General features: G+C 47.8%; 2 protein-coding genes and 1 long non-coding RNA gene across 3 annotated transcripts; 1 reads left to right on the top strand and 2 right to left on the bottom strand.

The window, feature by feature from the left end:
• Window positions 1–13,039: 13,039 nt before the first annotated feature.
• LOC123125461 (wall-associated receptor kinase 2-like) lies at window positions 13,040–16,794 on the bottom strand. Its single transcript, XM_044545949.1, has 6 exons — window positions 15,892–16,794; window positions 15,451–15,631; window positions 14,347–15,198; window positions 14,048–14,304; window positions 13,450–13,515; window positions 13,040–13,147 (listed from the first exon to the last, which is right to left on the bottom strand). Exons 1-6 carry the CDS (start codon window positions 16,792–16,794, stop codon window positions 13,040–13,042), a joined length of 2,367 nt encoding a protein of 788 aa, XP_044401884.1.
• A 4,710-nt stretch (window positions 16,795–21,504) lies between these two features.
• On the top strand, window positions 21,505–26,154 carry LOC123125462 (wall-associated receptor kinase 5). Its single transcript, XM_044545950.1, has 5 exons — window positions 21,505–22,501; window positions 23,278–23,418; window positions 23,584–24,465; window positions 24,567–24,587; window positions 24,820–26,154. The coding sequence occupies exons 1-5, from the start codon at window positions 21,526–21,528 to the stop codon at window positions 26,028–26,030; spliced, it is 3,231 nt and encodes a 1,076-aa protein (XP_044401885.1). The 5' UTR covers window positions 21,505–21,525; the 3' UTR covers window positions 26,031–26,154.
• Window positions 26,155–28,278: 2,124 nt separating this feature from the next.
• LOC123125464 (uncharacterized) lies at window positions 28,279–29,908 on the bottom strand. Its single transcript, XR_006461416.1, has 3 exons — window positions 29,527–29,908; window positions 28,796–28,833; window positions 28,279–28,612 (listed from the first exon to the last, which is right to left on the bottom strand). It is a non-coding gene; the product is annotated as an uncharacterized lncRNA (long non-coding RNA).
• Between the last annotated feature and the right edge of the window lie 41,838 nt (window positions 29,909–71,746).

Consider the following 71,746-nt stretch of genomic DNA (forward strand, 5'->3'; position numbering starts at 1 on the left):
GACGCAGGGTTGTTACTTCCTCCGAGAAGGGCCTGAACTCGTAAAACTCGTGCGTACAACTTCTCCATAGCTAAGATCCATACCTACCCCCCATTCTACTGTCAGACTTAGAACCACGACAGTACTCGCTTCGAGTTTCTTGATGGGCTTAGCCTCAATCCATTTGGTGAACTTGTCGACTGCTACGAGCACATGAGTGAAACCACTTCTGCCAGTCCTCAGGGGTGCAACCATATCTAACCGCCAAACAGCGAATGGCCAGACGAGTGGAATGGTCTTCAAGGCTGATGCGGGTTTGTGGGACATGTTGGAGTAGAACTAACAGCCTTCACATTTGTCTACTATTTCTTTCGCCATCTCATTGGCATGTGGCCAGTAAAATCCGGCTCGGTATGCTTTGGCCACGATGGTCTGAGAGGACGCATGGTGACCACAGGTCCCCGAGTGAATATCATTGAGGATCATTCGGCCTTCTTCTGGCATGATGCATTTCTGGCTGACTCCAGTTACAGTCTCTCTAAACAGCTGTCGTCTTATCACAGTAAAGGCTTTGGATCGACGGACGATCTGTCGAGCCTCTTCTTCATCCTCTGGGAGTTCCTTCCTAAGAATGTATGCAATGTATGGCACTATCCAGTCGGGAGTGACGACCAAAATCTCCATGATCAAGTCAACCACGGCTGGGACTTCGACTTCAGTAGGATCAGTGTCACTCTTAGGCTGTGGGGGCTCTTCAGTGAAAGGATCTTCCTGAACTGAAGGTGTGTGAATATGCTCCAAAAACACATTGTTGGGAATGGACTCTCTCTTGGAACCTATCTTTGCCAAGTCATCAGCTGCTTGATTTTTCAGTCGGGGTATATGGTGGAGCTCTAACCCCTCAAACTTCTTTTCCAGTTTTCTCACTGCATTACAATAACCAGTCATAGCCGGGCTTCTGACGTCCCACTCCTTCATTACTTGATTAACCACCAAATCTAAGTCGCCGTAGACCATTAGGCGACGGACGCCGAGTGAAATGGCCATACGCAACCCGTACAGAAGTGCTTCATATTCAGCTTCGTTGTTGGAGGAATCAAAATGAATCTCAAGAACATAGCTGAGTCTGTCTCCTCGGGGGGATACCAATACCACCCCAGCACCAGAACCATTCAGCACCTTGGATCCATCAATGAACATGGTCCAATGTTCCGAGTGCATCTGAGTCGGTTGTTGCTGCTCAACCCACTCGGCGAGGAAATCTGCTATTGCTTGGGACTTGATAACTTTCTTTGCCTCAAACTTGATATCCAAGGGAAGGAGTTCAATCGCCCACTTTGCCACTCGACCAGTTACATCTCTGTTGTTCAGAATTTCTGACAATGGTGCGTCGCTGACGACTGTAATGGAATGATCAGAGAAATAATGCGCAACCTTCTTCGTGGTCATGTAAATTCCATTGACAAGCTTCTGATAATGTGGATATCTTTGCTTAGATGGATTCAAGATTTCAGAAATATAGTACACTGGGCGCTGAACTTTATAGGCTTTTCCTTCTTCTTCCCGCTCGACCGTGAGCACTGTACTAACAACTTGTCCAGTGGCTGCAATATAAAGCAGTAAAGGCTCTTTGCTGATTGGGGCAGCAAGCACCGGCTGGGTGGAAAGCAGAGTTTTGAGTTCTGCAAATGCTGCGTCAGCTTCAGGAGTCCACTCGAACTTATCAGATTTCTTCATCAGTCGGTAAAGAGGCAATGCCTTTTCACCGAGGTGAGAGATGAATCGACTCAAGGCGACCAAGCAACCAGTAAGCTTCTGAACGTCATGCACACGCACAGGCCGTTTCATCCGGAGTATGGTCCCAACTTTCTCTGGGTTCGCGTCGATCCCTTGTTCGGAAACGAGAAAACCAAGTAACTTTCCTCCTGGAACTCCGAATGTGCATTTCGACGGATTAAGCTTGATATCATATCTTCTTAGGTTGGCAAAGGTTTCAGCAAGGCCAGTCAGCAGGTCGGAACCTTTACGCGACTTGGCCACAATGCCATCCATATATGCTTCCACATTCCGACTGATTTGAGTGAGCAGACACTTCTGAATCATCCTCATAAATGTGCCACCGGCGTTCTTGAGACCGAATGTCATGGTGACATAACAAAAGCACCCGAATGGAGTGATGAAAGCTGTTTTTATCTCATCGGGTCCATACAGTCGGATCTGATGGTACCCAGAATAGGCGTCCAGAAAAGACAAACGCTCACACCCCGTAGTCGAGTCGACGATTTGATACGGGGGAGAGGAAAATGATCTTTCAGGCAGGCCCGATTGATATGCTTTAAGTCAATGCACATACGAAGTGAGTTTTCCTTCTTGGCAACCATGACAACATTGGCGAGCCACTTGGAGTGGTAAATCTCTCGAATGAACTCAGCTGCAAGGAGCCGAGCCACTTCTTCGCCAATTGCATTTCTCTTCTGTACGGCGGACCGTCGAAGATGTTCCTTGACTGGTTTCACTTTCGGTTCGACTCACAAACGGTGCTCAGCCAGTCCCCTGTGTACACCCGGCATGTCAGAAGGTTTCCATGCAAAGATGTCCCAGTTCTCACGGAGGAACTGGATGAGCGCTTCTTCCTATTTGCTATCGAGTGATGTTGAGATATGAGTAGGAGCAGCATTAGGATCGGTCGGGTGAATATGAATCGACTTTATTTCACCGGGTGACTGAAACGCAGAATCTGTGGCAGGCTTCTTGGCTCACAATAAATCACTTGGATCTGCATTTTTCTGATACTCTTGCATTTCGACTGCTGCCATTTGTGCATCAGCAATTTTAGAACCCTTCTGGAAGCATTCTTCTGCCTTCTGCCGATTGCCAGTGACTGTGATCACTCCTCTAGGACCAGGCATTTTCAACTTGAGATACACGTAACATGGTCGAGCCATGAATCGTGCATACGCCGGCCTCCCCAAAATAGCATGATAAGCACTCTGGAAATCCACTACTTCAAATGTCAACTTTTCCTTATGGTAATTCTTTGAATCACCGAAAACCACGTCAAGGGTTATTTGGCCGAGTGATTCAGCCTTCTTGCCAGGGATGACGTCGTGAAAGCTCATGTTGCTCTCACTAAGTTTGGACATCGGAATGCCCATCCCCTTCAAGGTTTCAGCATAAAGGCCGCTACCACCATCCATTAGCACTTTGGTCAGTCGAGTGCCTCCAACAACTGGGTCGACCACCAATGCTTGCCTCCTAGGGGTGGCTATGCGAGCAGGGTGATCAGACTGGTCGAATGGGATAGCTGTTTGTGACCACTTCAGGTATGTTGTCGTTGCCGGAGCAACCATATTCACTTCTCTGTTGATCACTTTCAGTCGACTTTTGCTCTCAACATCAACAAAAATCACTAGGGTGGAATTGACATTGGGAAAACCGTCATCTTCCTCTTTGTCCTCATCCTTGTCTGATTCCTTTTCCTTCTCATTAGGTTGTTTCTCTCGGAATTTCTGGATCAGAACTAGACACTGTCGAGTGGTATGCTTAGGATAAATCAGATTACCTTCTTCATCCTTCTTAGTGTGAATGTGACATGGCAAATCCAACACATCATTTCCGGCTTGATCTTTCACTTTCTTGGGGGTCCAGGGCCCCTTAGGTTTCCCTTTAAATTTCCCTTGAATCACTGCCGCAGCTTCACCAGGTCCTGCCGGCTCAGCTTTACGCTTCTGTTTCCGATTGGAATTGCCTCCACCAGTGTCCTGGCCGACTGGTTTGCTCTTTCCACTGCGGAGTCGATCCTCTTCTCCTCCATTAGCGTGCTGAGTGGCTATTTCCATCATCCGAGTCAGATACATATCTCCCGTCCGACCGAATTTCAGAACCAGTTCTCGATACTTAACGCCTTCCTTGAAGGCACAAACTGCTTGATGCTGGGACACATTTTCCACTGTGTGATGCAAAGTGGTCCACCTCTGAATGTAATCTCTCAGAGTTTCATTCGGTTTTTGCACACAATGATGCAATTCTATTAACCCTGCTGGCCGCTTGCAAGTACCCTCAAAAGTTCTAACAAACACTCGGGCGAGTTCCCCCCAACTGAATATACTGCTAGGTGCTAACTGAGTCAACCACGCCCTGGCCGAGCCTTCCAACATCAGAGGAAGGTGCTTCATGGCCACTTCATCATTGCCGCCACGAATCTGTACAGCCACTCGGTAATCCTCAAGCCAAGTGTCTGGCTTGGACTCACCAGTGAACATGCTGACTCCAGTCGCCAACCTGAAGTTGGGAGGAATCACCGCGGCCCTGATGGCTCTGCTAAAACATTCTGGACCTGAAACATGAACTCTGCTGCCAGTCGGGTGATCTCTGTCAAGGCCCTCTCAGTGTGCTCTGTTCCTGTCAACTAGACCTTGAACGAGAATAGATCTCGCATCAAAGCCTGGCTCCCTTGGGTCGACTGGTATTCTTCGCTCGCCACTGTGAGGACGTCTGTCATCATGTTGCCGAGGCACATATGATCCACTCCTCGGAGGAGGTGTGGGCACTCGACGACGGTCATCACGGCCGAGTCGGTGATCATACTGCTCGTGGTTTCTATACTGATCCTGCCGGTGCCCGCGTCCCTCACGCCGCGGGGGCGATCTTGGGCTGTGGGCCGACTGAACTGTATCTGCCATCACAGACCTGCTATGAATCCTATTCCGCGTCTGAGACACTGCTGTGTTCTGCTCTCTGGCTGCCCGGAGTAAGGCCCGGATCTGCATCAAACCTCGACCAGCCTCCGACTGGGAACGCTGAATTGACTTTGCTATACGGGCTGCAGCAGTGAGATTTTGAATCGGAGTGCGGTATACCTGAGGTTGAGGCGGAAAAAGCTGTCATCGACTGGACTCAGGAATCCGCTGCCGAGCACGCTCGTCGAGTGCATGCTGAAGGTTCTCCAGTCGAGTGCGCTCAGCCATGTTGGCCAGGCGCGCCTCCTCCAAGGCCCGGGCCTTGGGGGTTTCTCCAACGATGGGCATATGGAGTGCATCCGTATTGCGGCGGCGAAGCTCTTCCCTCTGCTGCGAAGAAAGGGGTTCGGGGCGGTACTCCTCATGGATGCGTGACGGATCGCCGCCACCATCACCGCCGTCGTTGCGGGGGAAGCCAGGAGGACTACGTGGTCCGTCGACCATCAAGACTTCAGCCGCAGGATTGCTGCTATCACACTCGGATGCGGTCTCGACGGAGCCAGTCGACAGGTCGAACATGCCATAGAGAGTTTCGTCGGGCTCGATTGCCGCGACTTGTGGGGTGGCCGACTGACGGGCCACCGCGTGTCTCACCCACCGCTGAAGCCGCGACCGACCGGATCGCTTGCGTTGGCGAACAGCGGGGAGCGAGGACACCACAGGAGCCGACCGATACTGGGTCGACGGCTGCCGGAGAAGGACGCTGCGGACGCACGCGCGAAAGTGCGTCGCCCCCCGGACGGGGAGCGCCTCGACGTCGAGGGGAGCTTCCTAAAGCCAGGCGGAGTCGTTGGCAACGAAGACGAGCGCGCCGAGACGGATCTCGCGGCCCTCAGCCAATCCACCGCCGGAAACCATGATGATGGGAATCGAAAAAATCGCAACTTCACCAAAAAGTCGCTAAGACACATGCCCCACGGTGGGCGCCAACTGTCGTGGTTCTAAGACTGACAGTAGAATGGGGGGTAGGTATGAGGAGGCAAGATCCCAGCAATGGTGAAGTTGTACACACAAGATTTACGAGTTCAGGCCCTTCACGGTGGAAGTAACAGCCCTACGTCTCGGTGCCCGGAGGCGGTCGACTGGATTATATGTGTGTGGAGTTACAAGGGGTGCGAACCCTTGTCCCTGAGGAGGGGGGTAGCTTATATAGAGTTCGCCAGACCCCTCCCGCCCTCAGTTACACAGGGTTTAAGGTACATAAAGATGGGGCGTTTCTGGTAACGTCAGTAATAAAGTGACATAAATGTCCATTATGTCTACAGAGTAAACGCCCGACAGTTGCCATTCAGAGTGACTTTAGGTCTCCTATCTGTCGAGTGATTCCTGTTACGGTCGAGTGAACTTGAATCTTCCGAGTGGAATGCTTCTAGTCGAGTGGATGATGATATCCCTTGAATGCTTCTAGCTTTAGGGTAATCTCCTGGGGGAGGGTGTCTAGGTCAGTCCTATGACCCTACCCTGGGTACATAGCTTCATCAGCGACGGCCCCGGAGCTTGGCGGTGGTAGCGGGCGCTGGGCTCATGGTTGCGCTCCGGCGTGTGCAGGCGGCCGCGGCTCCCTCTCCGACCCGGACGACGCGGGGGGTGGCGGCGGCCCGGCGTGGCCGACGATCTGGATGTCGTATGGCCGGCGGCTCCCTGGTCTGCCGGAGATCCTGGGGCATCATCATCTCCAACTCGAGCTGCTTCGGTTCGTGCTAGATCCGGTACAGGGAGATAGTCGTCATCTCCCGGTGCTGGCTACATGGATCTGGTGGCGACGGCTGGACCCTTGGTCTAGTTTTCGACAAAGAAGGCGGCGGTCCGTGCACAAGAAGCGGATGGAGTTCTTCGAACAGAGCTAGGTGAAAACCTGCTCCCTTCTTGAAGGCATCGCCGTGGAGAAGTTCTAGACTACGCTCTGCTACCTCCGGGGGAAACCCTAGATCGATAGATCAGAAGACGGCGGCGCGTTTGTGTCGTTTGCCCCTTGGGGGCGTCTTTCTTGGAGGTGTACACGGACTCGAGGGACCAGTGGACGACGTGTTTGGTGGAACGGTGCTTCATCATGCACATGGCGGTGACAGATCTCGATGGCTTGGTGCAATGGAGATTAGGCGTCTGATGTGCGATGATGGACTCGCGCAGGAGGGTGACGCTGTCTGGCGTCATGGTGGTGTCGACGGCAGCTAGACCGGGCAAGGTAGATGTAGCAGTACATCACTGAAGATGGATTGGTGGCAGGTGGATGCGGCGGCCTCATACCCAGCAGGTGTCCTGGTTGAGGAGTGCGTCGGACTGATGGGTGCCCCATACACGGCATGCGTCCTGGTTGGGACCTCAGGTCTTAGATGTTAGGTTTCGCTGCGAGGTCTGTTTGGTATTAGGTCCAGACTATCAGCATCCCTTCGTCAACTGGATAGGAGTAGCAACAAATGTTGTCTAGACGGTGGCTTTAGTCTTACGTTGTATGACTTTATAAGGTCTTGTGTGAATAATTAATAAAGTGACTGCATGCATCATCCAGATGCAGAGGCCGGGGGTCCTCCTCCATTTCTAAAAAAAAGACAAAGGGAGTACAATTATGGGACAGAGGGAGTACAATTTAACATCATCAACTAATTGACTTCGGCTGATACAAAGGAACAAGGAACACATAAATTAGATTATACAAAATAGAAATTACATGTCCAGCTGATTGTGCACGCACTGCTGATCTGCAATGAGTAAGAGTTTAAGGATTGGAGCAAAAGAGGAGGGTGAAGGGGGCTCCTCGAGGCGAGAGCACCAGCCGCCTGGACACAAGTTCAATCGCTCCCGGAGATTTGATGAGGGCGGCAGCTTGTTAACGAGGGTTTTTTCTTTGATCAAGCGAGAGCGAGACGATATCGATGATCTGGGCGCTTGGTGATTTTTTTTAGAACTACTTGGCGATTCTTATTCTTTTAATTGCAAAAACCGTGGAAATGGACTGAGATACCTTTTTTTCTTGAAATGATCGGCTGAGATACCTGTAGGTATAAGGCCTGAAAGGCCTGGGGGTGGGTTTCACGAACAATAAAAAAATTGCTATTGGATGTATACCTACTAGATGGGCCAGGCCTAGTCTAAGCCCCAATGACGGGACCTCCTATATGCCGCATATTGCGACGAACAGACGAGGTTTCGCACAGGAAGGAGGTCGCTGACCTGGGCCGGCCCATTTGCGTGACACGCGTTTATAAAAATAAACAAAAAATACACCTGTACCTGGTGGTATTCAATCCACCTATCACCAGCTTAAACGCTCGCGTTCCTAGCCACTCTGATCAGACGACTTCTATTGAAGATCTACAGCGCGACACTTAAAGAAACGAATAACAACGGCAAAACATAAAGGAATAGCTCGCAAAAATTTCCCAAAAAACATGTTTTAGTGGGACCGAACACACCTCCCTTGAGAGAACGATGTCACTACCTGGGCAACTTTAAAAAAATCGAAAGAGATTTTCTTCCCACAAACGTAAATTGTTTTTTCAAAAACTATTTTTTTAACAACAAATGACAAAATTTTAAAGACACAATCATTTGTCGGGAAATCTGAAAAATAAAATAAAGGAGCAATATTAAAAAGATCTTTTTTTACTACTAACAACTATTTGAAAAAATGCAAACGCTTTTTGAAACAGAAACAAATTTCGGAAATGCGAACATTGTTTTCAAAACAAAAACATTCTATGAAATTTCAGAACATTTTCTGAATTACGAACAAATTATGAAAATAAGAAGATTTTTGAATTATTGAACAAATTTCACAAAGGAAAACATTTTTTTAAACTTTCTGAAAGTTTTTTAAATTTTAAACATATTTTGAAAATGAGAACATTTCTTGAAACATGAACATATTTTCACTTGTAACGAAATTGACATATTTTGAAATATCTGAACATTTTCTGAAACTTTAAACAAATTTCGAAAACAAGAACATTATTTTAAATTCTTGAACATTTTTAAAACGTAAACACTGTCCAAATTTGGTAACACATTTGAAAAAAATGGAACATTTTCAAGAACAGGAACATTTTTTGAAATTCGTGATCAATTTTTTTGGACTGGGATTTTTTTTAATTCCAGAACAAAAGTTGAAAATACGAACATTTATTAAATTCATGAATAATATTTGAAACTAGAACATTTTTTGAAACATCTAAAAAAAGAAAACATTAACATTTTTTGGAATTTATGAGCAATTTTTGAAAACGGAAACATATTTTGAAATCCCAATATTTGTCGTAAATTTTGAATAAAAATTTCCGAGCTAAAAAACAAGAACATTTTTCAAATTCCCAAACAATTTTTAAAAATGTGAACATTTTTTGAAATTATGAAAGTTTTTGAGTTTTCAATGTATTTTTAAATCACGAACAGGTTTTGAAAATTCGAAACATTTTTTAAACATGAACGTTTCAAAAAAAGAAAAATAGAAAACGAAATACAGAAACAGAAAATGAACAGAAAAGAAAAAACAAAAAAAAACAAGAAACACAAAAACGAAAAAAAAGGATAAGAAACCAGAAAACATGAAAACCAAAAAGAAAACAGGAAAACCGTATAGGAATAAAAAACCAGTCAGGGAACCTTCTAGAAAGTTCCCAAAACCGGTTGGTTATCAGTGGTAAATTGGGCCGGCCCATATTCTAGCACTGCGGTCGTCCCCCTGTGCGCCCCGTCGACACTTTGACACAGTAAGCGGCGAATAGGATTTTTCCCCCAATTGCCCAGACCCCATTTCGCGACGCGCCAACTACTTCTGGCATTAAGCGAGACGAAGGAAAGATCTCTCTGAAGCCAACGCAGTAACAGGCTGACCCATTAGCTCCCGCTTAAAAGAAATCTACTACTACTACTACTACTATAATAATAATAATAATAGTAATAATAATAATAATAATAATAATAATAATAATAATAATAATAAAGCACGGAGTGCTTCTGCCCGCTTAGAGTCGCGCCATGTTACAAAAAAAATCCTTTGTTTTCTTTAAATTAACCACAATACACGTTTAAGATATAGCCGAACCGTTTTTTGTATTTTTTTCATAAAACCCCCTGACGTTTCAGGTAACGAACCCACCGTCCATATCTAAGTCATCTGAATCTTTTTTTTTTGTTTTAAGAGAAAACCCTCCGACTTTACGGTTAATCAATCCATAGTTTATCTAAAACAAAATAATCCATATATTTTATACCGTAACTCCAATTTTAACATGTTATGTATGAAATTTGATTAAAAAATGTGTAGAATCAAAATATGATATTATTTTTAGTTGTTAAATATTTCTAAATATTTTTTTGGTGCAAACTTAATCTATAGTACATGGTCCATTTTTCTTTCGTACTGGCAGCGATCCGGGGAGAACAATATATTTCTCATCTTATTCCGAGCGAATGTGCGTGCGCGCATGAGAGAGAGAGCGAGAGAGAGAGAGAGAGAGAGAGAGAGAGAGAGAGACGCCTTAGGACTGGCCATATTCAAACACATTTTCATCCTGTGAGCATTGAGGCCACCATCAGCAACACGCATGTGATGTCATGTGAAAATAAATGACGTGGACCTATTAGGGTCTTGAGTCATGATTATTGAGTTAAGAGCGTGTGTTATTTTCTCCCCCATTGCAACAAACGGGACTGCTGATGCCACGGCCGTACCACCGCGCGCCGATGATCTTCCGGTTGCAGCTCTTGGCGCTGAACGCTTGGCCGGTCTGGCACGTGCCTTTCCACCGTGCAGGTATAGGTCCATACCTGGCATCAAAGCTTGATGATTCAGGCCATATGCCTACAACAACACCGGCAGGCATGGATCAGCCAGTATATTGTAGATGCATGTCACGTCTCGGACTATTATTCATGAGCAGCCAAAGGCCAGAGGTATCCTCCTTTCCCAAAAGACATGTAGAGTCAAATGTGAGATTGCAAACCTGTATCAACCACACCGATGATAACATCTTCACCATAATTTGCTTTTTTTAGGAGGCCCAGTTGTTCTTGTTGGTTGTTATCATAGCCAAGGCCAAGGAAGTCCCAGCTCCGAGTTGTGTGCACTTGATGGTAAGTGTTAGGCTCCACACTGATGACTTCCGGCAATTCTACACTTGGAACATGTTTCTTAGTTTGCACCCATCAGGCAAGACAACATGTTCATATTTTGTTTATTGAATACCAATTTGCATCAAAACTTATCTAGTCTGATGTACACTTGGTATCATCATGCTATTAGTGTGCGTGTGTTTTATAAGAAAAGTGCCAGTCAACATGTTGCGTGATTTCGTCTTAGATTGATTGATTATTACCTGCAAGTGTCTCAGCTTGAGACTCGGTGAGCATTGCTGCAAAACCAGAGAATCCGTGCTTGTAGCTGTAAACTATCGACTTCAAGGCTTCATCCTTCCTGTTTCAAGGAAAACAAAGTATGAGTAATCACTTGTGTTTTGTGGTAGTTATCATGATGCAACTTGAGCTAGCATCTAGTACCTCCCAAAAACAGAGGTTAGTAGGTCATGGTGTGACGCGGTGACCATGGATGGATTATCATGTTTCTTCTCCCCCATATACACAATGTAGAGCTGAAGCAGATTTATGAGGAAGTTATCAAGAAACAATTTCGAAACAAGCCGAATAAATAAAAGTAGCTAGTAAGCACAGAAAAGCAAATCAAAATTTTGTATACGATGAAGCATCAATCTTACTGCTTTGCTGGATGCATTAGCCGAAGGAGACATCACCAGTAGTAACAGAGCACAAGAGAAAACTGTCCTCAAATCCATGTCTGATTTCAAGAATACTACGATGTAGTTGTTGTCTCTCTTCAGGGTAAAATGTCTGCTCTCTTTAGTTTGTACGCATATATAGCAGCCAGGGACAACCATGGATGTGGTGCAACATATTAGAACAGTTCAGACGAACTTGTTTGTGTGTTGTAATGCGCATGCTTTGATCAGGTCTACCACAAATCAAACAAACTACTCGTATATAAATATTTTGGTTTCTGATGTAATTTCTACTACCAAACAAGCTTCTGCTGCTCATTGGGCATAGACGCAGGATGTGTGGGTGCTAAATTAATAGGTCTCCAGTAGGTTTTACGTAAGAACTAGAGTTGACAAATGTGATAGATCTGGTAGTAATAGACTTCCTACAAATAGAAACATTACACGGGCAAAGACAAGGTTAATATGTTCGGCTCATACGTATCTCCAACTGGAAAAATCTCAAGGACGGCGACACTTTCAAATAATTTGTGCTGACGTATATGCTGATGTGATCACATCTATAATTAAGTGAGTTTTTCTCAAGGTGTATATAAAGTGTTACTCTCTTTGAAACGTTCCAAGGTAAAGTTTTTCTTGGCTAATCTGTTTCTCCAAATGGCAAATTGACAAATACGATAACTCTCTCGATCAATATGATTTGACGTATCATGGTTGGTCACCTATATATTTTTTGCGCCATTTACTTCATGAAGACGTCATTGTTGGAGTTCACACAGTTTGGGTCTTGCCAACATGAGGGTTGATGTTGATCGTTGCTGCCGCATCTTGTTTATTGCTGTGGCATGACTATTGGAGGTCATTTTTTTTACTTTTTCCATTTTATTACTTGGCTGTATGTAACATTGCTGTCTCGACTAGCTCTTCGCATTATGTTGCTACAGAGGTCAAATGTACCTGTTATCATTTTGATTTGAATATATTGCCTTTTTATTAGAAAAGCACATGTTGTGAACCCCATTTTCACCTCTCCACTATTTGCGCCATTTATATTTTGTATTTGTTAGGTAATCTTGTCTAGCAGGTCAATTAGTTAGCTTCTAGCTAAGTTGATTAGTCCGGCTAGGAGATGTCTTGGGTATGTACGCTTGTAGCAAGTAGTAGTCCTTGTCCTAGTGTACGGTTAGGAGTCCTGGTCCGTGAAGATTTAGGCATTGTGTTTGAGTCGGCTTGTGCTAGCCAGTTCGTCCAGGATGACGCATATGCGTGTATAGGGTGACAATTGTAACACCGTGTAGAGAAAACAAAAAAAGGAATAAAAAGAAGGGGCAGGACATGTGCCCTTGGCCAAAGTTTTCGTGTACGCGTGTTCGTCCTGATTTAATGTGATCGATCCTGTGGCGAAATCCCAACAGTATTTACGATTGGCCTCACGAGGCAAATACATATTTTGACTATACAAGATCAATACTCACTCCGCCACCATATAATTTCCGCGATTCATCCTATTGCCCCTGCCATGGATCCATGGCCTTCAACACATTTCTAGCTGACTTCAATGCAGTAGCCACGAACCCCCGCCATGGTTTGCTATATATTTTCCCCATTTCCTTGTTCTCCTTCCTCCTGCCGCCTCTGCAACGGCCCAAGAGCCTTCTCTCCAGCCCCTGCAAAGTTCCCCTTCACCACCGCCATGACCTCCGCGACAGTGGACAACAAGATTGGAGTGGACAAAGGTGATGGCGTAAGACTGGCTTGGGAGAGGACGAGTCAGCTCAATAGTCGCCATCGAACGAGCTTCCTTCAAATGTATTTCTTGGGGTGAGTAGTAGGAGTACACAACTCAACAATTCTCCTCTCGCTTTAATTTTAAGCAGGATGCAGCTAGGCAAGCGACTTCTTGGACTTCACTACCTCCTTCTGCTGCAACTTGTGAATCTATTAGGTCAACTAGATTGTCTTGTTCAAGTATTTCAACAATGGCATAACAAGTCAATCACCTTCAGAGGGACCTTGCAGCCAGTCAGTATGTGTGTACTAGTAGGAGTACTAGTACTAGTAGCTGCCTGGAACGATGAATGAATTAATTAGCTAATTAAACAACTCCACCAATCCATATGTCCGGACGCGTGGATGCGCTCATCTAGGAGATAGTTAATTAACATTCCATGTGTGCATGCCTTCGATGCATCATATGGGTTTGATTAGCACGAATACCACTAGAAGTTTTTCTCGTCTTTGCAGGAGTTTCTTGTGACGGATTTATCCACAGAGTGATAATTTAAAGATTCCCTTTATAAAGGTTATTATACAGAGATTGCTTTGGAGCATTTTCGAGAACTTTGAGTCCAACTGTTTTACTAGCACAATACTAACAAGAACTTAACTCTTTTATTTTTGCGGGAATAACAAGATCTTAACTAACACACTCGTTTTATTGTAACAACACAAACGTACATTGGACAAAATCAAACACTAAAAAGTAATATGAAAACAACAATTAGCACCCTTGATAAACTTGCTTGAGTGTAAACATACTTAACGAGGGTATCTTGCATGGAGCGAGAACTCTTCTTCTTGGTTGTATAGTCTGCTCACTTCATCCAAGCTTGTACTTCTTGCAGTAGATGGATAACTTGTTTCAATATAGTTCTCCTCATTCTGAATGGCTCTTGAATCAAATAGGGGATGCTCCTTGGTTGCTTGGAGGCCTTCGAGTGCAATCTCTAGTTGCCTCGTGGTTGGTCTCTCCTCTCCCTTTAATTTTAAGCAGGATGCAGCTAGGCAAGCGACTTCTTGGACTTCATTGCCTCCTTCCGCTGCAACTTGTGAATCTATTAGGTCAACTAGATTGTCTTGTTAAAGTATTTCAACAAATTGCATAACAAGTCCATCACCTTCAGAGGACCTATATGTGATTGGCATCTTCCTCGTAAGCAACTCAACAAGAAGAACTCCGAAGCTATAAACATCACTCATTTCTGATAGTCGTCCTGTGTAATAATACATAGGATCAAGATATCCTATAGTTCCCTGCACTGTTGTTGCTGTTATCCCCGTCTGATTTACAGGAATGTACCTTGACGCACCGAAGTCAGATACCTTTGTTGTCAAGGCATCATCAAGAAGTATGTTGGAAGATTTGATATCTCTATGTATAACAGGGATTGAAATAGCAGAATGAAGATACGCAATGGCTTTGCCTACTTCACATGCGATCCTGAGCCTGTCTCTCCAAGGTATTGATCTTGGTGACGCATGATGAAGATGCTCACTAAGGATTCCATTGGAAATGAACTCGTAGGCTAGCAATGGGATTTCGGTCTCGAGACAACATCCATGAAGTTTCACAACGTTCCTATGATTGATTTGTGATAGTATGGCAACCTCATTTATGAACTCATCAATCTCTCTTTGAACAACAATATTTGACTTCTTGATGGCCACCACATGTAGATCTGACAATATACCTTTGTAGATGGTACCATGGCCTCCTCCACCGAGCTTACGAATTTGATCAAAATTGTTTGTTGCCTTGTCTAGCTCGTTTGGAGGGACAATCATCCTCTCTCCAATATCAGACCTATTGGATATGAGTTGCTGCAACAGCTGCCCACGATTTTGATTGAAGAACTTCAGTTTTATCCTTTCAGCCGTGTGATGCTTAAGCTTGCGGATTATTAAGATTCCACCGAGAGCCAAAAGTATGAGGCAGGGGACAACAGAAACTGAGATACCAATGATTAAACCTGCAAGAAAACCCATACATGTATCTTCGTTAATGTTCTTCAATTATAGCAAATATAGACATATGAATATAAAGATTATGGTTGCGGCACACTGTATTGATCACCAGGCTTCCTACTACTGGGTGCATATATTCACTAAAACTAGCACAAAAGTAAATAAAAACTTTGACAAACAAGTAGTTGGTAGTACTGACGAACAACTTGAAATAGCATATATGACAAACTTGTAGTTTGGTCAGCCGCGGTACTCACCTGTGTTCTTTACACTCTTCATGGACTTGATGCAACCATCGGGTCGTCTAGGGTTTCTATGGTATCCTTGTGGACACCAGCAGTCAAATGATCCCATATTATTGACGCACTCGCCGAAACATCGGTTGTGTACTGGGTCCTTGCACTCGTCCATATCTACGTACATAGAACATACAACACGCTGAACATGACATTGAAATAGGAGCTACATAAGGGTCCGACTGCATAAACAGTGGATTGAAAATTCACAATTCATCAGTGTGGGCAGAGATGTACAAAAATAAAGATTGAGAAACATATGTACGAAAAAGAATTAATTCAAGTCCAGAATATAGCAGAATAATTACGCGGAAAAGCATGCATGTATACATGATAAATAAAAAAGCAAGGACGAAACAAAACACAAATTTACGAATGAATGTGGGTGGGTTAGGTACGTACCTTGGCATCCCCCGGTGACGTAAGGGTTACCCTCGTATCCATCAATGCATTGGCAGAAAAACAATCCCCACCGATATGGTTCGCATTTGCTGTGTTCGCTAACGGAGGCGTTGCACCTAGCGGTCTATCTAGATTCAACAGACGAACCACCCGGTTGGGCAGATCCTGTGCACCGAAATCAGCCTTGACGAGGAGCACGGACACGGGCAGGTCGTCGTTGACCGCGCTGCCGTTGCCCAGTCGTGTGACCTCCACGTTGTAGTACGTTTGGGCCGTGTCGATGGTGGCAACGCAGTAGCCGGCGCTGTCGTTCCGGACGTCGTCGGCGGTGAGTGCACGATGGCCGTCGCAGTAGGAGGAGCAGCCGACGACGTAGCTGTTCCCGCGGCTGATCTCGGTGTGCAGCGTCGCCTGCACGTTGCACCCCACCACCACCAGCTCGGGGCGTAAGGTGCCGAGGTAGTCGGACTTAGACGACAGCGTGTACTGGAAGATGCTGTGGCTGTCGAGGCGGCCGCCGCCCCATGACGCTCTCTTCACGGCGCCGTAGTCGTCGGCGCTGAGGTTCGACCTCGCAGGGCTGAAGATAGGTGGCGTGACGACGCGCACCGTGCTTAGTTGGATCGAGATCTCCTCGACCTGCTGGAAGACGCCGCCCTCGCCGAGGAGCAGCCGGGGCGGCTTGCCAGGGCGGGTGGTGTTGTCGCAGGTGAGGTTGAGGCCCGTCGCCGAGCACCTGGCCGGGCCGAACCCGAACGGGAACGGCACACTCACGTTGCCGCACCTGGTCTCGCACCCCGGCTTCCCTATCATGGGCTCCAGCCCAGCCGGTGGCCCTCCGGCTCCTCCGGCAGCGGAGATCAGCGGCAACAGCATCGTGATCAGTGTCGCTGCCGCTGCCATCGCTACTACGGCCGAGGAGGACACGGTTATCTGTGCCATTAACTAGTTGATGGACTGATTGGTTAAGCTACCGTTGGCATCCGCCACTCCGAGTGTCTGTCTACAAATCAAGACACATGGTTGTGCGTTTGCCACTGCAGTGTTCAGTTCCGGATCTCACCGGCCTACTACTGCATACTCTCTCCTTTCCGGTTTATATGGCTCAATTCAAAAATCTTACCAACCAAGGTAGATGGTAAGTGATGAAATATTTTTTGTAGTGCATCCAATTAATGCTTTATTTTCTTAAAAAATTATGTCTACCAATGCATTAATTACAATGCATGCATGCATAAAATACATGCATTGGTCAATTTTCTCTTAATACTTGCATGCAATGATTTAATGCACCTTGGAATCTGAACTTGTGATGGGGAACAATCAAATTGAGCCTAAAATGGAAAAACTAAACTTTCGAGATAAACCCTATAAGACTAGTCACAATGGGTAGTAACAAAGAGTAGTAACATTGCCCATATTACTACTCTATATTACTACCTCTATAATGGGGAGTAACATATGTGTGGTAACATGCAACACTTTATTTATTAGGCTATAGACTCATCTTGCCTTGATATGTGTGATGTTACTCATACTACTAGTAACTACTCCCTCCGTCCCATAATATAAGAACGTTTTTGACACTACACTAGTTTAAAAAACGCTCTTATATTATGGGACGGAGGGAGTAGCTATGTTACCACATGTCTCTCTTTCTTCATTTATTGCTTGCCACATCATCTATTTTATCTAAATATGTGTGATGTTATTACCTATGTTACTCCCACCGGAAAGAAGGGAGTACTGCCACTGCCCGGCTTAGTGAGCCAATTAAGCACAGTAAATATGAGACCGAGTGACTACGACGCGCCTTTTATGTAAAAGACTGCAGTCTGGGCTAGATCGAGTCAATATACGAAGGTGCTCAGGAAGCTGCACGCGTCAGAATCTTGCTATTTTTTATCTGCGGAGCGAGGGAAAGTGGTCGATCTATGCCTAAACTTTTCCAGCGTGCTCACTCCCGAGTATCTGGAGACCACATGGGCAAATCTCCAGATGTATTTCTTTGCCAATACTTTAGTGGTGTCTATGGAGTGCAGTTTTTCCACTCAGATATAGCTACTTCGAAAGACTCACTTCAATTGTTTCAAAGCTGCAGTTTCTTTTTTTTTTTGCGGGAAAAGCTGCAGTTTCAATTATTAAAAAATGGCCCATTTGAATTATTTCAAAATATTCTCATTTCATTTATATTATTATTTTGGGACGAATTTTAGTTTCATTAAGTTTTGATTAGAATATTACAATAAAAAAGATAGTTCAGTCATTTCAGTACCTATTTCAATTCCAATTATCTGAAATATTTCACAGATCACACATTTCAATACTTTCAATATTAGTTTCAACAACTTCATAAATAGTTTCAATATTTTCTATTTCTGTATATTTTTCAATAGATTCAACTCTATATGTCGGCAACAATTTCATTTATTTTTCATCTAGTGATTCAAAAAAGTTAATACATGTCATAAATTTCTAATCTATTTCAATTTCACTTATTTGAATATATAATACACCATATATTTAAATGATCACACTATTCCCTTTGAATTCACACACTCCCTCCATTTACATAAAACCACTATGGAATCTACATTTTGCATCTATACAAGCCACAAACAGTACTAGCAACCTGTTTAATACTTGCATGCATGAAGTCATAATTAATGACACTCAACTACTTCCTCCACTCCGTTTTCTTGAATGCATGTGGTGTATTAATGATCCCAGTATGCGAATAGAAAAGCTGGGTTGCAAAACATGTATTGGTTTTACCTTGGTACCTATAATTTGAGTTTCCAGCCATGTATATAAAAATGGCGGAAGTATTTTTTCACCACTTAATTCACCAATCATTATATTCATTTTAGTAACAAATGGCATATCCATTTTAGTGAAAATTGTGAAAGACTTTAAAATATATCCAGTATTGGTCATGTTTGAAAGTCCCTTTTGTCGGGATTTAAACTATATAAAAAAATTAAAAAATGGAATTCTGATTAAAATATATGAAGCATCTAAACATCACTAAGAAATAAAATGCTAGCCTTTCTATAGAAGACAAAGGAGAGAAAATGGGAATATTATATATTGACCATGCATACCTTTATCTCGCAAAATCTGAGGAATGAGGGTACAGAAATACCTAAGATTTAAAATAAGGACACCAATGCAATGAAACTCCAACATTGGGATGCGGGGTGAGCTGGACTCACCTTATTCGTTAGTTGGGCACCGATCGATGTTGGTCTCATTACAAAGAACTTTTTCAGGTGTAGCCAGCTACATTTGAGAGCAGAATTCTGGACACGGTGACAATTGGTCTGTACTATCTCACTTCTAAAATAATTTTGGGGATTAGTGCCATTATGTTTACCAAACGTGAAGTCTGAGCAATACGGGTGGAATACATGTCTGAGACATGAACAATAGTAGCTAGTTAAGTTCACCACAAACGTAACACAGTTGGATGTTAATAAAAAATCAGGGACACTCGTATTGCTTATTTTGATTATATTTAAGTGTTTGGCCCATGGTTGCATAATTCAAACATTTATTTTTCTCCCAGAAAATAACTAGAAAGAAGTTACCGTTTTAATGTATCAAAGTATACATATTATCTCCAATATCTGTTGGAGTATATATTTGAATCGTATAAAGCAGAAATTCTGCCCAAAATATTCAAATGTTAATGTAATGTACACTTTTTTTATTAGTAGACGCAACTGATAGAGTGCCTAATATGAACACACACAAAATACCACACATTGTCATACACATACTCCCCTCAAGCCCGCATGCATGTTTTGTATTTTTTACTAGACTGATGATTTAGCATAATTGGTTTGATAACAAGTATGATACATTAATATAATTTGAATAGCCTATAGATTATTCTTTTGCACCTTTGACGTTTCTCCATGATTCCACAACTTTCACAACCACCTAGAATCCATCATGAAGAAACCACCTGTACTAGACGGCAAATATTAGACTTGTTCCTAGCCTCCCGGCACAAGCCCAACTTCTGAATGCGAGGGGAATCGGTGCAGGTGGGAATAACTTATTCAAGACAAAAAAACTTAAACTTCCAACTGACATACAAAGAAAAATTCCAATCAAACTTATCTAGCATTGACTATCAAATGTAAATATACTACTACAACCTATCAAAGAAATAACGATGTCAATGAATTGTTGACAAATATTTTCTATCTTTATTTAATGACATATGCCACTGAAAACAGTACACCAATTTGATATATGGCATTGCTAATTAACTTCATGTATTTGATGTATGCAACTTCCCACTACAAAGACAAATTGTAGGAAAAGTGTCACAGTCAAAACTTGGAAAATTGATCGAAAAACACTTGACAATTATCACTCTTCGATTTTCATATATTTAACTTGGTTTCTTTCATATATTTTCATTTAAGAAAACACAGTATCATGTTTGCCGACATGAATTTGTCAGTGGCATGCCGAGTGCACCCAAATATTAATTCCAAAGTGAGATTGTCCATGTATTTCTTTTATGTATTTAAGAATGGAAACTTTTAATAATACAAAAAAAGATGTGTATAAAGTAAAATGAAAATGTTTATTCTTAGGTGGACATACTTGCTAAAGAGGAAACATTTATTTAGTTCACCTTATTATGAAACTTAATTTTCTATACTATTGAAAAATATCACCTAAACATCACTTGGCCAATGCTCTCTGCAAGACTAATTGTAGTTTGAAAAAACAATACACTATGTTTCTCTTATTTAGAAAATTATCGTGGTTATAGATATGTTTCCCTGCATGCATGCACCATCTTATTTAGAAAAACATTTATCATGGTTATAGAACTATTTTTGTTTCAATAATGTAAATGAGACATTAACTTTGTTCCTCATTCATTCAAATTTAAATATATGGCCCTCACAGTTGCGTCTGTGCTAATCCTGCATGCATACATACAAGAGAATGATCCCCACTATTTATAATTATCTGCTTCCACACTATTGCAGTCGTTACATTTACTAGCTTGATCCACTAGCAAGTGTTTGATCTACGTATGAGATTGCTCTACCATGCAACATGCATTAGTGCATTCTCAGTGGGTTTTAAATAACATTGCATTTAATTGTGACTGCACCAAATGCTCGGATGTCTTTTGGATTTGTTTTCTGATCAGTTATAGTCGCTGCATCTTGCGCACGCGTGTACACTTGCGAAGGAAGAAACCAAGAAGTAAACAAACAGGCATCTGAGGCATGCATGCATGTGTTCTGCATGCATAGCACCATCAGACTTGAGATAATCCATGCTTTTGGGAAAGCAGCGCGTATGGCAAGGTGTGTACCAAACGCACGATGAGTTTACTAACATAACATCCACATCGTCCCATTGAAAGCAAGGTAGCTAGCTAGCATCTTGTTTGGTACTAGTCGTAGTATATTTTTGTTAGCTCTTGTCACTTTTTCTGGTTTTTGTTTGAGCGAAAGCTCTTGTTAGTTATGAGTGGCATCCATGCATGTGGTAGGTGAGATCGGAACACACTAGCTGCTTTTGCATCAATATAACTGAACTCGGATGAGACCGGCCGGGCAGCACACATGACCATCTCATTCTCGATCGGAGATCATGGCCATCATAGCTCCAGCAGCACTGGTAGTGATAGTAGTTGTGTCGCCGCTCGCCGCCGGTGGAGCAGCACCTCCGTCTCCGGCTATCGGGATGCCAGGCTGTGACACCACCTGCGGCAACATCAGCGTGCCGTACCCGTTCGGCATGGGGCCGGCCAGGTGCTACCACTCGCCGGGGTTCAACCTCACCTGCGACAACACCATAACGCCGCCGCGGCTCCTGCTCGGCGGAGGCGGCATTCTCCAAGTCGAAGGCTTCATCCTTGAGATGTCCATGGTGCTCGTCAGGCGCACCCCCGGCGACATAAGAGTGGACGCCGACGACGGCAGCGGCTCCTTGTTCGCCGCAGGCCTCGGCAACGCCGACGAAGGTGCCTACATCATGCTCCCGGACGTCTGGAACGAGCTCGTCCTGCTGGGATGCAACGTCCGGGCGACTCTGCTGGTCAGCAGCGGCGGCGACAGCGGCAACGGTACCGTCGTCAGCGCCTGCTCCTCCTTGTGCGGGGAAAAAGGCCACGGGCCCTTGAGGGACGTGCCGTCCAGCCTCGAGAGCAGCATGCTGTGCACCGGCGAAGGCTGCTGCCAGGCGCCTATCGTCGCCGTCAAGGCAGCGGCGGTATCAGGGTCCTCCTACTCCGTGCAGATCGAGTGGTTCGGCCGGAACAACCGCAGCGCCGACGAGGAGCGGATGCCCACGCGGGTGTTCGTCGCCAACAAGGGGTGGTTCGAGAACAAGAAGGTCTCCAGGCAGCTCTTGTATCCCAAACGGTCGCCGGCGAAGGATGTCGCCACGGGAGTACCAATTTGGCTGAGCTGGGAGTTCGGCCAGGATCCTTCTCGTAATCATCGTCATAGCAATATCTCTTCTTCTTCCACCGTCAGGTGTGATGATGATCTTACACAAGTCGGCTATACGTGCTACTGCAAACAGGGCTACCAAGGCAATCCCTACATCCCCGACGGATGCCAAGGTTCATTTTTTTTCCCGGCGTTTCATTCTGAATTTACATATTAGACCTACATGCAGTTTTGTTATATTAAATTTACAGTTTGTCTAATTCACATCTAGATGTTTTTTAAGGATGTCACATCTAAGCTCCCACAAATATATAATGCAACAACAAGAAACAAAAAAAAAGGAAAAAATAGGTCACAAACAGAGTGGACATCAGCTTAGATGTGACATAATTATGTCACATCTAAATGTGTCCTAGACAGACCCTTGAATTTATACCATGGGTTTGTTTGGTGATACTATTTTTTCTCTATGAGAAATACAGTACTAGTGTAGATTTAATGCTCACAACATCTACACACTGAAAGAGAAGGGATGGAAGGTCTGAAATAAATCCATGAAATGTGTCGAGTCTGGAGCACCCCTGTCAAATTTAAGACTTGAGTCTGGGTGGATTGATTTTTTCCACAAGAGGAACCTAACTAACCATCTATGCTATGCTAGATCACATATTTAGTGTTACTAATATGAGATTGCCTGATATAATTGATATGGTCGGGTTCGTATATAAAAGCACTATTCAATAATACCGACTTTATATGAGATATTCCCCACATGTAGTTAGACTAATCATTAATCAACATTAAATATTCAAGAAAGTATGTACATGTCGGAGGTGAGTAATTTTTTTGAGGAACTTTTGATTGATATTCTTTTTAAGAAAGACTAATATGAAATAAGCCTGAAATTGTTCCCTTAATTTTGTTTGCGTTGCAATCGTACAATCTGTAGATATCAATGAGTGTGAGCTGCCAGAAGACTACTGCCCTGGTGGCGTATGCACAAATACGATTGGAAGTTTTGACTGCGGGTGTCCGCCTGGAACCCATGGCAACAATTCCACACCCGGTGGCTGCGTCCCTTTCATCTCTGGTAATTATTTTCTTGGTCAGTCGTGTCATATAGTACAACTAACGACATACTAAGATACTTATTTTTCTTGAGATGGCTTTATTTATATTATTATTTTTAAATTCAGAAGCGCTTCTTATTTCTGTGTAATATGAAATTAGTAATACAACAGCTGCTTGCTTGCAGAAGCTGATAGGTGCAGCCCGTCCTGCGGGGAAGTACATGTGCACTACCCATTCGGCGTCGGTCCATCCCACTGCTACCGGCCAGGCTTCAACCTCACCTGCGACTATCCCGGCAGCGGCAAGCCACCACGATTGCTGCTCGATAGCTACGGTGCCTTCCAAATTCAAGAAATCTCGATCCAGAATTCTACACTGCGTGTTACTAGCTCCGTCGCCACTATCGAAGCTGAAACGATAAATCCTTACTCCTTCCATTTCAATAATTACTTCAGTGAAGGAGGCGACGCACTCTTCTCTCTATCCACCCGCAACGAGCTCGTCCTCTCAGGGTGCAATGTCCAAGCAACATTGTTGGGGCCTGGTGACGACCCGACCATCGTTAGCGGTTGTGCCACATTCTGTTCCGACTCTGATATGAACGCAGGGAGGGTGCCCATTGCAAGCCATGCCAGTGACAAAAAGAGTTGTTACGGCATGGGTTGTTGCCGGGCGCCTATATCTACGTCAATTGATGGCATGCCTGACATGCTGAGCTTCAAATTTGCTGACCCTAATAGCGTCCAGAACAACTCACAACCCCCATATGCATTGATCGCCGAGGAGGGGTGGTTTGACAATCGGCTCATCTCCGACCAGCAGATCCATGCGCATAAAAGCAAGTTGAGGTTTAAGCCTAATGTTCCTATCATTCTTCAGTGGGAGGTGTTGCACCCATCTGGCTTACCCAACGCCAACATGAAGTCACTTCAAAAATGTCCCACGGAGGTAGCCGCCAACATTTGCAAGAGCACGAACAGCCACTGCAAACCAGGGAACAGAGGTTATTCTTGCCGGTGTCGCGAGGGTTACCACGGCAATCCCTATGCCCCCAAGGGATGCAAAGGTTAGCAACGTACATGTACATTGGCCACTTATATGCGCACGTTAATATAATTTATACATTATGTAGTTAACTGAATTTGACTTTTTTTCTTTCTTCTACAGGTGGCCCCGTGACACTGAAAGGTGAGCAACTTAAGACAAGGACGAATACTAGTATTTACTAGTCACATATATATTTCTATTTAATTTACTCAATTTAATCCGGTTCTTCTCACTATTATAACACCATTATTGTGCTGATTTGCGTGTTGTTTGCTTAGCATGTCTAGGCACACGGTGGATATAGTATAGTTACAATAATAATTTCATTATTTTGCATGTGAATAGAGAGATTAAAGATCCATATTCTTTTCAGGTATAAGTGTCATTATAGGAGTTTCTTGCGGGATGGGTCTCGTGATTTTGGTTCTCGCATCACTATTTGTTTCCAAGAAATTGAAACATCGGAGAACCCATATGTTAAAACGAAAGTTCTTTGAGCAAAATCATGGACAACTGTTGGAACAGTTGGTATCTCAAAGAGCTGGTATTGCAGAACAAATGATCATAACCTTGGAAGAGCTAAACAAGGCAACACACAATTTTGATAAAGATCTTGTGGTTGGCGGTGGAGGGCATGGTACTGTTTATAAAGGGATTTTATCGAACCAACATATTGTGGCCATCAAGAAACCAAAGAAGGTGATTCCAAAGGAGATTGATGAGTTTATAAATGAGGTTGCCATCCTATCACAAATCAACCACAAAAATGTCGTAAAACTCTATGGTTGCTGCCTTGAAACCGAAGTCCCCATGTTGGTGTATGAGTTCATATCCAATGGGACTCTTTATGATCATCTTCATGTTGAAGGGCCAATATCATTGTCGTGGAATAATAGGCTGCGGATAGCCACAGAAACGGCCAAGTCGCTCGCCTATCTTCACTCAACTGCGGCAATACCTATCATCCACAGAGATGTCAAGTCTGCTAACATACTTCTGGATGATACTCTCGTAGCAAAGGTAGCCGACTTTGGAGCTTCAAGGTACATTCCGATGGAGAAATCCGGGTTAACAACAAGAGCTCAAGGTACAAGAGGATACTGGGATCCTATGTACTTTTACACTGGACGGCTCACGGAGAAAAGTGATGTTTACAGTTTTGGGGTTGTCCTTGTGGAGCTGCTAACCAGGAAGAAACCATTTTCGTATCTGTCCTCAGATGACGAGAGTCTTATAGTACATTTTGTTACCTTGTTTTTAGAAGGAAATTTGCTCCAGATATTAGATCCACAAGTTATCCAGGAAGGTGGCAAAGAAGTCCAAGAAGTCGCCGCTATTGCAACATCATGTGTGAAATTAAGTGGAGAGGGTCGCCCAACCATGAGGCAAGTGGAGTTGACGCTAGAAGGCCTCCGTGCATCCGAGGAGCATGTTTTAGATAAGGTAGTGGCTAAAAAGGTTTACAATAACAATATCAAGGTAGGCGTTCAATCTAATACATTAGTTAGAAAAGGTAATGAGGGGTCGACCAGACGGTATAGTATGGAAGAAGAGTTCATACTATCTGCAAGTTATCCTTGGTAGTCTGCTTTACAAGGGACATAATTATTCCAACTTAGTGAAATTGTGTTCAAGGAAAAGATTTCTTATGTTGACTCAACAGCTTTGTTTTGATGTATATCCAGTTATCCAATAGTACCTTTGTGAATTTGTGCTCAAATCAAAGACTGCATTTGCAAGATCAGCAGCTTTGTTTTGTTGTATATCCAGTACTGGTGTTGTTGTCCACGAGCGATGAGCCAGTGGTGAAAGGGCATTTGAAAGACCAAAGGACTTAAGTAGTTGTGGGTTCCTCGAAAAAAAAAATGGTTCCGGCCGTAACGGTAAAATAGTTAGTCCCCGTACTACATGCGCATGTGAGCCCATGTTCACTCATTGAGACAACAATCACGACATGATCTCTGTACATACGCTTTCTTCCTTAATTTATAAAATAAATCAAATGCAATCTTTCTTCGCGTGAGAAACTCCAGTACGGAATCTTCTGTTTTTACGACAAAAACTTCCGATCTATTGATCAAACTTAATGGCCGGAAAAAAACACGAGAAGTAACTAAAATTACATCCCTCTCCGAAGACCACCGAGACGACTACAAGAAATGAAGCGAGCCTAAGGCGCGCTGCCGTCATCACCCTTTCTCACGGAATCGGGCAAAGCTCACCGGGTCGCACTGTTACTCCCTCCTTCCCATAATACAGTGGACATTTGTTTTACGAAAGTCAAACTTCACAAGATTTAACCAAGCTTATAGAGAAAATTATCTGTACATACAGTCTCAAATATGTACCATATGAAATATATATCAGTGTGAATGAAATGGCTCTAGTATGGTATTTTAGAAGTTCATAAATTGTTCTATATTTTCGGTCATGTTTTACTAAATTTACTTCCAGAAATATTTTAGTAGACATTATACTCTGGTATCAAGGGAATACATGCACAATGTTTTATCCTGTTAGTTCAATAGAAACATCCTAAATTCATGCATGCATGCATATGGGATCAAATAATTTTATTTTACTTTCGGAAAAGAAGGTGAGAAGCCCATTTTTATTAGTTAGAGCATCTACAACCACCAGCCGTGCAGATACAAGACCTATATCTCCGTTGCATCCATGTATCTGAAACATGAAATCTCAAATCCATTCTAGCCGTGCAGATACAAGACCTATATCTACGTACATATCTAAATGACTCATCGTCAGAGATGTCCACTATATCTCCGTTCCTGGTTCTAGGTAGATGGGCAACTGTGGCAGCTCCATCGCCTGCGAGGCTCCAGCTCGTCCTCAGACGAGCTAGAGGCGAAGAGCTTGTCGAACTCAGCCTCTGCTGTCAGATGAAGAGTCTATTGGACTCCACATAGGCCTCATTATGCATGGACTCAAGGGTGGTGGTCTGCTCCACTACCCGGGCGACCTTGAACTCCGCCATGGCGTCCTCCTTCGCGAAGCCCGCAATGGCTGCTCCTCCTGCCGCTCCGCCGCGTCGTCCGCTTTTGGATCCTCCTCCTCCTACATGGGTTAGGGGTCATGCGCCGCTTCCGGCTGCTGCTGCGCCTCCTCCTCCCCATCCTTTGCTTCCTCCTCCTCCGGCTCTTGCGAATCTGGAGGCAGACCAACATCGACAAGAGTGGCGCGCCTGGCCCGGATCTCCTCCTCGTGCTGCTCCCGGCATTCCATCGTCAACATTGCATAGGTGGTGATCCTCTGTCGGGCCATGACTAGTGGCTACGGGGCGGATGGAAGCTGGCGCCGCGGATGGAAGGGAGAGGGAAGGAATGGGGATGGGCTAGGGTTTCGTTGCCGCCGTGCAACTTAAATAGACGGGCTTGCTCTTTCGTTCGGCACGATGGAGCGGCGCCACGCAGCACCATGAATGCAGCTGCACCGAGAACTGGATGTGGCGCCCATTGGACTGCCTTATCCACATGTTACCGCGTGGGCCCTTGGTTCAGTCCGACGTGGCGGGCGCGTCCAGACGCTTACGGGCATCCCCATATCTTCCCACATTTAGGCTCGATATAGGGAGTGCCGGTCAACAGGTGTTTGAGCCGGTTGTGGGGAGCCCGTTTGGGAGCTGTTTTTTCCATTCGATCAATGACCGGGCAACCCACCCAGACGTTTGGTTCGGATGTGGATGGTCTGGTAATAGATGCTCTTAGGTTCATAACAAAGTCAACATTATAGGATATGAAATTAACATGTACGACTAAGTCGACTTGTTCTGCAACATTGTCTTTAAGAAGGATATACGTCTTTGAGTCAAATGCATAAAACCACCACAGTGGTGTCAAATTGAGAAAAAAATGCACCACGTGCAATGCCTGACAATGGCAAAAAACACTCAGGGTAAATGTTAATTTCTTTAATGATGTTTCTAGCTGGCTATGATGTTAACTCGCTCTTCTTCCTCCTCGTGTATCTCTCTCTATGGCATTACATCAAACATCTCATGTCCATCAGAGAAAGCCATGGTAACGACATACCCATCACTGCCCACCGCCGAACAAAATCCGTATGTTAATCCCCTATTTTCTCATGTGACTTGAATCAGGGCTGTCTCCAGGAATTTGGGGCCCCGGGGCGAAATGTAAATTAACCCCCTAAATTTTAAAATGCATGCAATTCATGAATTAATATAAGTAAAGCATGGCATCATTCAGTTATAAAACTTCATGTATGTGTTAATCAGTAATCTGTACAAAATTTAGAAAGATATCAAATAGCAATTAAAAAAAGCAAGGATTGAAAAAAGATCGAATCTCAAAATTTGAACGATCAGCTACCTTGAATAATCTTTGATGCACGAGCATCTATGTAAAGCCTGTAGGACAAAGAAAATCATTAATGACCTATCTGTCACAAGCAACAGAGGCAATTACAAAAGTAAACATCCTTGCTTATTGTTAGTATAACCTAAAAGCCTAATCATGCACAACATATCAACTAGTCAGGTGGAGAACAAAAATCCCTAAAAAAAGGTGGAGAACAAAATCTGCCGAACTAGTCACATAGGGAGGAACAAATTCCGTGGGCAGGTGCCTGAATTTACTGGAGAACGAGAAGTACAAGAAATCTAAATTTCAACAAATCTGCTTAGGAGGGAACGGACTGGCGGCGGATAAAAAAGGATGGCAGAGGCAGACGATCTGATGATCGGGCGATCGGGCGCGGGTTGTTCGTAGCTTTATGGGGGCGGAGCAGTATGGTAGTCGTCTAGCTGATCATGCGTGTGATTGCCGGCGAGCGGCGGGCGGGGGATTGCAATCGTCATCACGCAGCGATGAGCGATTAATCGGTTACAGAGGAAAAGCTAACAGGGATCGGGCGTGGGCGTATGGGGCTCGGGAGATCAGCAGGTTTTGCTGTTGACGGGCCTTCCTCTTCCCTCGTGGGTGAGCACATTTGGGGCCCCAAAAATTTGGGGGCCCTGTGCGGTCGCCCAGTTTGGCCCCCCTTGTGGACGGGCCTGACTTGAATTCACGACAGGAGAAAACAGGAACAAAGGATTATTTACCATGGTGACTAACTGTGGCAGGATCGACGGGCCACCCACCACCTGTTCGTGGCCGGCCCCACAATCTCCATATTCAGTGATGCACACGAGGACCCGGAGGTGTCTTACAGTGGCGCGTCCCCAATGGGATCTGGGGGTGGTGGCGGCCTCCTCTGACGGTGCAGTGTGCACGCCGACGGTTGTGGGACCGCAAGAGCCGCACTGCTCAGCGACCAGATGGGGAGCGTCACCTCATGCGAGCTCAGGTACCCCTCTGAGCAGGCCAAGGAAGGAGGCGGCGGCAAGGGCATGGGCTAGGGTGAGGGGTGAAAAGTGGGAGGATAAAGAGAAAGAAGACCACTCAATGCCCGCATTGCAGCTTTTTCGCTAACTCGGCATGTTGAGCGAGTCCGACCAGCTAGGAAGGTGATTAAAGAAAGGGCAGCGCTAGGCGCCGGCGCGCGGGCCCAAATTTGGGCCGGTCGCATGCCAGCCACCCGATTCAGTAGGGTCAAACGCCCGTACACACCGCACGATCTGTTTCTCTTCCTCCCCCGACGCCATCTTTTTGGAGAAAAACTCCAACTGCCATTGACGATCGACATGCCCCGCCTCGAAGCACCGCCCCCCGATTCGTCTCGCATGTTGCTGCCCTCGCCGCCGGTCGCCGCCTGTCAGTGTGGAACGACACCTATGGGATCACAAGAATCCCTACTACTGTCGCCGGGGTGCAGGGTTGTGAGAAGAGCAGGATTAGTAATCAACACAAGTATCGTTTACCCAGGTTCGGGCCGCGAGGATGCGTAAAACCCTAGTCCTGCTTTGGCGGGTGTATTTCAGAGAGTTCTTGTGTTCTTGAGCTAGCTACGGGGTGTAACGAGCCCAGAAAAGCCGAATCCTTCTCCTGGTGGCCTCGGGCCTCCTTTTATAGGAAAAGGGGTCGCCACAGTGGCACACAGGAGGTGGAAAGGTAACAGTGCTGCGAGGTTATCGCTCGTATTACAGGACAAGATGCATTTAATGCGTAGCTGAGGTGTCCTCTTGCTTTATTGGGAACGGGAACGAGGCCTGTTCCGTCCGTCGCCGCTCCTCCTCGCTTTGTTACGCGCCCTGGCCAGCGACGCATGCGGCGCCATGTAGGCAGGCAGGCAGCTGAGGTGGCGCGGTGGTAGGGTCTTCACGAAGATTTGCATGCCACCACGCAGGTGCTTGCTGAGTTCGTGTAGAGGCCGCTCGTCGCCACGCAGGTGCGTGCCCAGCTGGTTGAGCTTGCAGCTGCTTGGGGACGATCGGTGAAGTCTTGGTCGACGCGAGCCTGGCTGTGGCACCGCTGTCGTCCTTGGCGAGGGCCTTGCCGGGTGGCCCGGCAAGGGTCTTGCCGTGGCGCGCTGTCGTCCCCGGCAAGGGTCTTGCCGTGGCGCGCTGTCGTCCCCGGCAAGGATCTTGCCGGGGGTCTCATGGCTTTCCTAAGCAAGGATCTTGCCGAGGATCGTCGTCTTCTAATCCTCATCTGATCTTGAGTGTTCCTGATCTTGACGAAGATCTGCATGCCACCAAGGAGGAGCCTCCCGAACCCTTGCCTTAACGTGGTTGACTACGTTAAAGGCTGTGGGCTCAAGGGTGGCTCGTCCCACTGGTGCTTGGGCAAGTTGCCCCGGCAAGGGTCTTGCCGGGGGCCGCTGAGGCTGCCCCGGCAAGAGCCTTGCCGGGGGAACCTGCTTTGTCCCTCTGCTCTTTGTGGTCTTGGCCTTGGCGTTGCTCTGGCTGCCTCGGGCTTTGGTTTTACCTCGGTTCACTTCCCCTGCTCTGCTTGGTGCGGCCGTGGGCGCGGCTCCGACTATCCGTGCATAGGTAAAGGGGTACAAAGGTGCGCCCCTTCTTTTGTACACCGACAGGAGCGGTGCGCGGGCAGGCGGGGCGGTTTTTACCGCGGTAAAACTCTTCGCACGCTTCGCTTCCCATGACCCACGCGCGGCGTGGCGCGGTGTGGAGGGGTGCGCGTGACGTGGGCGGCATGCGTGGGGCGGTTCCCGCACGCATGCGTCACATCGCAGTAAATGGGCAGTGCGACCCGCACCTTCCCCATAAAAAGGTGGTAACCACGAGCGCACTGTTCCTTTTACCCTTCGCGCAATCCCAATCTTGGAAGCCTTCGCTCACCTTCCTCTTCTTCTCCAAGCTTCGCTCTCGCTCGCCGCTGTTGCGTTCCCGCCGCCCTCTGCCTTGCCCTTCTCTCCCAGTCGCCATGGCGCCGAAATCCGTCAAGGCACTAGTAGAAAAGAGGGCTTTGGTTCAGGCCGGGTCAGCCCATTAGTCCCGGTTCAGTCCTGAACCGGGACCCATGGGGGCACTGGTCCCGGTTCGTGAGGCCAGAGGCCTGCCGGGCCTCGTGGGGGCATTGGTCCTGGTTCGTCTCGCCCCTTTAGTCCCGGTTGGTGGGACGAACCGGGACCAATGGGCCTCGCTCCTGGCCCACCACCATTGGTCCCGGTTGGTGGCTTGAACCGGGACCACAGGCTGCCCTTTAGTCCCGGTTCATACCACGAACCGGGACCAATGAGGTGCCTATATATACCCCTCACCCGCGAGCAGAGCACTCCAGTGCTCTGTTTTTCTCTGGCCGGCGAGGGGAGGGCTTTGTGGTGCTCTACCGCACCTCCTATGCACATGAGGTGTTCGATGAAATGCCCGAGCCACACTAGTTAAGCTTTCTCGTCTCGAAGCTCGACCTCAAAGCTCCATTTTCCTCGAGATTTGTCTAGGTTTAGCGGCCCGTCACGTCCCATTCCCGTCTTCACCGCCGTCGATCGCCCGCGCCGATCTCGTCACCGGCACCACCGTGGTGAGCCTCTCGTTCTTATCTTCTTTCTGAAAGAAAAAAATTCTTACTTTAGATAGATACTTGTCTAATTTTCTTACTATTTTATTGCTTCTTATTATATAGTGCGATGGTTTTGGTATCTGCCCCCGTCGGCCCTCGTCCTGTCTATGATTCGGATGTGGTATATATTATCTTTATAACTATTGGTTCATTTATTGTTTATGAAAATTATGCCGACCAACGTGACATAGATTTTATTTATCTAGGAGGTATGTGAACCGGAAATTCCAACCGACCCTATTGTCGAGAGGTTAAATTTAGTTGAAGAAGAAAACAATTTCTTGAAGGAAAAAATAAAAAAAAGTTGAGGAGGAGAAGATGATATTGGAGTTGCATGTTGCGGATGTCGTTGATGATCACAAGATCAAGATGGATGCAATGCGCTTGAAAATTAGAAAGATTAGAGAATATGCCATTCATACCGAGGCTTGGTATCATTATGCCGTTGGATCAATTGTTACCTTAGTTGCGATTATGATCACATTTGTTTTCGCATTGAAATGTTTTACATAGTTTCAATGTATGGTTTAATTAATTAGATGCTCTGGAGAGTTGTTGTTAGATGAGAACTATGTATGTACTTTGGTTTTAATGTGATGATGAACTTCTATTAATTTGGTCACTTAATTATCTATTCATGATGTTTTGTAATGGTTTTTGACACACTTAATTATATATAATGCACGCAGATGAACCGACAATGGATGTACGGTGACAGACACACCTCCGAGTACATTAAGGGCGTGCATAATTTCTCGAAGTGTCTGAGGCAAAGAAGCAGAATGGTTTTATGTGTTATCCATGCCCTAAATGTGGGAATACGAAGTCTTACTCTGACCGGAAAATCCTTCACACCCACCTGCTTTACAAGGGTTTCATGCTACACTATAATGTTCGGACGAGGCACGGAGAAATAAGGGTTATGATGGAAGACGGCGAAGAAGAAGAGGACGATGACAACTATGTGCCCCCTAAATACGGTGATGCTGCAACGGGGGAAGCTACTGAAGATCAAGAGGAACCAGACGATGTGCCCAATGATGCTGCAACGGGGGAAGCTGCTGAAGATCAAGAGGAACCAGTGCCCGATGATGATGATCTCCGCCGGGTCATTGTCGATGCAAGGACGCAATGCGAAAGTCAAAAGGAGAAGCTGAAGTTCGATCGCATGTTAGAGGATCACAAAAAAGGGTTGTACCCCCATTGCGAAGATGGCAACACAAAGCTCGGTATCGTACTGGAATTGCTGCAGTGGAAGGCAGAGAATGCTGTGCCTGACAAAGGATTTGAGAAGCTATTGAAAATATTGAAGAAGAAGCTTCCAAAGGATAACGAATTGCCCGACAGTACATACGCAGCAAAGAAGGTCGTATGCCCTCTAGGATTGGAGGTGCAGAAGATACATGCATGCCCTAATGACTGCATCCTCTACCGCGGTGCGTACAAGGATCTGAACGCATGCCCGGTATGCGGTGCATTGCGGTATAAGATCAGACGAGATGACCCTGGTGATGTTGACGGCGAGCCCCCCAGGAAGAGGGTTCCTGCGAAGGTGATGCGGTATGCTCCTATAATACCACGGTTGAAACGTCTGTTCAGAAACGAAGAGCATGCCAAGTTGATGCGATGGCACAATGAGGACCGTAAGAAAGACGGGAAGTTGAGAGCACCCGCTGACGGGTCGCAGTGGAGAAAAATCAAGAGAAAGTACTGCGCTGAGTTTGCAGGTGACCCAAGGAACGTATGGTTTGGTTTAAGCGCGGATGGCATTAATCCTTTCGGGGAGCAGAGCAGCAATCACTGCACCTGGCCCGTGACTCTATGTATGTATACCTTCCGCCTTGGATGTGCATGAAGCGGAAGTTCATTATGATGCCAGTTCTCATCCAAGGCCCTAAGCAACCCGGCAACGACATTGATGTGTACCTAAGGCCATTAGTTGAAGAAATTTTACAGCTGTGGAATGGAAATGGTGTACGTACGTGGGATGAGCACAAACATGAGGAATTTAACCTGCACGCGTTGTTCTTTGTAACCATCAACGATTGGCCCGCTCTCAGTAACCTTTAAGGACAGACAAACAAGGGATACCACGCATGCACGCACTGTTTAGATGACACTGAAAGTATATACCTGGACAAATGCAGGAAGAATGTGTACCTGGGCCATCGTCGATTTTTTCCGACCAACCATCAATGTCGAAAGAAAGGCAAGCATTTCAAAGGCGAGGCAGATCACCGGAAGAAGCCCGCCATGCGCTATGGTCAATGATTTACACGCAATCTTTGGAAAGGGTCCCGACGGACTAGCTGTTCCGAATGACGCTGAGGGACACGCACCCATGTGGAAGAAGAAATCTATATTTTGGGACCTACCCTACTGGAAAGACCTAGAGGTCCGCTCTTCAATCGACGTGATGCACGTGACGAAGAACCTTTGCGTGAACCTGCTAGGCTTCTTGGGCGTGTATGGGAAGACAAAAGATACACCTGAGGCACGGGAGGACCTGCAACGTTTGCACGAAAAAGATGGCATGCCTCCGAAGCAGTATGAAGGTCCTGCCAGCTACGCTCTTACGAAAGAAGAGAAAGAAATCTTCTTTGAATGCCTGCTCAGTATGAAGGTCCCGACTGGCTTCTCGTCGAATATAAAGGGAATAATAAATATGCCAGAGAAAAAGTTCCAGAACCTAAAGTCTCATGACTGCCACGTGATTATGATGCAACTGCTTCCGGTTGCATTGAGGGGGCTTCTACCGGAAAACGTCCGATTAGCCATTGTGAAGCTATGTGCATTCCTCAATGCAATCTCTCAGAAGGTGATCGATCCAGAAATCATACCAAGGCTAAGGAGTGATGTGGCGCAATGTCTTGTCAGTTTCGAGCTGGTGTTCCCACCATCCTTCTTCAATATCATGACGCACGTCCTAGTTCATCTAGTCAACGAGATTGTCATTCTGGGGCCCGTATTTCTACACAATATGTTCCCCTTTGAGAGGTTCATGGGAGTCCTAAACAAATATGTCCGTAACCGCGCTAGGCCAGAAAGAAGCATCTCCATGGGCCATCAAACAGAGGATGTCATTGGGTTTTGTGTTAACTTCATTCCTGGCCTTAAGAAGATAGGTCTCCCTAAATCGCGGTATGAGGGGAGACTAACTGGAAAAGGCACGCTAGGAGCGGGCTCAATAATATGCAGGGACGGACATTCTTGGTCTCAAGCACACTACACAGTTCTACAGAACTCTACCTTGGTGACCCCGTATGTCGATGAACACAAGAACAGTCTGCGCTCCAAACACCCGGAGCAGTGCGACGACTAGATTACATGTGAACACATCAGGACTTTCAGCAGTTGGTTGGAAACACATCTCAGAGGTGACAACACTGTTTGTGATGAGCTGTACTCGTTGTCCAGGGGATCATCTTTGACTGTATTGACTTACAAAGGATACGAGATAAATGGGAATACATTTTACACGATCGCCCAAGATACTAAAGGGGTGCATTGGTACCGGTTCGTGGCACTAACCGGTACCAATGCCCCCCCATTAGTCCCAGTTGGTGCCACCAACCGGGACCAAAGGCCGCCGCTAAAAAGAGGCTTTGGTCCCGGTTGGTGACACCAACCGGGACTAAAGGTGGCATTGGTACCGGTTTGTGCCACCAACCGGTACCAATGGGTTTGCTATATAAGCCAACACTTGTGAAAATTTCGTCAGTTCTTTGATCCCTCCGACGACGCCGCCAGGCTGCCCGAGCTCGCCGTGCCTCTGCCGCGCCCCCGACCACGCCGCCATCGCCCCTGCCCCCGACCACGCCGCGCGCCCTCGCCGTGCCTCTGCCACGCCCCCGACCCGCCCCGCCGTCGCCGTCGCCCGCGCCCTCGCCGTCGCCGCGCCCTCGCCCACGTCGTCGCCGCGCGCCGTCCCTGCCCCGACGCGCGCCGCCCCTGCCCCGCCGCGCGCCGCTCCTGCCCCGACGCCGTCTCCGCGCCACTCCCCGCGCCCCTGCTTGCCCCGACGCCGCCCGCCGCGCGCTCCTCCCTCTGTGAGCACCGCGCCTCTGCTGGCCCCACCGCCGTGCTATTTTTAGATATATGTTTTTAGATTTTCATATATGTATGTATGTATTTTTTTATATGTTTTTTGTATGTATGTATGTATTTTTTCAATTGTAATGATGTTTTAAAAATACATATATGCAAAAGTTAGATTTTTAGAAAAGTTTTATCTATATATGTTCTCCGATTTAGTACATTTTAGGTTAGTTTCATTTTTAGAAAAGTTCTATATATTTAGGAAGAAGGAATAGAAGGAAGAAGAAGGAAGAAGAAAAAGTTCTATATATGCAAAAGTTACATTTTTAGAAAAGTTTGATATATCTAGCTAGGAAAGGAAGAAGAAGAAAAAGAATGAGAGGAAAAAGGAAAAGAAGAAGAAGAAGAAGAAAGGAGAAGAAGAGGAGAGGAAGAAGATGAGAAATAAATAAGAAGAAGAAAAAAGAAGAAAAAGAAGAGTTCTATTTTCTCTTCTTCTCCTCTATTCCTTTCTTTTTCTCCTCTTTTTTTTCTTATTTTTTTCTTCAATCTTCTCCTCTATTAATATCTTCTGCTCCTCTTTTTATTTCTTCTTCGTCTTCTTATTTTTCATCGGATATGTCGTTGTCGATATACCCCGTGTCCCGATAACTTCAACACGAGGGGGGGGGGGGTTCGACCTACCCCCTCCCCGATAACATTATTTTCCCATGTATGTATGTCGTCGTTGTCGATATAACCCCCTCCTGGATAACTTCGACCGTGATAACTTATACCACGGGAGCACCCCCCGGCCCTCTCGCTCGACCAAAACTCTCGAGGACACCCGAACCCTAGAAAAAAACGATGTCGGTCTCCTACCCCCTCCCGCTGCGCCTCTACCCTTGAAGCGTTGCCGAGGCCACCCCAAACCTGGAATAAGCTAGGTCTACGTTTGCACTAACATATCCACCTGCTGCCATGGTTGTGTAATAATTGCCATGTTGTAATATTTGCAGAAACAATGGAGCACGGACGAGACGAGGAAGCAGAAGAGGTGTTGGGGGACATAATCTTAGCCGGAGGTGATGTCTTGTCGTATCTTAACGACAATGATGGTCTAGAAGAACAGGGTGAAGAAGCAGGCTACGGTGATCGAAGAGTGGAGGAGGAAAGACATGATTATGATGGCTCCGGTGACCCAATGCTGGTGCAAGAAGGAGCCCGTGGTGACGGCTCCGGTGACCGAACAGAGTCCGGCCAGGTAAATATATTAGTTAAGCCTGTGCTGACTAGCTAATTGATGCATTCATTATTTTGGTATGTACACATATTAATTAACTCTCGTCTTCCTTCTTTTTTCTAGCCCTCCGGATCGAGCACAACTTCGGTAAAGAGACGAGGCCCGAAGAGAAAGTTGCGCTTGGATGAAAGGTTTGAGATCACAGTAATCGCGCGCGACGGCCAACCGATTGAACCCATCCGGACAAAGGAAGCATTTGCTGCTCAGTGCAGGGTTCTTGTTAGGGACAAGATCCCGATCAGCATCCACCAATGGTATAAGCCTAAGAAGGAAGACCCTGAGGTGTCTTATGTCAATGATATGCAGAAAGATGATCTTTGGACTGATCTGAAGGCAAATTTCACCCTACTGCCAGAGGAGGATCCGGAGAAGCCAGTTAAAGAGCAATTAATCAAGTCTCATGCTCTTAAGAAGATGGCAGACCTATTCAGGAGGTGGAAGAATGAGCTGCAAACGTTTGTCGACAAAGAAGAGACACGAGAATTCATCGGCAAATATGAGAAGATCGGAGATCACTGGCCCGCATTTGTGGCCCACAAGACATCGGAAAAGAGTAAGAAGATGTCAGCGACAAACAAGAAAAATGCTGCGAAGAAGAAGCTTCACCATCGCACGGGGTCAGGTGGCTACCTCAAAGCCCGGCCTAAGTGGGCCAAGGCTGAGAATGATCTGCTTGATAAAGGGATCAAACCAGAGACAATGAACTGGCCAGACCGTTGCCGGACTTGGTTCTTTGGGGCTGGCGGAACCTTGGACCCTGTATCAGGGAAGTGCGTTTGGACGGACGAGCAAATGATAATACCAGTCAAGATGCTTCAGCACTATATCGATGCAGCGCAGCAAGGGACATTCGTTCTAGACAGAGAGAACGACGAGCTCACAATGGCCCTCGGGAATCCTGAGCACCCTGGACGGACACGAGGCACGCCAGGCTCCGTTCCGTGGAAGGCTGGTTTTCCAGACGCAGGCGGTTACAAATGCCAGGAGAGGAGGAAAAAAGTGGAGCAGACCCAAATTCATAAGCTGCAAGAAAGGGTTCAAGCGCTAGAGGAACGAGACGTAGCTCGCAGCAAGCGACCTGCCGAAAGTACCCCCGAAGCTACCCCTCCATCTCAGCGGAGAAGCAGCGTGGCTTCCACCGAGCTGCTTCAGCCGGAGCATGTCTTGACGGCTCCTGCTAGCTACCCCGTGGATGCTATCACGGAGTGTCGTGGTATTCTCACGGGGGGCTTGCGAGTCGACAGATGCCACAAGGGCTTAGTGTGAGGGTAAGACTGCTGCTGATAGGCCCGGGAGCGGGTATGCGAGTAGCACGCGCTAGTTTACCCAGGTTCGGGGCTCTCTGAAGAGATAATACCCCTACTCCTGCATGTCTGAGTATCTGTAGTATATCTGGTACAGAGTTGCTCCTGGATCTGTATCCAGATGAAGTAGTAGCAAGAAGCTAACTAGCTAGTGTGGCACATGAGCTTGGCCATGTGTGGCCGTGGGAGTGTGGTGCTCCTACGTGTGTGTGGATGGATGGATGGATGTGTGCCTTATATACGCATGGCTAGCTTAGCATATAAGCTATGTGGTGGCATGGAAGCAAGGGGGTATGGTGGGGTGTCATGCTTGTCCCCTGGGTCACTTCATAAATAGTGCCAGGGGACAAGTGACACTATACATGATGGCGTCGAGGTACAGCCGTCTCGTCCGTGGTATGGCCGCCACGTCGGGGTCTTGTCTGTGTCGGGACGGGCTGCAGTCGGCAGCCGGCTGGTCGGCGCAGTCGGCAGCCGGCAGCCGGCCGGGCAGAGCAGTCGGACGGGGAGCCGGCAGGAGCAGCTGGGCAGTCAGACTGAGGGGCTTTGCTAGCCCCGATGTCTTGAGTTATTGTCTCGCCGTCTTCGGGGTATCCGTGGCCAATTACTCCGACACGGAGTCTCAACATTGCCACCTTATGACGCAATGGGAGAACTTCAAAGTCAAGGCGGCTGTTGGCTCTGTTCGACCTCCTGAACCCGGCGCAACTTTTCAATGTCGTCCGATTCCAGAAGGATATGCTAGGGTGACGGTGGACGAAATAACGGAGGGATTTGAGGACCTCTAGCTTGACCACCCTACCGGTGAAGAGGAGACTCGGCTGGGTTCTGCTCTGAAGACTCCATGCCTATGGCGGAAGGAGCTCATCAACCTTCCGAACTGGACGCCTCCGCCTCCTCCTCCTCCTCGGGCGAGTAAGGGCACTCCGCCTCCTCCTCCGCCTCCTCCTCCGACGAGTGATCAGGGCACTCAGCCTCCTTCTCCGGCGCGTGGCGGCACTCCGCCTCCTCCTTCGGCGAGTGATCAGGGCACTCAGCCTCCTTCTCCGGCGCGTGGCGGCACTCCGCCTCCTTCTCTTCCTGCGCCGGCGCGCCCGAGCAGCCAGCCTCCTCCTTCTCCGCCTCGTCAGCAAGGGCGGAAGAGACCCGCCGCCGCTTCGGCTGCTCCGGCGCGTCATAGTCCTTCTCCTCCGCCTCGTAAGCAAGGAAAGAAGACAGCCGCAGCCGCTCCGTCTGCTCTGCCGACGTCTAGCAGTACAGCCAGAGGTGGGAGGCAATACAGATTCGGTCCTTCTCTGAAGACTCCAGAGAAGTTACCATACGAGAGGACCGAGGAGGAAACCACGAAGATCGTGCGAGCCGAAGTGACGAACTTCTTTGAAGGGGTGAAAGCAAAGAAACATCCACCTCCGGAGGAGAAGGTAGATCCGGTGAAAGCGAAGCGCACTCTGGCTGCCCTAACAAAACCACCAAAGTCTCCGCCGAAAGGCAGCTATGAGCGCATTATTGCAAAGACATTTGTCGAAGCGGAGCGGTCGGGAAGTACTGTCAGTGATCAAAGGTTAAAAGAATGACGAGCTGGGAAAAAAATTGCCCAGCTCGGCGAACAAGCGAACCAATCATGCCCCCCACTCAAGGTGTCTAGCGACATTATCGCTAATGATCCGAGGATGGTGCCCGGTTATAGCAATCTTGGAGATTACCTGCCCGATGATGTACATTATGATTTCTTGGAGGTGGACGAACACAAATACCATTACGGGAACCCTCTCGTCAAAGATGAAAGATCTCTAACAACGATGATGCGAAGATTACATGATTGGTACATAAAAACCTGTAGAGAGTCTGGGGGGAGGAATACTTTGACGCTGAGAGTTAAAGAGGAGCATGACCTCATTGGAATTGACCTGTTGATTGTTCCATTTGAGGAGTTCTTCCAGTTTTTCAATCAAAAGGCCCTCGATAAATTAACGGTCACTTGCTACTGTCTGTAAGTAGTACTACTTCTGTCATTAAGTCTCTCTATATAGGTCAGCTCTTTCATTGCATGTATTTATAATTATCCTCACTATATTATGCAGATTGAAGATCGCCGAATTGAAGAAAAGACAAATCGGTGATATTGGGTTCATTAACACAAATCTCATAGATGCAAATGAGGTTATATCATGCCGAAAATACCGAGGCCAACTTGCTACGATCGTTGGTAATAAATGAAAACAAAGATATAATACTCTTTCCTTACAACTTCAAGTGAGTGTTACTGCCTTGTGCATATTCGGTTTCCCTTATTAGTCCAGGTTATAATAATGTAATTGATGACTTATGCATGTGTGCGCAGCTTCCACTATATTCTCCTAGAGATTAAGCTTGAGCAGGGAGTAGTAACCATCTTAGACTCGAGACGAAAAGATCCCCAGGACTATGCGGACATGACTCAAATGCTCGAGAAGTAAGTTAAATCGATCATTATCCACCATATCAGCAACTTTGTTCATTTCTTGATATCAAGTAATTGTTTTCTTTGTCTGGCAGGGTTTGGAGAAAATTCACCAAAAAAGCTCCGGGACTGCCGAAGAAGCTGCAATTTAGACACCCGAAAGTAAGTACTATAGTAGCATGTTCCACGCATCTCCTTGTGATTCAAGCGCTAGTTTCATCAATACCATTTAGCATGCTTGCTTGTCAGTTTGATTGACCTTTATTTCTTGTAAAGTGGTTGTGGCAGGAACAAGGGAATGATTTCTGTGAATACTACGTTTGTGAGTCCATCCGCCACATGACCTGTGAGCGGGGCTACTCTAACGAACAATATGAAGTGTGTAAGCAATAATATTCACAATTTTATTTTATTACCATCATTTGTGTTGAGTTTCATTTATTCATATATATATATATATATATATATATATATATATATATATATATATATATATGTATTGACCCCCTTCTTCAAATTAGATCTTTCGGATGCGGGATGAACTCCTACCACCAGATCGTATGCGAGCAATTCAAGAGGAATTGGCGGCATTCTTCCTTACCACGTGATCGCTGAAAACCGAAAATACTATGTGGACCCTGTGTTCATATATAATTAGGAGATTATATTGTACGAGATAATTATTGTATATATGTAGCCGGTAGTGTCGGATAGATATACGAGAACTTGTTGTTCGACCAATCTCTCGGAGAAGGAGAGGTGGTCGATATCACTTCTCCCTGTATGCATATGTTCATGACGATCTTCTGTTTCCTTCATTTGCTTACTAGCTAGCGTGTCTAGTCCTCTCTATACGTATATAGTACGTAGCGTTGACCAAGCACGGAGATAAGAGAGGACACTTCTCTCTATTAATTAGCTAGCTAACACAATATATGAAACACCTAAATTAAACCCCACAAAACCCCCAACCCCCCCCCCTTTCAAAAAAAAAACAAAAACCCCAGCCCCTGAAATGCTGACGCGTGGATGCCTATTGGTCCCGGTTAGTGCCACCAACCGGGACCAAAGGCCCTCCTGCTTGGGCTCGCCGCACCGGCCACGTGGAGGCCCATCTGTCCTGGTTCGTGTAAGAACCGGGACTAAAGGGCTAGGGCATTAGTAACGACCCTTTAGTCCCGGTTCAACAACCGGGACAAAAGGCCCTTACCAACCGGGACAGATGACCCTTTTTCTACTAGTGAGGGCAAGGGCGTGGCCAAGAACGCCGGAGCGGCGGAGCCGCCGGAGAGTGCGCTGGCGATGCAGCGGACGCAGTCCGCCTTATTACCCTCGACAGTCGACATGTTCGAGCTTCGGGAATCCTTCAGGCCCTTGTGGGGGGTGAAGACGGGGGGAGAGAAGTCGGGGCACCCAGCCACGCGCGTCATCCCCGCCAACTGCGCCAAGGCTGCCTCAAATCGGTACCCCTTCTTTGTCGACTATTTTTCCTGCGGGCTTTGTCCCCCCTTCTCCGATTTCTTCAACGATGTCATGCACACCTACGGCTTCCACCTTTTGGATTTTACTCCAAATGTCGTGGCGTGCATGGCTCTTTTCACGCACCTCTGCGAGGGCTTCGCCAGGGTGCACCCCAACACGGCGCTCTTCCGCCATTACTTCTCCCCTCGGATCCGACCGGGGGGGCGCCATCTCTGGTTGCATCACCTGGATCCCACGGTCCAAGGGGGCATATCCGGAGGGCGCCATGAAGGAGAGGTGGGAAGAATGGCGGGGCCGGTGGTGCTGGATCGAGGAGAAGGACCCGCCGGCATTCTGCGAAGTTCGCCGGGCGCCGCCGGTCCGCAGAAGCGATTGGGGCGATGTCGACGCCGACGACGAGAAGCTCACGGTCGCCACCACCAGGATCCTCTGGCTCACCGAGGCCGGGATCACCCTTGAGATGATCGGGGCGGACTTCGTCCGCCGCTGGATCGCTCCGCTGCATAACAAGGGGAGGCCAGCCTGGCTCTTCACGAACCCCGCCGACACCATGCGGCTTCGCCCCGGCCTCGACCACAACTTCATAGTGATGGGGCATGCCCACTTCTGCCAGCGGCTCTTCCAGCTTGATGTGGGCCACGACGGCGAGGTCGAGCGGGCCGGCAAGGTCACGAGGGCCGCCGCGAAGGCCGGCAAGGCCTTCAAGGAGCCTTTGTTCAAGTTGCCAGCGGGAGTGGTCCAGCTGTGCAATAATTCGCGCCGGACCGAGATCATTGCCATGATGCCGGACTGCAACGCGCATGGCCCGGACCCGAGCTGGGAGGAGCCGGAGGACGTCGAGGTGCAGCAGTTCTTTGACACTCTGCATGACACTACTAGAAAAATAGCTATAGCCAATATCCCTATTAGTGGCGCACCATGGTGATGGTGCGCCACTGCTATATAGCAGTGGCATACCAGAAGTAGGTGCGCCATTGTTATTTTTTAAGGAGTGGCGCACCTTTAGTCCAATGCGCCATTGCTATTTTTCCCCGGGTCCACCCCCTTCCCAGGCTTACCAGTGGCGCACCTTTGCCTGGTACGCCATTGCTATTTTAGGTAGCAATGGCGCACCTGGCAAAGGTGGGCCATTGGTAAGCCAGGGGAGGTGGGCATTTTTGGCTAGCAATGGCGCACCAGCCCCTGGTGCGCCATTGCTATGAGCTGCACCGACCGGCCCGCCTTTTTCTTTTCTTTTCCCCTCTCACCTATCCACCACATAGCTCGAGCTCCATCTCAAGATTCCTCACCTCCACCAACAGCCGCCGGCCACCACGTCCCCTCACCTGCGCCGCCGGCCGGCCACCGCAGCCCTCCTTCCGCTGCCGGCCCTAGACCTCTCCTACCCCATCCGCCTCCCAGTACTCTCCCGAATCCCCCTTTGTCCCTGAGCTCGCGCGAGACCCAGCCTCGCCCCACCTCCGCCCCGCCGCCTACCAGCCCTCCCGAACCTCGCCACCGTCCGGGGAAGCTCCGATGCCGCCCCCTGCAGATTCCCTCGCGGACACGCCTCCAATCGAGCCTCAAGCGCGCCGCCACGAAACCCTAGGCCAGCTGGGACCTTGCATCTGGATGCCGTGTCCGTGCTGGTGGAGGCGTCCAGCGGCGTCGCCAGCGCCGTGATGTCGACCACCGTAGCTTCTGGTCAAGGTATGAGTCGTACCCCAACAGGCAGCCCCCAATCCTCTTCTCCCCCCGCGGGATGCAGTGGTAGCACGACGCAGGTGAGACGAATTCGTCGATCTGCTGCATTGATTTGTAGCTGCAGGATTTTTTTAGGGTAGAAGAAATGTAGTTTCTTGTCACGTTTTGCTGTGCATCGATGGAAATCAGCTCTATAGATGCAACAGTCCCAGTGCATGCACTTTCCTTATCGATTTTCTGATGAGATTGTGATTGACTAGCTAAAGAAATTACTACCTGGGATGATATTTGTTTGCTTCCATCAAGCTAATGCTAAAGCAATTATTTTTCTTCTGTAACACTTTAAAGCACTTCCTTGCATAATATTGATCCTGAAGCTTGTAGTTCTACACTTCTACTGATATATTGTATATCAACTGCCTCAAGGGAGCATAATAATTGGTTCCCATTTCTTATTTTCTGCTAAGCTTCATTACGTAGTTGTTTGCTAAATGATGCCTGTGATTGACTGAATATTGTTTGGAATTTCACAATCATAATTAATCTTTGATCTGACCGTCTCGATTGATTCAGATGTGCATTCTGTGTTCTGCCAAAAAAATTACATGCTAATCTGTGAAAAATATTATGCTGTTAGTGGATCCTTTTAATTTAGGATCTATTCTCCTACCCTCTGAATATTGTTTCCATAAGCTCCATTTTATCTTCAGTTACCTCTCCGACATGCTGCTCAAGCCCTAACTTTTTTTTGTATACACTGGTGGTGCTGGCGTCTCTGGTGCCGCCGTTCGGCGCTGTGGTGCCCACCGTGGCTGGTGTCGTCTGCTGGTGCAGCAGAGGGTTCCGCCATGATGGTACTATGGTGCTACGCCTTCACTGCCTCGCCTCTTCACTGCATCGACGCTCCTTCTGCATCGAGATCTCCAGGTAATCCTCCTTCTTCTCTCTCTGCTCTGCTTCTGCATTATGTACTGAACTGTCACTAGCCTAGGGTTCAAGCTCTGAATTTTTAGATGTTTAGATCGATTCAGTAGTTGCTTAGGTATATAGGAATTTATGTAGTGCTTAGGATGTCCTAGTTGCAGTAGAACATGTGTAGGTGTTTTACTGAATTTTACTTCTGATTCAAGGTTTTGTGAGTGGCTGAGATACATGTTGAGAGAACATGGAGGTCCCTTATTGGATGCTTTCAGATCAAAATACCCTGAAAGGAATCGCGGCTCCTGTTTTTTACTTGCTACTCTTATTCTTCTCATAATTTTGCAACTTTGTTATAGCTTATTACTCCATGTCCTCAGAACCAACAATATAAGTACATATTTTACTATTGGTCAAACAATGTCCTCACAACTTTGCACGTATCAGTGCTGGTTTCCATCTTTGAACAACTAAAAGAAGTTAGTAATTTGCTGATGTGGTAGGCTGTGAGGGCAGGAAAAATGTTCAGTGGGGATTGACTTTATAGTTATATAGGATTATTACAACTATAGTGTACTTCATGATAATCACATTCTAACGATGTACCGTATGCTTCCTTCATTTGTTTTGTGCAGGGAGGGAGCTTATACTTGCTTTAATCAAACCATTGGAGCTGAAGAATTCAGTTATGGTTCTAGAATAGATCACATTCTCATTTCAAAACGCAAACACTGTCGCACTGGACGGCATAGCGAGCCGCACTAGACGGTGGCGCAATGCATGAGGTACAGAACTTAAACTCCTTCATTGTCACATCAATCACAACGTTTATGTCACTAAATAGTTAATTTCTTAGGAATAGAGCATGTCTTCTTGGGCTAAACTGTAACAAAGTTCAGAATATTAAAGTTTAGATTATTAACCTTAAATCATTTATCAAAGATCTGCACACTTTGTTTTGGATCCACACACCTAGGCTCGTCTAATGTGATCGGATCTGGCCAGATTCCTTTTGATGCATCACCTGTTACTCTTTTCGGTGAATTATGTTAGTAGTAATCTTGATTAGCTAGTTGCATGTGTGTTGTTAGCAGGATTAGCGTGGCTGTAGCTTACGTCAAGCATGTACCTTATGTTTTGTCTCATGTAAAAAGCTTAGGACTGTGTTTACTGAATAATTAAATTCTTCTGATAGGGAACTATGCATCCTGAATGGCATAGACTCTTGGCTTCATGAAATGACCATGTCTATGATTCAAGGTATCTTAGATCTTCGATGTCAGATGCAAATAATTGCTCAATTTCACTTCTCTGCAATGTTCATTCTCACATATTTCTATCATTCTTTGCAGGGATAAAGTAAAGAAAAAGAATAAAAGATTACTCGAAGATTAGTTTTAGAATTTTCTTTTATTTCCTTGTAATTTTTCTTTTATTTGATACTTGTAAAGACATTGTAATATTCTTAGTATAATAAAAATTATGATTCTATTTCATTTTTTGTTTTTAAATTATTTTTCCTTATAGGTTGTTTTCTAGAAATTTGGATTTTTTTGTTTTCCAAATACATTACTAGTTTTCAGCCCTTATTAGTGGCGCACCTTCCTTTATTACTAGTGGCGTACCTATAAGGCTATTAGTGGCGCACCTAGAGGGAATACCAGTGGAGCACCTAAGGGTTAGTAGTGGCGCACTAGAGGTGCACCATTACTATCTGGATTACTAATGGCACACCAGAGGTGCGCCATTACTATCTGTTAGTAGTGGCGTGTTAATAGTGGCGCACCTATAGTGCGCCATTACTAACGAAAACAGGTGCGCCACTAATAGGGCTTTTTCTAGTAGTGCGAGGTGTACATCAACGCCGACGCCGAGCGGCTGCTCGTCCAGGACACCATCCAGGCGGAGCTGGACTACATCGCCACCAGGGCGAGGGAGGCGCAGCTCGCCGAGGAGGCCTGCGGCGCTGGCGGTGTGGAGGACAAGGCCGCGACGGCCTCCGAGGAGGAGGAGCTCGCCCGATGGGCGGCGGCCGCCGGGGAAGCCAGCGGCGGCGGCACCGAGGCTCCTCTGGTTGAAGATGCGGCCGACGAGTCGTCGTCGTCGGAGGAGGCCAGGGCTGTTGACCCTCCGGCCACTGGGAGAGGACGAGTCCTGCGCCGGGCCACTTTCGGCGAGCCAGTACGGCCCGTCAAGACCGCACGGCGTCCAAGGTCCCCGGAGGAGTCCGCACGCCAGACGAGGGCCGCGGCGGCGAAGAAGGTGGAGGAGGCTGCGGCAGCGAGGAAGAAGGCATCTGCTTCTTCTTCGTCCACGCGTCCGCAGACTCCGCCCTCCTCCCCTCCCCCGGCGGATGCCGACGCGGGGATCACTTTTGACTACGGGTCTCTCGGCCCGAGGAGGAAGAGGAAGACAACAGAGGAGGCGGACGACGAGTAAGTATTTGGCTCTTTCCCGTCATCTCTACCTCCTCAATCCATGTCGCTTGTCTTGACTTGTTTTTATCTTTGCAGGGACGTGGAGACGCTGGCCCAGAGAGTGAAGAGGGCCAAGGTCTCGGCGGGCGGCCAGCCCCCGGCTAGTACTTCAAGGGCGTCACTGGTGGTGTTGAGCAGCCCGGACAGCAGCCCCCGGCACAGCCCCCAGCATAAGTCCATTACTCTCCCCTCATCGACATGTGCCAGGGGTACGATACTTTGGCGCTGACCTTGCCGGGTATGCAGGAGGAGAGCGGCAGCAGGAGGAGCCGCAGAGGGCTACTCCCAACACGCCACCCCCATCGACCACACCGCCCCGGGGGGCGTCCCGGGCAAGGGCGCCAAGCACCGAGCCCACGCACATGGAGGAGGAGGAGGAGAACTTGGACGCTTGCGGTTTTGCCTCGATGCCAGATGTTGGCGGGGAGGGGACTTCTTTTTCCCAGCCTGGCACTGGCGCTGGTAAGTCGCTCGCCTCTCGTCCCTGTTCCTTTTTCTTTCTTGCGGACCCTTGGTCTTGGCCTTGCCTCACCCCCTTCTTTGGCGTCCAGATTCCTCCTCGGTGAACCCAGAGGACGTGGACGCCGTCATCGAGGACGCCGCCAAGGCCGCCGAGAAGATCGCCGCCGAGGAGGCCACCGAAGGCGCCGCTGAGGACGCCGCCAAGGGGCCTGCCGGGGGGGCCGGCAAGGCCACCGCTGAGGGGACCGGCAAGGGGCCTTCCGGGGAGGCTGGCAGGGCCGCTGCCGAGGAGGAGGAGGAGGAGGAGGTGGCTGATGACCAGCCTTCCTCCTCCGCTGCTTCCGGCTCCGGCAAGTACCTGAGGGTGAGTGACGACTTGTTCGTCCACCTTCCAGGCGTGTCGAGCACCAGGACACCCGTCGAGGGAGAGGTGTTCGACGACGAAGTGCTTGTCGCCGCCGGGCTTGAGGTCGTCAATGAGCCGAGCGTTGGCGGCAACGGCTCACAGGAAGAGAGGCTCCTCCACGCCATGGGCGCCAGCTACCGGAAGCTCTAGGCGCTCCACCGCGCCCGCCTGGACAAAGTTAAGTCCAGGACGGCGGTGGTGGAGAAGGCAGAGGCGGACCTCCAGAAGCGCGTCGCCGAGACGCAGGACTGGTTCCGCCAGGCTTGCGATGAGCTGAAGGCCGCCCAGGGTGAACTGGCCAAGCGTGAAGTGGAGCTCACCATGAAGCTGGCCGACATCGAGAAGGCCCAGGAGACGGCGGAGGGCTTGGCCGCGGCAGCCGAGGCCGCCCGAACCCAGCACCAGCCGCGCTTAACTCCCAGGAGGAGGACCTCGCCGCTCGCGAGGAGAAGCTTGTCTTGCAGTGGAGCAGTGAGCTGGAGCAGAGGCACAAAGAGGCGCTCGATGCCCAGGCCCAGGTTCACACCAACAAGGTGAAGGAGCTAGAGGCGGAGCGGGACGGGCTGAAGGAGAAGGCCCTGAAGCTGTCCCAGGAGAAGGACACGCTCAACAGCGCCCTGACAGAGGTGCAGGGCGAGGTCGTCAGCAAGGACGGGGAGCTTTCCGAGGCTAACAAGTCCATCCAAGACCTCAAGCTGAAGCTGGAGGGTCTCGAGAAGATGCTGTCGGAGGCCAGGGCCCGGGAGGGGACCCTGACCAAAAACCTGAAGGCCGAGAAGCAACTGTGCAAGAACGAGGCCCTCAACTTCATGGATCACGTGGAGGGCGAGAACCGCTGGCTCAATCGCCTTGCCACCGTCGCCAACCAGGCCGCCGCGCAGCTGGCCATCATGGGGATGCTGGACGTGAGGTACGCCCCGGAGCGGAATGTGAGCGCCAACTGCAGCCTGACCCTGTTCTTTGAGAAGGTCGTCGGTGCTTTGGAGCGGCTTCACGCCAACCGGGCGGCCTCGCTGGCCGACGAGGCCCGGAGGCTTTGCCAGGGCGCCATGACCAAGGTTCTCACCAAGGTGGCATACTGGTACCCCGACCTCGACTTCGACACCGCGCTGGAGAGCTTGCCGGAGGATACTGACCTCGCGCCGCTCAGGGAGCGCATCAAGCCCATCATCAGCCGCGTCGGCGGAATTCAGAGGGTAGAGGGCCAGTGCCGGGATTAGGCACCCCATTTCTTATCGCCGCTGCAGGTTCACAACCAAGACAATCGCTATCTTTAGTTAGAACCGCGGCAACAAATCGATGTAATATAATTCTGCAGCACTTTTAGTATCATGCATATTATTTTCCTGTTCGATTTTCCTTTGTATGTCCACCCTACGTTAACTGGGTAGGTTTGCCGGCGCGTAAACCCAGGGCGGCGTCTTGGGGATGGATCCCCATTGGCCTGCCGGGTGTGCTTGCTGCTGGGCGAACCACCTTAACGCCCTTAGAGCGCCCGCCCGGACTGTCGAGTTTGACTCGAGTCAGGGTCGGGAGCGTTGCCAAGTGCGAAAGGCTACCCTACCACTCTCGACGCGGCCGCTTTGAGCTGTTGAGCGGACTCGAAACAGAACAAGAGCGTTGCCAATTGCGGGAGGGCCCCTTTGCGTGCAGGTTTCTCATACATAGGCAAGATCTCTGAGGACGATAACCTTATATATAAAAAGGAAGTAACCCAAAGTTCCGAATGACTTAGCTTTTCTGCTGCCGCGCTGGCGCCCTTCGCGTTCGCAGGCGGCGCCCTTTTCTCCTAGCCGTCTCCTTCTTGGGAGCCATGGCGACGAAGAACTGCTAGGATAACTACTAGACCAGATTCTCACAATTGCGCCCCTACCTGGCGCGCCAAAGATGTCGGTGTGGAACGACACCTATGGGATCACAAGAATCCCTACTACGGTTGCTGGGGCGCAGGATTGTGAGAAGAGCAGGATTAGTAATCAGCACAAGGATCGTTTACCCAGGTTCGGGCCGCGAGGATGCGTAAAACCCTAGTCCTGCTTTGGTGGGTGTATTTCAGAGAGTTCTTGTGTTCTTGAGCTAGCTACGGGGTGTAACGAGCCCAGAAAAGCCGAATCCTTCTCCTGGTCGCCTCGGGCCTCCTTTTATAGGAAAAGGGGTCGCCACAGTGGCACACAGGAGGTGGAAAGGTAACAGTGCTGCGAGCTTATCGCTCGTATTACAGGACAAGATGCATTTAAAGCGTAGCTGAGGTGTCCTCTTGCTCTTTTGGGGACGGGAACGAGGCCCGTCCCGTCCGTCGCCGCTCCTCCTCGCTTTGACACGCACCCTGGCCAGCGACGCATGCGGCGCCATGTAGGCAGGCAGGCAGCTGAGGTGGCGCGGTGGTAGGGTCTTCACGAAGATTTGCATGCCACCACGCAGGTGCTTGCTGAGTTGGTGTAGAGGCCGCTCGTCGCCACGCAGGTGCGTGCCCAGCTGGTTGAGCTTGCAGCTGCTTGGGGACGGTCGGTGGAGTCTTGGTCGACGCGAGCCTGGCTGTGGCCCCGCTGTCGTCCTTGGCGAGGGCCTTGCCGGGTGGCCCGGCAAGGGTCTTGCCGTGGCGCGCTGTCGTCCCCGGCAAGGATCTTGCCGGGGGTCTCGTGGCTTTCCTCGGCAAGGATCTTGCCGAGGATCGTCGTCTTCTAATCCTCATCTGATCTTGAGTGTTCCTGATCTTGACGAAGATCTGCATGCCACCAAGGAGGAGCCTCCCGAACCCTTGCCTTAACGTGGTTGACTACGTTAAAGGCCGTGGGCTCAAGGGTGGCTCGTCCCACTGGTGCTTGGGCAAGTTGCCCCGGCAAGAGTCTTGCCGGGGGCCGCTGAGGCTGCCCCGGCAAGGGCCTTGCCGGGGGAACCTGTTTTGTCCCTCTGCTCTTTGTGCTCTTGGCCTTGGCGTTGCTCTTGCTGCCTCGGGCTTTGGTTTTACCTCGGTTCACTTCCCCAGCTCTGCTTGGTGTGGCCGTTGGCGCGGCTCCCACTGTCCATGCACAGGTAAAGGGGTACAAAGGTGCGCCCCTTCTTTTGTACACCGACACCACCCGCGCCACCGTCGTCTCCTGCGTTTCTCGTCGGCTACGCCCGCGCAGCAGTGTGTGCCTGTGGTTGTAGCTCTCCGTGGCGACGGGCCAGCACCGATGCGACGCCACAACTCCGGTGGCGACGGCCCCCCGGTGAAGGCACCCTCGACGACGAGCTCGCGAACTGTACTCTACTCGGGTTGCCGGAGGTAGCAAAAAAGTCCGTTGGTTGAGCAAAAAAACATGCAGGTTGCAGAAAAAAAACTTGTTGGTGTTGTCGCACTCGCTGCTCACCGTAGCAAAAAAGGCTCACCCATCGCCGTCGTAGCACCGCCTTGCCGTCGCCCGCAGCCCGCACCATCGTCAGCATGTCGCACCGGTTGAAGCCTTTTTTGGTGCCGGTTGAAGCTTTTTTCGCGCCGGTTGAAACTTTTTCCACGGTTTGAAGCTTTTTTTTCCACATCGATTGAAGCTTTTTTTTTCTATGGTTGAAGCTTCCTCCTTCGTCGGTTGAAGCTTTTTTCTGTTGTCGAAGCTTGTTTTTCCACACCCCATGAAGCTTTTTTCCATGGGTTTGAAGCTCTATCCTTCGCCGGTTGAAGCTATTTTACACATTGGTTGAAGCTTTTCCCGCGCCAGCAGTTGGTGTCGCCGGTTACAACTCCTGCTTAGCCGGTTCCAGCAAACGCCCTTGCCTGTTGCAGCTCACAAAACTTCATGTGGTCTCGCAGGCCATGCCGAGAGCTTGCAGGCCATGGCCACACCGTGCAACATGCAGCCTCCCCGTGAACTAGCTTCACGACACGCGCGAGAAAGCCGAACCTCGCGACCAGACAGGAGGAGAGAGAGGCCTGAGAGGAGGAGAGAGAGGTCAGGGAGGAGGAGGAGAGAGAGGCCTATGCACGAGGTCAAAGAAACAGAAAGAGAAAGATGTGGGGAAGACGATGAAGGAGATAAACGGAGCAAAGGGATAAGGTGGGGTGCGTGCGTTGCTGGACCGTAGGATCTAACTTGATCCAACGAGCCGCACACGTCCGGTGGAGCATTCGGCCGTTTCCCTTAAAGAAATAAACATGTATTGTCAGGGTTTTTTGCCACTGTCAAACATTGTGTTGTGCATTGCATTTTGCTCCCATTTGTATTGTGGTGTTTTTTTTTTTTTGCATTTTAGAACACTATTGTGGTGTTTTATGCATTTCACTCCACGTTCTTGTGGCAACATCACTGTGTCCGACTAGAGACAGCTAGGCAAGGATTTTCAGCCTGGTTGAAATAAGTAGATGATGGGTTCAACAAAGTCACGGCGTAAATATGCCGCTACGTACTCACTATGGGCCGAATTACAACATCTCTCATTGAGGAATAATTTGTGTTAGTGAGATGTCAACTAACGGTCCCAAAATCAATACATTTCAGGGTACGAATTTTAGTTCGATCCTCTAGTCTCAGAAACCAAACTGACCGAAGTATTGATATCTGCATGTACGGAAGTATCCCTTACCTTGCAGCTTTGCGAGCTCTGCCCTGTTAGCCCATCCCAAGGTTGAAAATAACGTATGTCCAGCTTGTATCAGTTTGGCTCGAGCATATAGGATGTCGGCTGTCAGGTTATCTGTCGACGAAAATATATTTGAATATTTTTGTTCAACTTTGTCTTTTTAGTAAAACCAAATGTATTGTGTCAATGCTCTAGCATAATAATTTTTTATTCCTAGTTAATTAAATCATTAATTCATAAATTATCTAAGACATATTCACAAAACCGTTACTCTAAGATTAATAAAAACAATATAGAGCGCAAAGCCAACGGTCGATGGGAAGCATTAGGTGGCTGTCGAGAGGAAGCACGAGGTGGCCGAGCGGCAAACGCCTTCACTAGTAGAAAACTGGGCTTTGGTCACAGGGCAATATTCACATTAGTCCCGGTTCAGTCACAAACCGGGACTAATGTGAGTATTGATCCCGGTTCGTGCGGCCAGGGGCCTGCCGGGCCTCGTGGGGGCATTGGTCCCGGTTCGTCCGGACCCGTTGGTCCCGGTTGGTGGGACAAACCGGGACCAATGGGCCACGCTCCTGACCCACCACCCTTTAGTCCCGGTTCCTACCACAAATCGGGACTAAAGGGCTGGTCCTAGTTGCGGCCAGTGTTTAGTCCCACCTCGCCAACCGAAGGGCGCTCACACCAGTTTATAAGCCCGTCCCTCTATGCCTTGTTGAGCTTCTCTTAAAGTGAAAATAGATACCCTTATACAGGGAATTTTACCTAAATTCACAGTAAATTTCATAGAAATTTACTATGAATTGAGGTTTAATTTTCTCTATAAGCGCATCTATGTTCATTTTTTATATTTATAAAATAAATAAACCTTAATAAAATAAATAAAACTAAATAAACCTTAATAAAATAAAATAAAATAAACTATAGTAACTACAATAAATAAACCTTAATAAATTAAGTAAAAATAGCAGCAGTAAATAAATAAAAATAGCAGCAGTAAATAAATAAAATAAAATAATTAAAGTAAAATACATAAGTAATTAGAAATAAAATAAATAAGTTTTTTGTTGTAAGTAGAAACAAAACAAAACAAATAAAGCAAAAGAGAAAAAAAAACACGAGCCATCAACTCCATAACCGCCATATCTGGGATAGAGAAGGGCGATCCCTTGGAGTGGGATTCACATACAGTTGCCCGTAACATCTACCATTCGAGCCTAGCAGGTGGAACTCGGATCTGTCAACAGTGTCAAAGCGGCAAATAGCAGGCGGAGGAGAAGCCACCGATGTCATGTGTAGATCCCTTCTAGGTCTTGCGGATCGTGCTATTACAGCAATTTGGTTGGTTGATCCCAAAAAAAAGGAATTTGGTTGGTTTTCTTGAAGCCCTAGCTTGTTGTGCCGTCCTATTCTCTCAATGCAATTTAGCAAATGCTACTACAGTACAGTAAAGGGCACAAAGAAAAAGCACGCAGTGAAGGAAAATACCTCCATATCAAAGCTGCTACTTATCTTGTTGGTTATCAGGATGTGGATATGTAGAATTTTCTCTAGCCATGGCAACAGACATGCATTCATCGAGGGGGTTCACTACAGAACAAAATAAATGCTGACGTTAGTTGTTGAGGGTACGTTTGACATCCCTGAGAGACTAGATAATGAAAACATGAATCGTCAAACCTGGATGAACAAAGACGCTACCAAGTGGATGAATCTGATGGCCTGTCCTCCCTTGAAGATCATGCGTCCTCCCTTGAAGGCGCCACCAGGGCCATGGACGCCTCATACACCGCCGCCAACGTGTTGTAGTGATGAGGTATCGTGCAGGATCTGACACAGGATCACCTTCAGGCAAGATGAATAGGTCTTCAGGGGCACGACGGCAGCGGCGGTGCCATGGCCGGGACTGGTGACGACGGCGGCGGCGAGCGAGCGGGAGGGCGGCGGCGGCTGCGTGCGAGTGGGAGGCCGGAGGATCACCACTCATTGTGCTCGACATATCACTACAAGAAACCTGTTAATCCATGACGGATTTCTAATGACATTTTTGGAAACTCTCATCGATGACCTGGTAAAACCCCAAAAGCCCGGTGAAAGCCCGCTAAAGCCCGTCTAACCGTTCCCGTATAAAAACTTAACCCTAAATTCCCTCCTCGGCCCCTCATCTATGTCCCTCCTTGGCCCCTGCATCGTGTCCCACAGCACGTCGCCACCCCTCGTCCCTCCCATAGCTCATAAACCTTAATAAAATAAAAAAAATAAACTATAGTAACTACAATAAATAAACCTTAATAAATTAAGTAAAAATAGCAGCAGTAAAATAAATAAAAATAGCAGCAGTAAAATAAATAAACACAAAATAATTAAAGTAAAATACATAAGTAATTAGAAGTAAAATAAATAAGTTTTTTGTTGTAAGTAGAAACAAAACAAAACAAATAAAGCAAAAGAGAAAAAAAAAGAGGAAAAAAATTATGCCACCTACTGGGCCACCACGGCCTGAATACGACTAGAAACCCATCCATGGGCCAGGATTCAGGCCCGCAGAAGGCCCAGTAGGCCCCACAGGCAAAGAGAATAGTTAGGCCCGAAAGCCTGCAGTTGAGAGGAGTTCGAGAGGGTGGGCGCAGCAGCGCTTATAAACCACTCTGAGCTCTCTCAACTAGCGAGGTGGGACTAAACTTTTGACGCGGGGCAGCACAAGGCCTTTGGTCCCGGTTGATGCCACCAACCGGGACTAAAGGGGGCATTGGTCCCGGTTCGTGGCACCAACCGGGACCAAAGGCCTTTAGTCTCGGTTGGTGCCACCAACCGGGACCAATGAGTTCCCTATATATACCCCATCGCCACAGCAGAGCACTCCAGAGTGCTCTGTTTTTTCTGGCCGGCGAGGGGAGGGCATTTGGGTGCTCTAGCTCACCTCCTATGCACATGAGGTGTTCGATGAAATGTCTGAGCCACACTAGTTAATCTTTGTCCTCTCGAAACTCGACCTCCGAGCTCCATTTTCCCCGAGATTTGTCTAGGTTTAGCGGTCCGTCACGTCCCGTCCCCGTCTTCACCGCCGTCGATCGCCCGCGCCGATCTCGTCGCCAGCACCACCGTGGTGAGCCTCTTGTTCTTATCTTCTTTCTGAAAGGAAAAAATTCTTACTTTAGATAGTTACTTGTCTAATTTTGTTACTTTTATTATTCCTTCTTATTACATAGTGCGATGGTTTTGGTATCCGCCCCCGTCGGCCCTCGTCCTGTCTATGATTCGGATGTGGTATATATTATCTTTTATAACTATTTGGTTCATTTATTGTTTATGACAAATATACCGACCAACGTGACATAGATTTTATTTATCTAGGAGGTGGTTGAACCGGAAATTCTAACCGACCCTATTGTCGAGAGGTTAAATTTAGTTGAAGAAGAAAACAATTACTTGAAGGAAAAAATAAAAAAATTGAGGAGGAGAAGATGATATTGGAGTTGCATGTTGCGGATGTCGTCGATGATCACAAGATCAAGATGGATGCAATGCGCTTGAAGATTAGAAAGATTAGAAAATATGCCATTCATACCGAGGCTTGGTATCATTATGCCGTTGGATCAATTGTTACCTTGGTTGCGATTATGATCGCATTTGTTTTCGCATTGAAATGTTTTACATAGTTTCAATGTATGGTTTAATTAATTAGATGCTCTGGAGAGCTATATATATGTTGTTAGATGAGAACTATGTATGTACTTTGGTTCTAATGTGATGATGAACTTCTATTAATTTGGTCACTTAATTATCTATTCATGATGTTCTGTAATGGTTTTTGACACACTTAATTATATATAATGCACGCAGATGAACCGGCAATGGATGTACGGTGACAGACACACCTCCGAGTACATTAAGGGCGTGCATGATTTTCTCGAAGTGGCTGAGGCAAACAAGCAGAATGGTTTTATGTGTTGTCCATGCCCTATATGTGGGAATACGAAGTCTTACTCTGACCGGAAAATCCTTCACACCCACCTGCTTTACAAGGGTTTCATGCCACACTATAATGTTTGGACGAGGCACGGAGAAATAGGGGTTATGATGGAAGACGGCGAAGAAGAAGAGGACGATGACAACTATGTGCCCCCTGAATACGGTGATGCTGCAACGGGGGAAGCTGCTGAAGATCAAGAGGAACCAGACGATGTGCCCAATGATGCTGCAAGGGGGGAAGCTGCTGAAGATCAAGAGGAACCAGTGCCCGATGATGATGATCTCCGCCGGGTCATAGTCGATGCAAGGACGCAATGCGAAAGTCAAAAGGAGAAGCTGAAGTTCGATCGCATGTTAGAGGATCACAAAAAAGGGTTGTACCCCAATTGCGAAGATGGCAACACAAAGCTCGGTACCGTACTGGAATTGCTGCAGTGGAAGGCAGAGAATGCTGTGCCTGACAAAGGATTTGAGAAGCTATTGAAAATATTGAAGAAGAAGCTTCCAAAGGATAACGAATTGCCCGACAGTACATACGCAGCAAAGAAGGTCGTATGCCATCTAGGATTGGAGGTGCAGAAGATACATGCATGCCCTAATGACTGCATCCTCTACCGCGGTGCGTACAAGGATCTGAACGCATGCCCGGTATGCGGTGCATTGCGGTATAAGACCAGACGAGATGACCCTAGTGATGTTGACGGCGAGCCCCCCAGGAAGAGGGTTCCTGCGAAGGTGATTCGGTATGCTCCTATAATACCACGGTTGAAACGTCTGTTCAGAAACGAAGAGCATGCCAAGTTGATGCGATGGCACAGTGAGGACCGTAAGAAAGACGGGAAGTTGAGAGCACCCGCTGAGTTTGCAGCTGTCCCAAGAAACGTATGGTTTGGTTTAAGCGCAGATGGCATTAATCCTTTCGGGGAGCAGAGCAGCAATCACAGCACCTAGCCCGTGACTCTATGTATGTATAACCTTCCTCCTTGGATGTGCATGAAGCGGAAGTTCATTATGATGACAGTTCTCATCCAAGGCCCTAAGCAACCCGGCAACGACATTGATGTGTACCTAAGTCCATTAGTTGAAGATCTTTTACAGCTGTGGAATGGAAACGGTGTACGTACATGGGATGAGCACAAACAGGAGGAATTTAACCTGCACGCGTTGTTGTTTGTAACCATCAATGATTGGCCCGCTCTCAGTAACCTTTCAGGACAGACAAACAAGGGATACCACGCATGCACGCACTGTTTAGATGACACTGAAAGTATATACCTGGACAAAAGCAGGAAGAATGTGTACCTGGGCCATCGTCGATTTCTTCCGACCAACCATCAATGTCGAAAGAAAGGCAAGCATTTCAAAGGCGAGGCAGATCACCGGAAGAAGCCCGCCATGCGTACCGGTGATCACGTACTTGCTATGGTCAATGATTTACACGTAATCTTTGGAAAGGGTCCCGGCGGACTAGCTGTTCCGAATGACGCTGAGGGACACGCACCCATGTGGAAGAAGAAATCTATATTTTGGGACCTACCCTACTGGAAAGAGCTAGAGGTCCGCTCTTCAATCGACGTGATGCACGTGACGAAGAACCTTTGCGTGAACCTGCTAGGCTTCTTGGGCGTGTATGGGAAGACAAAAGATACACCTGAGGCACGGGAGGACCTGCAACGTTTGCACGAAAAAGACGGCATGCCTCCGAAGCAGTATGAAGGTCCTGCCAGCTACGCTCTTACGAAAGAAGAGAAAGAAATCTTCTTTGAATGCCTGCTCAGTATGAAGGTCCCGACTGGCTTCTCGTCGAATATAAAGGGAATAATAAATATGCCAGAGAAAAAGTTCCAGAACCTAAAGTCTCATGACTGCCACGTGATTATGACGCAACTGCTTCCGGTTGCATTGAGGGGGCTTCTACCGGAAAACGTCCGATTAGCCATTGTGAAGCTATGTGCATTCCTCAATGCAATCTCTCAGAAGGTGATCGATCCAGAAATCATACCAAGGCTAAGGAGTGATGTGGCGCAATGTCTTGTCAGTTTCGAGCTGGTGTTCCCACCATCCTTCTTCAATATCATGACGCACGTCCTAGTTCATCTAGTCGACGAGATTGTCATTCTGGGGCCCGTATTTCTACACAATATGTTCCCCTTTGAGAGGTTCATGGGAGTCCTAAAGAAATATGTCCGTAACCGCGCTAGGCCAGAAGGAAGCATCTCCATGGGCCATCAAACAGAGGATGTCATTGGGTTTTGTGTTGACTTCATTCCTGGCCTTAAGAAGATAGGTCTCCCTAAATCGCGGTATGAGGGGAGACTGACTGGAAAAGGCACGCTAGGAGCGGACTCAATAATATGCAGGGACGGGCATTCTTGGTCTCAAGCACACTACACAGTTCTACAGAACTCTACCTTGGTGACCCCGTATGTCGATGAACACAAGAACAGTCTGCGCTCCAAACACCCGGAGCAGTGTGACGACTGGATTACATGTGAACACATCAGGACTTTCAGCAGTTGGTTGGAAACACGTCTCAGAGGTGACACCACTGTTTGTGATGAGTTGTACTCGTTGTCCAGGGGACCATCTTCGACTGTATTGACTTACAAAGGATACGAGATAAATGGGAATACATTTTACACGATCGCCCAAGATCAAAAGAGCACCAACCAAAACAGCGGTGTCCGCTTTGATGCAGCAACCGAGAGGGGAAAGGACACATATTATGGTTACATAATGGACATATGGGAACTTGACTACGGACATGATTTTAAGGTCCCTTTGTTTAAGTGCAAATGGGTCAATCTGTCAGGAGGCGGGGTACAGGTAGACCCACAGTACGGAATGACAACAGTGGATCTGAACAATCTTGGGTACACTGACGAACCGTTCGTCCTAGCCAATGATGTGGCACAGGTTATCTATGTGAAGGACATGTCTACCAGACCGAGGAAAAGAAAAGATAAGGAAGCGAATACATCATACGATGAGCCAAAGCGCCACATAGTTCTTTCAGGAAAAAGGGACATTGTGGGAGTGGAGGGCAAGACAGACATGTCTGAAGATTATGAAAAGTTTCATGAAATTCCTCCCTTCAAAGTCAAGGCTGACCCAAGCATCCTGATAAACGATGAAGATTATCCATGGTTACGGCGCAATAAGCAAATGACACAAGCGAAGAAAAGTGAAGACTTTCTCCCGCAACTATTATGATGATACCATGCCAACTTTGTAATAGACGAGTATGATACCATTGTCCGTTTTGTACAAGAAGTGCATCTAGTTTTTGCCGTAACCCTCTCAACTTTCTTGCACATGCTATGTGGATGAAATGATGATACCATGCCAACTTTCAACCTTCTCAGAGTTCATTTGAAATGCTTTTCAATTTTAGGGTCTTATAGCTCAAAATAATTAGTAAATGCATGAAAAATAACAGGCCAAAAATTAAAAATTATGCCACCTACTGGGCCACCACGGCCTGAATACGATTAGAAACCCATCCATGGGCCAGGATTCAGGCCCGCAGAAGGCCCAGTAGGCCCACAGGCATGTACAGAGAGGTTAGGCCCGTAAGCCTGCTTTAGAGAGGAGCTCGACAGCTCAGGCGCACCGCACCTTATAAACAGGTGCGGCTCTCTCTCAGCTAGCGAGGTGGGACTAAACTCACCACCACGCCGCTGTGCAAGGCCATTGGTCCCGGTTGGTGGCACGAACCGGGACCAATTCCACCCTTTGGTCCCTGTTGGTGCCACGAACCGGTACTAATGAGGCTGTGGCCCCACGAGCACCTTTAGTACCGGTTCGTGGCACGAACCGGTACTAGAGTTTCTTACTAAGCAGTTTTTTAGTCCCACCTCGCTAGCTGAGAGGCACTACGAGCGGTTTATAAGCCCTGAGTGCAGAGACGATGAAGAAGAGGCGCAATGCTCACGTTGCTTAGCTTCAAGCCTTGAGGAATAAGGTAGACTGCATGGAGCTATGTGCAGTGCAGTCTACACTATTCCGAAAGGCTTGAAGCAAATCAACGAGCATTGCGCCTCTTTTTTATTTTTAATAACTTATTACAACTCCGGACTTCTTGTGTTCCGAAAAAATAAAATAAACTTTAATAAAACTTATGAAACTAAAATTAACAAAGTATTTTCTGTTCAAAACATTATAAGAAACCTCTATTATTATTGAAACTAAAATCATATAAAATTGATGCAACTAAAATTATCGAAGTATTTTCTATTCAAAATCATTAAAAGCAAAAAGAATTTTCATAAAGAACTTTTTTGATAGAAACTTTAATAGCAAAAAGAATTATCATAAAGTAAAATAAATAAGTAATTAGAAACAAAATAAAATAAAATAAATAAGTTTTTTGTTGTAAGTAGAAACAAAACAAAATAAATAAAGCAAAAAAGAAAACAAAAAACTAAATACAGCAAAAAAATCATAAAGAACTTTTTTTGATAGAAACTTTAATAATAAAAAGAATTATCATAAAGTAAAATAAATAAATAATTAGATACAAAATAAAATAAAATAAATAAGTTTTTTGTTGTAAGTAGAAACAAAACAAAATAAATAAAGCAAAAAAGAAAACAAAAAACTAAATACAACAAAAAAAATTGTTGGGGCGCTGCCCGCTTAGCCTTCCAACCCTCAGGTTTGCAAATACAGGCCCAGAAGGGCTAGCAGGCTAAACGGGCAGCGCGCCAAAGTGAGGCCCAGAAGCCTGCTATAGAGAGGAGTTCGAAACAGCAGCCGCGCCACGGCATTTAAACTGGTGCGGGCGCCCCTCGGCTAGCGAGGTGGGACTAAACTTTTGGCCGCGATGCGGACAGCAAAAAAAATTGTTGGGGCGCTGCCCGCTGGTCCCTCCAACCCTCGGGTTTGCAAATACAGGCCCAGAAGGGCTAGAGGGCTCAACGGGCAGCGCGCCAAAGTTAGGCCCAGAAGCCTGCTATAGAGAGGAGTTCGAGACAGCAGCCGCAGCGGGGCTTATAAACCACTCCGAGCCTCTCTCAACTAGCGAGGTGGGACTAAACTTTTGACCGCGACGCGGGCAGCAAGAGGCCTTTGGTCCCGGTTGGTGCCACCAACCGGGACTAAAGGGGTGCATTGGTACCGGTTCGTGGCACCAACCGGGACCAATGCCCCCCTTTAGTCCCAGTTGGTGCCACCAACCGGAACCAAAGGCCGCTGCTTCCCGCCCTTTGCGCTGCTGAAAAGGGACCTTTGGTCTCGGTTGGTGGCACCAACCGGGACTCAAGGGTGGCATTGGTCCCGGTTGATGCCACGAACCGGGACCAATGCCCTTGCTATATAACCAGGACTTGTGAAAATTTCACATCTCCGTCACCTCCCTCGCCAGTTGCCCCCGCCGCCAGGCTGCCCAAATCGCTCGCGCGCTCCTCGTCGCCGTCGCCGCCGCCGGCCGCCATCCCCGTCTCCCCGTGCCCCTGCCCCGCGCCCGAGCCCACGCCGGCCGCCGCCCCGTGCCCCTGCCCCATCCCCGAGCACGCACGGCCGCGCCCCTGCGCCCCGGCCCGCCCCCACCATTGTCGTCGTCGTCGGCGCCCGCCCCCACTGCCGCCCCTGCCTCGGCGCCGCCCCTCCTCCCCGTTCGGTCCGGCTCCGGCGACCCCCTTTCCTCCCTGTCCCCTCGATCCTCTTCATATAATTTTTTTCATATTTTTTTTTCATATGCATATGTTGATTATATGGATGGATGGATGATGTATATGTTCATTATATGGATGGATGGATGATGTATGCTTTTTTTCATATAATTTTTTTAGGCAGATTTTTAGAATTTTTTGTGTATGTATGTTATGTTTATATGTATGTATGTATGTTTATATGCAAAGCATATGCAAAGAAAATGTATGAATGGTCATATGCAAAGAAAAATGTATGTATGGTCATATGCAAAGAAAATGTATGTATGTATGTTCATATGAAGGAAAAATGTATGTATGTATGTTCATATGCATATGCAAAGAAAATGTATGTTCATATGCATATGCAAAGAAAATGTATGTTCATATATATGATGATATGTTCATATAAAAAGGAAAATAAGAAGAGGAAGAAAGGAGAAGAAGAGGAGAGGAAGAAGAGGAGAAATAAATAAGAAGAGGAAAAAAGAAGAAAAAGAAGAGAAGAAGAAGAAAGGAATAGAAGAGAAGAAGAAAAAATAGAAAAAAATCTATTTTTTCTTCTTCTCTCCTCTATTCCTTTCTTCTTCTCCTCTTTTTTTTCTTCTTTTTTTCTTCGATCTTCTCCTCTATTCCTTTTCTTCTTCTCCTCTTTTTATTTCTTCTTCGTTTTCTTATGTTTTATCGGGTCTGTCGTCGTCGATATACCCCTCTCCCGATAACTTCAACCCGACGGGGGGTCGATATACCCCCTCCCCGCCGATAATATTATTTTCCCATGTACGTATGTCGTCGTTGTCGATATAACCCCCTCCCGATAACTTCAACACGTGGGGGGGGGTCGATATACCCCCTCCCCGATAACATTATTTTCCCATGTATGTATGTCGTCGTTGTCGATATATATAACTCCCTCCCAGATAACTTCGACATGATGGACGGTCGATATTTATACCCCCTCTCGACCGTGATAACTTATACCACGGGAGCACCCCCCGGCCCTCTCGCTCGACCAAAACTCTCGAGGACACCCAAACCCTAGAAAAAACAATGTCGGTCTCCTACCCCCTCCCGCCGCGCCCCTACCCTTGAAGCGTTGCCTAGGCCACCCCAAACCCGGAATAAGCTAGGTCTACGTTTGCACTAATATATCCACCTGCTGTCATGTTTGTGTAATAATTGCCATGTTGTAATATTTGCAGAAACAATGGAGCACGGACGAGACGAGCAAGCAGAAGAGGTGTTGGGGGACATAATCTTAGCTGGAGGTGATATCTTGTCGTATCTTAACGACAATGATGGTCTGGAAGAACAGGTGAAGAAGCAGGCTACGGTGATCGAAGAGTGGAGGAGGAAATACATGATTATGATGGCTCCGGTGACCCAATGCTGGTGCAAGAAGGAGCCCGTGGTGACGGCTCCGGTGACCGAACAGAGTCCGGCCAGGTAAATATATTAGTTAAGCCTGTGCTGACTAGCTAATTGATGCATTCATTGTTTTGGTATGTACACATATTAATTAACACTCGTCTTTCTTCTTTTTTCTAGCCCTCCGGATCGAGCACAACTTCGGTAAAGAGACGAGGCCCGAAGAGAAAGTTGCGCTCGGATGAAAGGTTTGAGATCACAGCAATCAGCATCGCGCGCGACGGCCAACCGATTGAACCCATCCGGACAAAGGATGCATTTGCTGCTCAGTGCGGGGTTCTAGTTAGGGACAAGATCCCGATCAGCATCCAGCAATGGTATAAGCCTAAGAAGGAAGACCCTGAGGTGTCTTATGTCAATGATATGCAGAAAGATGATCTTTGGACTGAGCTGAAGGCAAATTTCACCCTACCGCCAGAGGAGGATCCGGAGAAGCCAGTTATAGAGCAATTAATCAAGTCTCATGCTCTTAAGAAGATGGCAGACCTATTCAGGAGGTGGAAGAATGAGCTGAAAACGTTTGTCGACAAAGAAGAGACACCAGAATTCATCGGCCGGTATGAGAAGATCAGAGATCACTGGCCCGCATTTGTGGCCCACAAGACATCGGAAAAGAGTAAGAAGATGTCAGCGACAAACAAGAAGAATGCTGCAAAGAAGAAGCTTCACCATCGCACGGGGTCAGGTGGCTACCTCAAAGCCCGACCTAAGTGGGCCAAGGCTGAGAATGATCTGCTTGAAAAAGGGATCGAACCACAGACAATGAACTGGACAGACCGTTGCCGGACTTGGTTGTTCGGGGCTGGCGGAACCTTGGACCCTGTATCAAGGAGGTGCGTTTGGACGAACGAGCTTTTGAGAATACCAGTCAAGAAGATTCAGCAATATATCAATGTCGCGCAGCAAGGGACGTTCGTTCTAGAGAACGACGAGCTCACAATGGCCCTCGGGAATCCTGAGCACCCTGGACGGACACGAGGCACGCCAGGCTCCGTTCCGTGGAAGGCTGGTTTTCCGGACGCGGGCGGTTACAAAAGCTAGGAGAGGAGGAAAAAAGTGGAGCAGATCCAAATTCAGAAGCTGCACGAAAGGGTTCAAGCGCTAGACGAACGAGACGGCAATCGACATGCCGAAACTGCCCCCGAAGCTACACCGCCATCTCAGCGGAGAAGCAGCGTGGCTTCCACCGAGCTGCTTCAGCTGGAGCATGCGGTTCCTGCTAGCTACCCCGTGGATGCTATCACGGAGTCTCAACATTGCCACCTTATGGTGGAATGGCAGAACTTCAAAGTCAAGGCGGCTGTTGGCTCTGTTTTACCTCCTGAACCCGGCGCAACCTACCACTGCCGGCCGATTCCAGAAGGATATGCTAGGGTGATGGTGGATGAAATAACGGAGGGATTTGAGGAGCTCCAGCTTGACCACCCTACGGGTGAAGGGGAGACTCGGCTGGGTTCTGCTCTGAAGACTCCATGAGTATGGCGGAAGGAGCTCATCAAGCTTCCGAACTGGACGGCTCCGGCGAGTAAGGGCACTCCGCCTCCTCCTCCGCCTCCTCCTCCGGCGAGTGATCAGGGCACTCAGCCTCCTTCTCCGGCGCGTGGCGGCACTCCGCCTCCTTCTCCGCCAGCGCCGGAGCGCCAGAGCAGCCAGCCTCCTCCTTCTCCGCCTCGTCAGCAAGGGCGGAAGAGACCCGCCGCCGCTGCGGCTGCTCCGGCGCGTCATAGTCCTTCTCCTCCGCCTCGTAAGCAAGGAAAGAAGACAGCCGCAGCCGCTCCGTCTGCTATACCGGCGTCTAGCAGTATAACTGCCAGAGGCGGGAGGCAATACAGATTCGGTCCTTCTCTGTAGACTCCAGAGAAGTTACCATACGAGAGGACCGAGGAGGAAACCAGGAAGATCGTGCGAGCCGAAGTGACAAACTTCTTTGAAGGGGTGGAAGCAAAGAAACATCCACCTCCGGAGGAGAAGGTAGATCCGGTGAAATCAAAGCGCACTCTGGCTGCCCTGACAAAACCACCAAAGTCTCCACCGAGAGGCAACTATGAGCGCATTCTTGTAAAGACATATGACGAAGCGGAGCGGTCGGGAAGTACTGTCAGTGATCAAAGGTTAAAAGAACGACGAGCTGGGAAAAAATTGCCCAGCTCCGCGAACAAGCGAACCAATCGTGCCCCCCGCTCAAGGTGTCAAAAGACATCGTCACTAATGATCCGAGTATGGTGCCCGGTTATAGCAATCTTGGAGATTACCTGCCCGACAATGTACATTATGAAATCATGGAGGTGGACGAACACAAATACCATTACGGGAAGCCTCTCGTCAAAGATGAAAGATCTCTAACAACGATGATGCGAAGACTACATGATTGGTACATGAAAACCTGCAGAGAGTCTGATGGGATGGATACTTTGACGCTGAGAGTTAAACCGGAGCATGACCTCGTTGGAATTGATCTGCTGAATGTTCCATTTGAGGATTTCTTCCAGTTTTACAATCAAAAGGCCCTCGATAAAACAACGATCACTTGCTACTGTCTGTAAGTAGTACTACTTCTGTCATTAAGTCTCTCTATATAGGTCAGCTCTTTTATTGCATGTATTTATAATTATCCTCACTATATTATGCAGATTGAAGATCGCCGAATTGAAGAAAAGACAAATCGGTGATATTGGGTTCATTAACACAAATCTCATAGATGCATATACGGTTGAAAAACATCCCAAAGAAGCCGAGGCCAACTTGCTACAATCGTTGGTATTAAATCAAAACAAAGATATAATACTCTTTCCTTACAACTTCAAGTGAGTGTTACTGTCTTGTGCATCTCCGGTTTCCCTTATTAGTCCAGGTTATGGTAATGTAATTGATGACTTATGAATGCATGCGCAGCTTCCACTATATTCTCCTAGAGATTAAGCTTGAGCAGGGAGTAGTAACCGTCTTAGACTCGAGACGAAAAGATCCCCAGGACTATGCGAACATGACTCAAATGCTCGAGAAGTAAGTTAAATCGATCATTATCCACCATATCAGCAACTTTGTTCATTTCCTGATATCAAGTAATTGTTTTCTTTGTCTGGCAGGGTTTGGAGAAAATTCACCTCAAAAGCTTCGGGACTGCCGAAGAAGCTGCAATTTAATCACCCGAAAGTAAGTACTATAGTAGCATGTTCCGCGCATCTCCTAGTGATTCAAGCGCTAGTTTCATCAATACCATTTAGCATGCTTGCTTATCAGTTTGATTGACCTCTATTTCTTATAAAGTGGTTGTGGCAGCAACCCGGCAATAATTACTGTGGATACTACGTTTGCGAGTCCATTCGCTACACGACCTGTGAGCAGGGCTACACTGAAGAACAATATGAAGTGCGTAAGCAATAATATTCACAATTTTATTTTATTACCATCATTTGTGTTGAGTTTCATTTATTCATATATATATGTATTGACCCCCTTCTTCAAATTAGATGTTTCGGAAGCGGGATGAACTCCTAGCACCAGATCGTATGCGAGGAATTCAAGAGGAATTGGCGGCATTCTTCGTTGACCACGTGATCGCTGAAAACGGAGAATACTATGTGGACCCTGTGTTCCTACAATTTAATTAGGAGATTGTATTGTAAGAGATAATTATTGTATATATGTAGCCGGTAGTGTCGGATAGATATACGAGAACTTGTTGTTCGACCAATATCTCGGAGAAGGAGAGGTGGTCGATATCACTTCTCTCTGTATGCATATGTTCATGACGATCTTCTGTTTCCTTCATTTGATTACTAGCTAGCGTGTCTACTCCTCTCCATACGTATATAGTACGTAGCGTCAACCAAGCACGGAGATAAGAGAGGACACTTCTCTCTATTAATTAGCTAGCTAACACAATATATGAAACACCTAAATTAACTCCCCAAAACCCCTAAACCACCCCCTTTCAAAAAAAAACAAAAACCTCAGCTCCTGCCAGCTGCTGACGCGTGGATGCCTATTGGTCCTGCTTGGGCTGGCAGCAGCGGCCACGTGGAGGACCTTCTGTCCCGGTTCGTGTAAGAACCGGACTAAAGGGTTAGGGCTTTAGTAACGACCCTTTAGTCCCGGTTCGAGAACCGGGACAAAAGGCCCTTACAAATCAGGGTAAAAGCCCCTTTTCCTACTAGTGCTTTGGTGCCATGGACGACGCAAACGAGCAACATCATCCCGATGAGCTCCTTCCCTGCCCGGTGAGCTCTCCCCCTAGCCCTCCTACGAGCGCGAGTTTGAGCTTAGCTGCCGGTGACCGTGGTCTGGACGAGCAGCAGCGTCGCGTCTTTTTAGTTCTGTACCCAACGTTTGACGAGCAAAAAGGCCACTTGGGAGGTGCATGTGCCTGCGTGCTGGGTGTCGGTGTTCTCCGGGGACGCAACGACGAGGGAGCAATGTCCGCGTGCTTCTTAAAAGATTCTGCTAAATAGCTTTGCCAAGTGTATGTGCCGAGCAAAGCACCTGTGCCATTTGGCAGTGCAGCCGTTTGCGTCGTTCGGTCCAAACACTTAGTTTGCCAAGTTTCCATTTTGCACTCGGCAAAGATTGGCCATGGTATTTGCCGAATGTCCATGTAAACGAACTAGGCAAAGTTAACTTTGTAATAAGTGCACGGCCGAGCAGTCTTTACCGAGTGTGGAACCCGGCAAACTCTTTGCAAACTTGTAATTTCAGTAGTGCATATTCGCACAAGTGTTTCCGACATGTTAGTGCATCTCTAGCAGATACCAAAACTCTGTTGGAATTTAGCACATAAAAACGCTTATGGTGAACTGAAAAACACAACTGAAACAAAACAAAGCAATCTCAGGGCCATTTCATGTACCAACTCAAAGATCGTTGCTTAGCACGAAAAAAAACATACGCAACATCATGTATATAAAGAAAATAAGTTTCATAGCACTACAGACACTCCTCAGACGATGCCAGGTGGCAAGTGTAACACCCCCAGACACTTGTCGATGTCTGGTGGCCGGTGTAACTTTCTGGAGAGCAGCAAAACATCAACATAGAGACATTAGATTTTTACATGGAAACCCCTCCAACTTGAGGGGAGGAAATCAAAGGCCGAAGCTATCCAAATTCTCTTCTATTATTGTCAAATGCGGGAAGCAACAAGTTCTTCTCTAGGTAGCACTGAAGGCTCTCATACATCAAGATATATGAATCTTCGACGAACACAACAAGATTTGGGCTCAACTACAAGGGACTGGAACAATCTCATCAAAGATGATGGAAACATAGTTTGAAGGAGACAAGGTGGTGGATATGGACTTCACACCCTTGGGGAGGAGCTCCCTGCTTGGTGGCAACCTTATTTCTTTAATCTTCCTCTTCTTTTCTTTCTCTGTAGGTTTTCTCTTTTTTCCCAAATGCAGGCTAGTCTGAATTTCGTCACTCTTGGTGGTGGTTGCTGGATGGAGGCTAAGATACCCTCATCCTCTCATGTGCAGTGTCCAAAATGATAACCCTAATGCGTGGTGGGCTTTTCCACACCTTTCGGCCACCTAAAGGCTACAAATGGTCATCTCCTCACAGCTCACATGAGGAGGATATCCCAACAAAACCGATATTTGAATAGCAAAAGTATGTTTAAAGGAGTTAAGCATTAGCCGGTTGAGCGTTTTGGTCCGCACCCCCCTGATCTCCCCCCGTGCGGCGGCGCCGCGCCGCACCGGGGCCTCTCCGCCGGGCCTCCCTCTCCTTCCCACCGGGCCTCCCTCTCCTCCCGCCGCCGCCGCCGAGGGCATCGCAGGCTAAGCCTGCGGGCCGCAGCGGCGGCGGCGGCAATCTTTCTCGGCCGGTGACCGGATCTGGGTGGCAGCGACCCACTCCGGCCGATCCAAGGGCGATGGCGCAGGCCGGTGGCGACCAGGGTTGTCGTGCTGGTGGCGGCGACCAAGAGATCACGTCGGCGGCTAGGGTGTCCGATCTGGATCCCATTCGGATCTTGATGGTGGTTTCTCGAGCCGTCGTGCGCATCCTTTGTTCCGGTGCGGCAAGCGGCCTCTGGACTAGGCACGCGACACGAGGACGTCGGGGGCTCCGACCCTCGGCGTGGAGGTGGTGGCCATCTTCTTCGCCGGAGGTGGTCGGCTAGATGGTTGTGGATTCTCGCATCCAGTCTTGACGTACTGTGGGGAGACGGGGCTGCCGGTGAAAACCATGCTATGACTCGGGTCATGGCGGGCGATGGCGGCGTTTTTCGCATCGTTATCTTGTTGAAGACATCGCCTCTGCAGCTTCTGTCGACTTGCTTGCGCTGCTCTGGGTGAAAACCTTGATCCGGAGTTTCCGGATCAGACGATGGCGGTGCTTTTGGGGCGTCGTTTCCCCTCATGGGGGCATTGTTTTTTTGAGCAGCGGTTGGATGCAGGACTAGAGGACGGATTCTTTGGTGGAGCGATGCGGCATCTCACTCATTGATGGCGGCGGGTCTCGGCGGCATGGCGCTGTGGTGACTCTGCGTCCGATGCACGGAGATGGACTCGCGCAGGAGGGTGACGCGGTCTGGCGTCGTGGTGGCGTCGACGGCAGCTAGACCGGGCAAGGTAGATGCAGCAGTACAGCTCTGAAGATGGATTGGTGGCAGGTGGCTGCGGCGGCCTCAGACCCGGTAGGCGTCCTGGTTGAGGAGTGCGCCGGACTGGTAGGTGACCCATACCCGGCAGGCGTCCTGGATGGGACCTCAGGTCTTAGATGTTAGGTTTGGCTGCGAGGTCTGTTTGGTACTAGGCCAGACTACCAGCATCCCTTCATCACTTGGATAGGAGTAGCGACACTTTTGTTGCCTAGACGGTGGCTTCAGTCTTACTGTTGTATGACTTTGTAAGGTCTTGTGTGAATAATTAATAAAGTGGCTGCATGCATCGTCCAGATGCAGAGGCCGGGGGTCCTCCTCCATTTTAAAAAATATATATAATCCGTGAAACTATAGTTTTTGCTCCCTAAAAATTTCCTCCATCTCCTCAAAAATTGCCAGTCGCTGCCATTCTGGAGTAGAAGTAGGCGGCATGCTCGGCTCCCTTTCACCTCAACCTGGCCGTCAGCCGTCCCGAGGGCCAGAGAGATGAAATCCCCACGGCCCAGCTCCTCTAACAACCCTCGCGGCGCCGGAATCTCACCCGCGGTAACGAATTTCTCCATTGTTGCACTAAACCTAGGCAAACGTCGGGCCGGGCCGGGTTTCGGACTGGGCTTGTAAAAGCCCGACCTTCATTTCTCAAGCCCGAGCCCGAC

This window comes from Triticum aestivum, chromosome 5D (genome assembly GCF_018294505.1).
Source record: "Triticum aestivum cultivar Chinese Spring chromosome 5D, IWGSC CS RefSeq v2.1, whole genome shotgun sequence".
Classification (NCBI taxonomy): domain Eukaryota; kingdom Viridiplantae; phylum Streptophyta; class Magnoliopsida; order Poales; family Poaceae; genus Triticum; species Triticum aestivum.

Coding starts and splice junctions, on each gene's coding strand:
- LOC123125461 (XM_044545949.1), bottom strand. CDS start 16,794: ATGGCAGCGGCAGCGACACTGATCACGATGCTGTTGCCGCTGATCTCC. Junction 15,199..15,450: donor GAAGAGTGTAAAGAACACAG/GTGAGTACCGCG, acceptor GTTTTCTTGCAG/GTTTAATCATTGGTATCTCA. Junction 14,305..14,346: donor CACATATAGGTCCTCTGAAG/GTGATGGACTTG, acceptor TACTTTAACAAG/ACAATCTAGTTGACCTAATA.
- LOC123125462 (XM_044545950.1), top strand. CDS start 21,526: ATGGCCATCATAGCTCCAGCAGCACTGGTAGTGATAGTAGTTGTGTCG. Junction 22,502..23,277: donor CATCCCCGACGGATGCCAAG/GTTCATTTTTTT, acceptor TACAATCTGTAG/ATATCAATGAGTGTGAGCTG. Junction 23,419..23,583: donor CTGCGTCCCTTTCATCTCTG/GTAATTATTTTC, acceptor GCTTGCTTGCAG/AAGCTGATAGGTGCAGCCCG.